Genomic DNA, 60,948 nt, shown 5'->3' with positions numbered 1-60,948 from the left:
TCAGGTGTGAGGTGACACCTCGTTATTTTAATTTGCATCTCTGATAGTTAGTGACATTGAACATTTTTTCAGTCTCTTGGCCATTTGCATGTCCTCTTTGCAGAAGTATCCATTCAGGTCCTCTGCCCATTACTTAATAAGATTGTCTGTCTTTCTTCTGTTGAGTTGTACAATTTATATATTTTGGTGTATGATGATTGATGTGTAATGTTATACACCAATAATAACTGATGTATAAAAAATGCCATTGATTCCTGGGTGTTAATTTTGCATCCTGCTACAACACTGAATTCATTAAATCTAGTAGTACTTTGATGGAGTCTTTAGGGTGTTCTATGTACAAAATCAGGTCATCTGTGAATAAAAAGTTTTATTTCCTCCTTTCCAATTTGGATGCCTTTTAATTTTTTCTTCTTGTCTTTTATCTGTGGTTAGGTCTTCCAGTGCTATGCTGAATTAAGAGCTGTAAAAGCAAACATTCCTCTCTTGTTTCTGTCATTAGAGGAAATGCTTTGTTTCTGCCCACTGAGTGTGTTGGCAGCTGTAGGTATGTCACATATGGCCTTTATTATGTTGAGGTATAATCGGTCTATTACCACTTTGCTGAGATTTTTTTTAAATCAAAAATAAGTGTTGGATTTTCTTGAATGCATTTTCCGCATCTACTGATAAGATCATGTGGTTTCGGTCTTTCAGTTTATGTGACGTATCACATTTATCAATTTGTGAATATTGTACCAGGCTTGCATCCCTGGAATCCCTCTTGGTCATGGTGTATGATCTTTTTAATATATTGCTGGATCTGATTTGCATAGCATCAATGTTCATTAGGGATACTGGCCTTTAATTCTTCATTTGTAGTGTCTTTCTCTGGTTTTGGAATTAGGTGGCTTCCTAAAAAAGTGCCTGTAAAGTGTTCCTTCCTCTTGGATTTTTTTTTGGAATAGTTTTGAGGAGGATAGGGCGTTACTTCTAAAGTCCTGTGAAGACGTCTGGACTAGGCCTTTTGTTTGCTGGGAGTTTTTTTAAATTACAGCTTCAATTTCATCAGTTATTATTGCCTATTCAAGTTTTTTGATTTTTCCAGATTCAGTTTTGGAAGATTATATTTTCATAGGAATTTGTCCATTTTATCTAGGTTGTCCTGCTTTTTGGCATATAGTTGTTCATGGCATTTTCTTAAAATCTTTTATATTTCTATGGTGTCAGTTGTTACTTAACCTTTTATAACTGTTTTATTTGGGTCCTGGCTAAAGCTTCGTCAATCCTGATTATCTTTTCAAAGCACCAGCTCTTTATTTCTTTGATCCTTTGTATTTTTTTAGTCTCTGTGTCATTTATTTCGGCTGTGATGTTTATTATGTCCTTCCTTATACTGACTCTAGGCTTTTCTTGTGTTTCTCTTTCCTATACTTTAAGTTGCAGGGCTAGAGTTTATTAGAAATTTTTCTTTTTTTCAAGTAGAACTTAAGTGCTATGAATATTCCTCTCAGGACTGTTTTCACCCTGTCTATAGATTTTTGGTTGTTCTGTGTTTTCATGTTTCCAGGAAGTTTTTGATTTCTTCCTTGATCTCATTGGTAACTCGTTTAATAACATGTTGTTTAGCTTCCACGTGCTTGAATGTTTTTGAGTTTTTATTGTAGTTGATTTCTAGTTTCATGCCAATGTGATCCAAGATACTAGGTATTTCAATTGCCTTGAACGTGTACATACTTACTCTGTGCCCCAATGTGTGGTCTATCTTTGAGAATGACCCATGTGCACTTAAGTAGAATGTATATTTTATAGCTTTGGGATGTAATGTTCTGTAAATGTCAATTCCACCTGATTTAGTGCGTCATTTAGGATCGCCGCTGGCTTGTTTTATCAAGAAAATCTATCCAGTAATGTCAGTGGTGTTAAACTCTCCTACTAGGATTGTATTGCTGTCTCTCAGTTCTCCAGAAGTTGTTTTTTATATTTGGGTGCTGCTATATTGGGTGCATGTTTATCAGGGTTATATCCTCTTGTTGGACTGATCCCTTTAGTATCTTGTAGTCACCTTCATTGTCTGTTATGTCAGATATGAGTAATGTACCCCAGCTTTCTTTTTCATTTTCATGGAACATTTTTTCCATCTCTTCACTTTCATCCTGAGTCTTTTGTTCTGAGGTGGGTCTCTTGTAGACAGCATATGTGGGTCATGTTTTCTTATCCATTCAGCTACCCTGTCTTTTGATTGGAGCACTGAAACTATTAACATTTAAAGTTATTGTCGAAAGGTACTTATTTCATTGCCATTTTTATTCTTTATGCCTGTGTTCCTCTATTTCTTCTTATACCAGTCCCTTTAGCATTTCTTGCAGTGCTGGTTTGGTGGTTATAAACTCATTTTAGCCTTTTCTTTTTTGTTTACGAAGCTCTTTATTTCACCTTCAATTCTGAATCATAGCCTTGTTAGACATAGTAGTGTTGGATCCAGTACCCTGCTTTTCATTACTTTGTATATTTTATGCCACTCTCTTCTGGCCATGTTTCAATGAGAAATCAGCTGACAGTCTAATGTGAGCTCCCTCATAGGTAACTTTATCCCTCTCTTGCTGCCTTTGAGATTCTGTCTTAAAGTCTACGATTTTAATTATAACTTGTCTAGGTGTGGGTCTTTTGGGGTTCACCTTGATTGGGAGCTTGTTTTTCCTGAACTTGAGTGACGTTTTCCTACACCAGGTTAGGGAAGTTTTGTTAATATTTCTTCAAACAGGTTCTCTATTCCTTGTTCAGATTCCTCTCCTAACTTCATGGTCCTTATCTCCTAATCTACTGATTCCTTCCAGGCTATTCTTTATTTCAGCTGTCATTCTTCATTTCTGATTTGATACTTATTCACAGTTTCTACATTTTCCATACTCGTAAGTTCCTTATAGTTCTCATTAAGTTGCTTGTAGCATCCTTATAATCATTACTTTGAACTCCATAGCTGATAAACTGCTTGCCTGCATTTCATTTAGTTCCTTTTGTGGAGATTACTCCTTTTCTTTCATTTGGAAGTTGTTTCTGTCTCCCCATTTTAGTGAGTCTAGTCTTCCAGGGGCATTGGGTCAGGCATGCCTGGTCAAGGCGGTGGTGGCAGGGGCACCAGGTTGTCACAATGGGGCCAGCCTGGGGGCACTGGGACAGGCACAATGGGGTCACAACAGCGGGTCAGTGCATTTGAGGGCACTGGAGCACAGCAGCAGGGCCAGGTGTGCCCCATCAAGTCAGTGAGGTCAGTGGTCTGGGTCTCGGCTCTCCCGGTCGAAGTGTCAGGCCTGTGAGTCCAGGGAGTCTAGGTCCAACGGTGGGGCCATGTGCACCTGTCAGTGGCCTCAGGGTGCTGGGTCATGGCCACCCCCCACAACCTCCTCCAAATTCTGAAGCAGGTTATTTTCATTCCATCAAACAATGCTGATTATAGAATTGGGATAACGGGAAATATGATTCCTTTCCCAAACTCTTTCTTAAACTTAGATTTGTTTTTGATACTGTAAAATATTTGTAACTCAAGAAAATTCAGCAACATGAATTTCATGAAATAACAATTAAGTAGCCTTACTCAGTATTAAATGCCTACTTAGGCAGTTATATGGTTTCAGTGCTCAAACAGTAGTTTTCAGAAGCAAACATCAGAGAAGATACAAATAAATTTGACTCTGAAATCATTTCAAAGGATTTTGAAGTACAGTACTGACCTGATATATTTTGTGAGCATGTAGTGCTGTAAATGGTAAAATTAAGATATTTAATCTAAATGTTCCATTTCCCCTAAAATAAGGAAGACACTTTAATAAGAAAAAAAGTAAGCAGTAGCAGCTAGGTAATTTGAGATTAAAAAATACACACACATAAAGAAACAAGTACAAAAGCACAAACCTATATGGTACAGTTAGCTTGGCACAGTGAAAACTAAATAATATAAGACACAAAAGACAAACTGTGTAATAAATAGAACCACAGTTGTAAACTGTCACTTTTCCCTCCTAAGAAGCCAAAATTGCACTCTAGTTGTGTTAGGAAGCAGCAGAGTTTATAAGAAAAGTGAGCAGGAAACAGCTGTACAGGCCAGGTATAATTTATAGATTTAAAAAAGTTATAATTCTATAATTCCCAGGGGATAAATGTTATAGTCACTGAATGACTGCTTGATATTATGTCCTCTTCACACTTCAATTACTTTCAACACCTGAAAATGGTAGAAAGCACAGTGAAAATTTTTATGTGAACAAAAATAAATAATATATACCAATAGTTTAAAAACATTTTAGCGAACAGCTCTTACCACTTCCCCCAAATTTAAAAAAATGGCTGCATCAAATTACTTGACTTCGTCTCCTATAATTTACTTTTTAAGTAGAGCTACTTATAAGCAGTACAATGCTTAAAAAGAGGTCAGCCCTTCATTTGTTTTTATTCTTCCCAAGAGAGCTATGAGTAAGCTCATGTATTAATTATTATTTTTTTAAAAGATGGAAAAGTGTAGAAAGTGTCAGTGACATTCTTAAGCTAAGGAACATTAATGAGCAATGTTATATACACGAAACCTTAAAAAAAAAAAAATAGGGCAGGGCAGAGGGATAGAAGGATAGGAATACAGCAGGAAAGTGACAGTAAAATAAACAAACAATTTCCAGCAGTTGTTACTTGGAGGTATCCTTGTATTAAATTACTTATTTATGTGTTTAGAAAAATTTAACTTTCAAAGTATTATAAGCTAGAAGACCAGCCATGCAAAATTGGGTACTAATGGTGTTAGTATTATTAATACATTGCCATGGTTCCCAAACATAAATCCAGTGTTTTGAAATGTTTTTCTTGATAATACAAAGATTAAAAAATTTATCTACAAAATTTTAAATTTTTCAGTAATTTATCACTTAAATAGACCATATGCTATATGCTCCTCAATCATGGTTTAAGATTGACTGATTCAAAAAATAAGAACTATCTTTGGAACAGCAATGAGACAAACCTGCAAATTTTATACTTTTATAATTACTTCAGGTCTTGAAAATGTAGGTTAGTGAGATTATCTATCTCCCTCACCTATTAAACTGCTTAGGGTCAGCATTCTACTTTCAAGCTAAAACCTAGTTATACTTAACAAAGGCGATGGTCTATCTTCTCTGCTAATGAGATATGAGTTCAAGGTTTACATATAAAGTTTAATCTGAACACAATATCCAAAAAGGATAAACTTTCATCTATATCTATATTTATGCTTTAAAAGGTCCCTTGCCCACCTCCCACTTTCAGAAACGTACCTGCTCTGTACTGGGTAATGACATTTTAATTTGTGTAATTCTTAAGAATGATATCCATTTTACTAATAAAGGGGCTCAAACGTAAATACAGCAAGTCAAATAACATCACTATTTCAACACTTTCGTTATAATATTGCTGAGATGCTATAGGAACTTAACTCTTGCTTATAGTAATCAGCCAGTATTAAAATTGGTTTCATCATTTTGCTTAAAGTCACAGAACCTATGGATATTTAGTGAGAACTTACTGTACTCCAAAGGGGGAAAACAGAGGCCATCCCTAACTGGCAAAAAAACTAGCTAATATTGTATCTATTAATATAACACAATATTAAGCCCATATTACCACGTAGTCTTGTTAAAAATGTATGCACTGAATCTAATAAATGCTTTCAAATATAAAGGGAATAGAGGAACAAGGCAAGCACACACAGAAACGAGCAAATACATCCAAAATAATCAGCCTAGTCTCTTCAGTAAGTCAATATCATTTAAAAAGGGGGTTATTCTATATTACAAGAGACGTAAGGTATATAACCAAATATAAACAGTAGCCTCGAATTGTACCTTGGTTTAGGCCAGTGATTTTCAACTGGTGTACCACAAGAATTTTTAAAACACGCAGCAATACCTATTATCTGTTCTGTCTGGACACTAACCTCTTTTCCTTTAGAATGTCAAATTGATAAATGACAACAGCCAACACAGGAATGGCCATCCAGTGTGAATGAAACAGAATTATACTTTTTTTTTGCCAGATTGGCAAAAAAATCTATTTTTTGGTGTGCCGCAGAATTTTAGTAATTAATTTATGTATGCCATGGAATGAAAAAGGTTGAAAATCACTGGTTTGTCTAGAGAACTTTCAAAAATTGAGAAATCTGAATATAGATTGGTATTAGATATTAAAAATATTTTTGTTAGCTGTTTAAAAACATTTTGTTGATAATGTTATTGTGGGTATGAAGAAAAATGTTATGTTTTAGAGATACATTAACATGATGCATTAATTTATTTTTACACTAAAAAAATTTTTAAGGGAAAGAAATTATTTAAAAGGTAAATTGGTAAAGTTCATGAAAGTAGAAAAGTCAAGATTCAAACTCAGAACTTCAAAGTCTGAGCTCTTTTCACTTTATCACTATCTTTGAAATCCTATAGGGTGTGGACCAAAAACAATATTAAATTGCTTGTAATGTGAATCCTCTAGAATATTGCTTAATTCATCATTCAAACTGAGAGCCAATGTTATGCAAAATGTCAAAGTAAAAAAATAATAAAATGACTTTAGTATATGTCAGAAACAAGTTAAGCACCATAATTATATAATATTTTTAGCTTCCAAAACACCTACATATCTAGGACTTCCTAAAGAATTAAAATCTGAGTTCCTGCCATATGATGAAATATTAGGCAGCTATAAATTAATCAATCAGGTTGCAGAAAAAAATGTTCAAAATATATTAGTAAGATATAAAGGCAGGTTACAAAGTAGCATATACAGAATAGGGTTAGTATTTGAATTGTTTATCAACAGTTTAAACCTTTTAATTTAAAACTTATGTAAATAAAGCTCTAGAAAGATACACACAACATATTAAGTACTATCTCTTGAGATATTTATCTTCTACTTTGTGATAGTCTTTAATCCCCTACAAGGAAGAGGTATTACTTATACAGTTAAAAACAAGTAAGTATAAGAACTCACACATCTGCTTAAAAAATCAATAGGTAAATGGAAAAGCACACAGAAATAACTCATAAAAAAGAAAATATAGATGGGCCAATAAATATAGGGGGGGGAAATATCCAACTTCATTAATAAATCAATAAAATGTTTATGTTGGTTTATCACATCAGCTTAAAAACTATTAATACTCAATGCTGGTAAAAATCCAACAAAATGGGCAGTATCTTTGGCTAATATGCAACTTGGTGCAATCTTTCAAGAGCCTTAAAAATGTCCGCACGTTCTTGCAATTCCACTTTTGGGAATCTTCTCAAAATAATCTAAAAGGTGAGGGGGTGTAAAACAATTACACACTTCAAACTTCATATAATTTTGGAAAATTTCAAGTATAAAAAAATGAACATACTTAATTACATGTCCAGTAAAAGGAAATAGTTATAAATCATGGTGGATCTATTAGACAGAATAGTAGTATCTTTTTTAAAACGATCCAATGTTAGGTTAAGAACACAAATTTGAATATATAGTATTTGAATATATCTATGTGAAATATGCAAGACTAGAAATTGTGCCAAGTCACTTTTATAATTACGGATATCAAAAAAATCATTACACTGCCCTGGCCGGTGTGGTTCAGTTGGTTGGGCATTGTCCCGTACACAGGGAGGTCACTGGTTCATATCCCAGTCAGGGCACATGCCTGGGTTTTGGGCTCAATCCCCAGTAGGAGGCATGCAGGAGGCAACTGATAGATGTTTTGTGCTCACATCCACGTTTCTCTCCCTTTCCCCCTTCAAATTAATAAAAATATTTTAAAATAAATAAATCTTGACACTAATGTGAGAATCCAAAAAAAATGTTTAACGACCAATGGTTGAATATTTCCATTTATAGTTATAATTCAAAAGCCAGATAGATATAAACTACAAACCTGTACACAACGTGCAATGTTTACACTTGTTTGCCTCCTCCACCTCTCACTGCCACTGGCTGGCTGTTCTGAGTAAATGCACCTCCACGAACTGCACTTGGATGAGTTGGAGAAGCCGCTGGATGTTGCCCGGGACGAATAGGTTTAGCTAATACAAAAACCAAAAGCTGGCTTTAAAATAAATCTTAACACATGACTGTAACTATTTTTTAGGTCTCTTTACTTACAACAAATTCTTAGGTGTTTTGTTTTTCTCTGCCTCTATTTTTCTCATTAAATTCCTCTTTCCTTTCAGTTACATCCTTTTCTCCAGCACCTACACAATCCTTACCTTACTACTACACATCAATGATTACTCTAAAGCATGAAATATTGCTGATGACTTATTTTCTTGCAATTCTTTTTGCTTTAATAACATTGCTCGATATCATTTATCTCCTATCCCTGACCAGTCTTGCTTGCTTGTCTAGTTCTTATTTATCTTCTTGTCCTCTTAATGTGCTTATTCCTCAACTTTGTGCTGCTTTCCCAACAATGCCACTTTGGAAAGTTAGAAAATAAAAACAGACAAATACCACCATTACAACACATAATTAATAAATTATATTTTTTAAGTATATAAAAACATTTTAACCAAGTAAGGCTTAAAAGTTTTTATGTGTTCTACTAACCAATTTGTGCAGAATGTCCTCTTCTGGCCATATTCTTTGACCTGACTGCTTCCTTTATACGATCTACTTCTTGCTGATAGCGTTTGCGATCACGAGATGCATTTTCTTTGGCTTCTTTCAGTGCTGACTCCAGAGCTTTCACTCTCTCAGCTGTAGCTCTCAGTCGCTTTTCCAACTTAGGAAGCTCACAGCGAAGATCTGCGTTATCACGTACCAACTAACAGTACATAAAGAAAATTAAGATTCTAGGTTTAACAAGATGACTTAGAAAATATACAGTTCATAATTTCTCTTTAGAAAAGAAAACTACATTTTATATTAAGGTTTTCCAATTAGCTATTTAATTTAGGCAGCAACAAGCAAAGAATACATATATTCATACATATCATACACATACATTTCTCACAAAGATATAATTTCATTTCAACTGGGGGGGTTCTTTCCCCCTACTAGGCAATGACAATAAGTTAGAACACAGTGTTAGGTCTCTTCAGTAAGATACTAATCTGGTAAAAATGAATATCCCTTCAGACCCACAAATACACACAAATTTAGCAAACCCCTTAATAATAGTTTGAAGGCAAAAAAGGCTAAGATTTCTTTAACCTTACTATAGTGCAAACATCTAGGGTAAACATGAGGTTTATAACAGCAAAGTATATAATTTAGTGTGCTGAGAAATTTTTTATTTAAGTAATTAAATCATTTACCAAGCCATAATTAAAAATAAAACATAGTATTACTTTTAAGAAAATATAAACTGCCTCATGATTATGTATTTCATACTTGGGGCATTAAACAAAATTATATTTCAGTGCAAAGACTTATCTACCAGAGATATTTTCATTACCATGAATAAATTAAGAAAACTGACAGACCTGAAACCCCAGAAAGGTTTTCAAATTGGCCTTTTGATAAAGGAGTTGTTAAAAATATTAACTCCCCCCCAAATTGCTTGATAAAAATAATGGAATGGCTCAGAGTATGAAAGTTCAAAAAACTGCCAATCCGTAATTTTTTAATTCTTACAATGTTATCAGCTACCACAAAATACATTCATTACCTGTTTGTGCACTTTAGTGAGTTGTTCAAGATTATTTTCAAGAAAGGAGATTTTTTGCTTCTGAGCAGCACTGCCTCCAGTGTCATCAGAATCGATCTCTGCACTCTAAGAAAAGAAGGTCGATGAATACTATAAACAAATTTAAAGAATAAAAAAGTCCTAATCTTAACTAAACAAAAATTGTTATGACAATGCCAAGATTATTTCACTTATGCATGCAAAGAATTTTACACACTGTACGAGCCATTTATGCAAATACTTCAGTATAGTTTATTACCTTTTTAACTCTGGTGGCTAGGTCCTGAACAAAGAGCTTCCGCAGGTTGTGTAAAGTCTGAAGTTCTTTTGCCTTAAATTAAGAACAGCAGTATTTTTGGAGTTCAGACTTCAAGTTTAGTATCACCATGGAGGGGAAAAACCCATTAAACATTCCCCAATCCTACTTATTTTCAAGTTTTTCTTACCACTGTCTCTTCCAAACCCTTCAAGTCTTGTCTTGCCTGTTCTCGTCTATCTTGCATAATCCTAGACAGAGGAAGAATAAAGATATATATTTTCAACTGAGTCCACAATATTCTAGTTTTATTTAGCACAAGAACTGAAGCAAATATTTATCTGAAAGAGTCAATTCTTAAATTCAAATAAATGATACTTTTTTTAAGTTTGTTCGTGTCTTTCAAAAAAAATTTTGAATGATTTATAAATCCTTCTACACCCATTACTAGAAGAAAACTCACCTATATAGCAATGGAAGAGGTCAAATAAAATATGGCAGAATCCAAAGAATAAGGAGTGGTTCTTATTTATATTTTAGAATATGTCACATACAGCACACTGCTTTTATCTAAGATAATTCTGATTAACTGGTAATTACAGAGATTATAACTTACTGAAGCCCTGGCCAGGTAGCTCAGTTGGTTAGAGCTCATCCCAATAGGCCAAGGTTGCAGGTTTGATCCCTGGTGAGGGCAGATACACAAGAAGCAACCAACGCATGCATAAATAAGTGGAACAACAAATCAATGTTTCCTTCTCTCTCTTTCCAATCAATAAATTAACTTTTTAAAAAATTTAAAATAAATCACTGAAAGTTAAAATATTCTATATAGTTTACTTAAAATTATTCTCAATAAATTATGGCTAAGATTCAGCAGAATATTTATAAAATAAACTCTGAGGTGGTCCTGATGGTGTTACCTTTCTAACAATAGCAGTTAATTTACAAATTCTCTCAATTCAAGGCTTGTGAAAAATTATAATCCTGAGTTTTCTATCTGCTCAGATTGTAGAAAACTGAGCACTGTCTAAATATACGCTTAGTAAATTAGAAAAAGTAAATGGTAAAAAACCTCTATGCAAAAGACAAGGCTAAAATAATAATGCCCTTTTATGCAAGATCAATTGTGACAAAAATTCAGTTTTTATGACAGATATTGACGTAAAATGGTAGCACAGAAACAGCAAGCAGGTTGATAAACAGGAATCTAAATCTTGAACATCACTGAAATACAAGACCTTGCTTTCACTGAAGTACAAGAATACACTGCAAGTTTCTAGGTATAAATCAAACCAATGAAGAAAAATACTCTTTACCCTATAAAAAGTAAAAACATGTGTCCATTAGATAAGTCTGATAGTAAAGCCCACAATCCTCTAATTTAAAACTTAAATTAAAACATTTACTCACGTAAGTTCATGTAGTTTTCTGCTCTTTTCCTGATCTGTAGCTTTCAACTTTTCATGTTCTACTCTCAGACGTTCCTGCTCTAACATCATTTTCTGGTTCTGACTGATGAAAGAAAAGAAAAAACCCCACAACATCAACACTACCGTTCTCTGAATGTTGTCACTAAGACTTCTCAAATTCTTAAATTCTGTAATCTCACCATTCAAACAACCAATGCCTCCTGTAACCCTGTCCCCCACCCAAGTAAGAGGACCTGGCTACTTTCAAGTATAACGATATTTTTCATATTTTGGTTTAAAACCATGGTTTCAGTCTTCTATGTCTTTCATCTCCCCGAATCCTTGTCCCTAACTCCATTAGGTATCAATAGTAAGACCCATGTCTCAAATGTCATTTTTTCTTATGATCCTCTAGTTTCCTCCTACTCAAATCATGATTTAGATGCAGACCTCCAATTTCTATAAATTCTGTATTGTATGCATATGATTATAAAGTAGGAAAAAATGTCTTCTTGATAAATGAAGACAACTTCTATTTTTAAAAAAATTTTTAAAGCCCATAATTTCCAAAAAAGTATTACTCAGTTAAAAATATTTTTAAAAAGGCAGGAAATGATTTGAAGGAGACTGGTTTCCATTTGCAATAATGGTTAAAGTTGGTATTTTGGTGTTTTTTCTTCTTCTTGAAGATACATCAAAAGACCCCAAAAATATTTTCACCAGGAACTTAGAAGTTATTTATAAATGAAAAAATTATTTTTCAAGTCGAAAATTATAATTTTACATATTATCTACCAGTAACCAATTATTTCCTTTTATCTAAACAGTCACTCTTTCCAAGTTAGTTTTTAACATGTAGAGGAAAAAAAAGTATACTTACTCTTGAAGATCAGTAATAAGTTTTTCTTTTGCTTCAACTTCATCTCTCAAGCTACTAATTTGTTTCTGATGAGTTTCTCTGTGGCTCTGGATCTGCTGTTCAACAGCTTGCTAAAATTAATGGGGTGAAAAGGATATTGTTAGGCTAATAAAGAATAATGATGCATTAAAGCCATTAGAATCCAATTACATCAAACTTGCCTTAACTTCATTTGCAGTCTGAACCTTATTTAAGTGTTCCTTTTCCATCTCATGCACTTTCTCTGTTTGGATAGGGAGAGAAAATGAGAGGAAATAAGCCTCAAAGTTCTTCACATAAACCAAGGAGAAAGTGGATTTCATGAGCAATATGTTCCTTTGCAGTTCTTGACTTTAAATCTTGCTAAGCTCAACGACATATTAACTAGTATACCCTTTTATATTCTTTGTGCTGATATTATGGTTTCTTTTATTTTCTTTACCTAATCCCAGAACAAATGGGTCAAGTAAGGCATGGTAGGGAAACGAGACAGCTTTGTAAGTTCCCGTGTCAAGATGTGCGTATGTGTATAAATTTCATATACATGTATATCTTCATAACTTTGTGGAAAATTCTCAGATTGGCTACTTCCAAATTCAAACACAACTTCAAAAATGTTTCAAAGCCATATTAAAACATATTACTTGTTTAATATTACAAGTTATGCATATTCCTACTATTCTTTATCAGTGCAAATATAAGTTTACGACAATTACACTCATGTAAGGACAAGTTAATATAGATATAACTCACAAGCAATTAGAAGTTAATACCTTGTGCTCGAAGCTGGACTAGTTCTTCACTAAGGGAATCGACAGATTCCTCCAGCTGTCTTTTCTTTTGCTCCACATTTTGAAGGTATTCAGTCAATGATTTAATTTTGGCTTCATGCTATTGGGAAAAATATACTGATATGAAGTGGAAAAAAATCTCACGCACACATTTTATTGTTAAGACTATTTGAAAATAAGCTGGTTTTATCGATGTGTATTAACATATAATACACTTAAGTATACTTAAACCTAAAATGTCTGGGGACAATTTTACAATGAAAAAGAATTTAATCAATGAAATGATCATCTGTATAACTTGTAACACTTGTAAACAAAGGCACCGAAGGCTGACAAAATGAGACATTCTTATTATTTTCTCCATATGACATTACCCTCTTCCCTCCACCTACAGTTCTTATCTTGGTGAATGGCCTCATTCATTCAGTTGGAAAAGCCAGAAAACTGGCACATTTTTATTGACCCTAGAATTCTTCTAGAGTCTTCAACAGTCACATCAGTAACATAGTTCTAGTAAATCTGTATATATACATGTTAGCAAATACAACCTAGTTAAATCATTCACATTACTATTAATGCAGCTAGACTAGGAAAAACTAATCAAATTAACCTTTCTATCTTATTACTCAAAATAACCTATGGAAGTTCATTTTTCTTTAAGTAAATAAAACTTTATGTAGCTATTCAAAAAAAAAGAAACTTGGTTTTGTTAATACATACTTGAGAGATACGAAGCTGGCATGCTGCTAACTCCTTTTCATTTTCTTCCATTTTTTTGTTACTCTCAGTTTGTGTGCTTTCTAACTGTTTGCAGCGTTTTACCATTGTTTTTACTTCTGACTTCATTTTGCTAATGTAGAGTCTTGCAACGGTGAATTCTTCATCTATCATGCCAGTTCCCTCAGGCTGCTATGAAAAAACAGTGAAATTAAAAAGACAAAAATAGCCAGTGTGTTTACTCAATTAGGCTCTAAAATCTTAGAACAAAATTAAATATATTTTAAAATTACTCAATATTTATAGGAAGTCTGAAGCTTTTTCTTTTATTAAATATTGTTTTCAATAAAGGGCAAACAAAATAGAGCTTAATTTTTGTCTGCCTTTCTTCCTTTCTAAACTTAATGCTAATACATGTCTACAAGGAAAAGAAAGAACATACACCTAAAAAACAAACATACCAAAAAACCCTGATGAATTCTGCCTCTTAATATTTGGACTTCCTCTTCACAGACTCTTTTCAGTAAAAATTTATTGTTAATCATGTGTAACTCCCATTTTAAAACTTAACAGATAAGAATGTTTAGGTAGCACAGAAATGATGACTTTTAAGTTCACCAAGGAGGAATTGTGGTCACTGTATATTTTATAGTTTTCATTATGAAATTCAAAATTAAGTGGAGCTTGAGGAGGAAATAATAAAACTGTCTTTGTTTACAGATGACATGATTATTAAAGAAACTCCAGGAACTAGTAAGCCATTATGGTAACATCTCAGGACACAAGGTTAACATACAAAAGTCAATCACATAACTTTCCTATATTCCAGCAATAAACAGTGTAATTTGAAATTAAAAACAGTGCCATTTACATTAGTGCCCAAAAGAAAAAAGAAACACTAAGGTATAAATTTAACACAATATGTGTAAGAGCTATATAAGGAAACTATAAAACACTGATGAAAGAAATCAAAAAACTAAATAGGTGAAGATATTCCACATTCATGGACAGGAAGATAATACTGTTAAAATATCAGTTCTTCCCAACTTGATCTATGTATTTAATATTTTGTGGATATCAACAAACTGATTCTAAAGTTTACATGGAAAAGCAAAAGACCCTGAATAGCCAACACAATACTAAAGAAAAGCAATGTTGGAAGACTAATGCTACCCAATTAAAAGATTTATATTAAGCCTACAGTAATCAAAATGATGTGATACTGGCAAAAGAATAGATAAATAGATCACTGGAACAGAATAGAACCCAGGGGTAGATGCACACAAAGACAGTCAACTGATCTCTGACAAAGTAGCAAAGGCAATTCAATGGAGAAAGAATCTTTATAACAAATCTGCTGGAACAAGTGGTCATTCCCATGTAAAACAATGAGTTCTGACAGACTTTATACCTGTCAGAAAAATTTAACTCCAAGTAGATCATAGACCTAAATGTAAATGAAAAACTAAAAGACTTCTAGAAGACAGCACAGGAGAAAATCTAGGTGACCTTGAGTTTGGAGATGAGTTTTTAGACACAACACCAGAAGCATAATCCATGAAAGAAAAAACTGGTAAGTTGAACTTTGTTAAAATTTCTGCTTTGTAAAAGACACTGTTATGAGAATAAAAAGATAAGCCACAGACTGGGATAAATACATGCAAAACACTTATCTGATAAAGAACTTATCTAATACATAACACTTAAAACTCAACAATTAGAAAACAACCCAAATGCAAATTAAAACAATTGAAATACCACTACACATCTGTCAGAATGGCACAAAAACAAAAAACTAATGACACCAAATACTGGTGAGGATGCAAAGTAACAGGAACTCTCACTCATTACTGGTGGGAATGCAAACTGATACAGCCATTTTGGGAGTTTCTTATACAACTAACATAGTCTTAACATACAATCTAACAATCATACTCCTAGGTATTTTTTACCCAGTTGAATTGAAAACTTACGTTCACAGAAAAAGTTGCACTTGAATGTTTACAGCAGCTTTCATTGTAACTGCCAAAAATTGATAGTAACCGATATGTTCCTCAATAGGTGAATGGATAAACAAACTGGTACAGCCATACCATAGGCTATTATTTAGTGATAAAACTAAACTACCAACCCACAAAAAGACATGGAAGAATAATCCTTAAATGCACACTGCTAAGTGGAAAAAAAGACAGTTTAAAAAGGATACATACTATATGACTCCAACTATATGAAATTTTGGAAAAGGCAACACTACTGAGATCTTTTAGATCAGTGGTTATTAGAGGTTCAGAGGACAGGGATGAATAGGTAGAGCACAGGGTATAGCAGAGGATGTTAAGTGGTAAAACTATGCTATGATATTGTAATGGTGAATCTACATTATGCATTTGTCAAAATCCATAGAAGTGTATAAACAAAGAGTAAACCATAATGTAAAAAGCACAAAGCAAGTTAAGTGGAGTTCAGCAGGGTTTAAATGATGTTAACAGGAAAAGAATTACGTGCAAATGACAAGGATACTGAGGATCCATAGCTTTCTTTTTAAAGAGCTTATCTGCAAGAATGACTTGCTTTCATGCTTATAAAAGTATAGTGAAAAAAGGAGTCTAGGAGTCAGAGAACCTGTATTCTATCACTCTGCCACTAAACATAAGCCATTTCCACTCTTTACTTTCTGTCTTTACCACTTTTTCACTTAAATTAAGATTATTTGGCCCGGCCGGGTGTGGGTCAGTGGTTGAGCATCGACCCAGGATCCAGGCAATCGGGGTTCGATTCCCGGTCAGGGCACATGCCCAGGTTGCAGGCTCGATCCCCAGTCGGGGGCGTGGAGAAGGCAGCCGATCAATGACTCTCTTATCATTGATGGTTCTCTCTCTCTATCCCTCTCCTTTTCTCTCTATGAAATCAATAAAGATATATTAAAAAAAAAAAGATTTGAACATGAAGCAAAAAGATCTTTCTTAAAAAGAAAGTTGCAAATCTACAAAGCAAATTTTGAACAACATCTTTCTTGTGTTCAGTGATATGAAATAAATCTACTTTCCCATCCCCAAAGATTCCCACATAGCTCTAACATTTCCCATTACTTTACCAAGAAAAGGACAGGACAGAATACTCAGAGTGACGGTGAAGAGATCAAGTGAAGTCATCAGGTATTTAACAATCACACTTTTCCTTTCTTTTAATGAGGTGAGCTGACATTAAGAAATGACACATGAGGCCTGGCTGGGCGTGGCTCAGCTGCTGAGCATTGACCTAAGATGCAGATCGTGGTTCAATTCCTGGTCAGGGCACATGCCCGGGTTGCGGGCTCAATCCCCAGTGTGGGATGTGCAAGAGGCAGCCAATCAATGATTCTCTCATCATTGATGTTTCTCTCTCCCCTTCTCCCTCTCTCTGAAATCAATAAAAACATATTTAAAAAAAAAAAAAAAGTAAAGTCCAAATACCTACTGCAACGTACAAGTCTTTCACGTTCTATAGTGTTTTTGCAGTTAAGAGTCTTAGTTTGCCTTTTTGGTCTAAGTTTCAAAATCTACCAGGTCACTAAATTTTATTTCCCCTCCACATGCCTAGTGATAACATAACCAACATTATTATCCTTTAAAAGAATAGAAAGGAAAAAGGGCAAAGATAAAATAAATGTGGCTAAATTTTGATAACTGATTAACTCTGAGGTTCACAGTATTATTCTGTTATATGTTTGAAATTTTTCATAATAAAATTTAAAGAAAAAGATTAATTAGCGGTGCTCATGTTTTTCTTTTTAAATGGTTAAAGCAACTACAGGCCAATTCATTCATGAGTTTACTCCCTGAGCTAATCTTCATTGTTGTTCCAATTATATACTGTCATGTATGGTAATCCATTAACATAATTTCTAAGTGCAAAATCTTTATATAGAAGAACTAAACATGGAGTCCAAATAAATGCTATTCACTGAATATTCATGTACCCCACTCTCTTCTTTTCTCATCTATTTAAAATGAAGATAATACCATCCATCTACTACACACACTATTATGAGGATGAGATAATGGGTAAAAAAAGAACTTTGTGAAAAAAACAAAAAGTAAACAAAAGTATGAGTTGCATACAGATAATTACACTTTATATTTAGTTATTATATTTACCTTTACATCATTATTTCCTACAGCAATTCCTATTTCTGCAAGGTCTTTCAGTAAAGATGCCATCATCTCAGCTGCTCGCTTTTTCTGGTGGTTTGTCATTTCCTTAAGTTTCTGAAGCTCAGCATCTATACTTGCTAAAGTTGCCTAGTAGATCCAAAAATAAAAGTTACAGTTAAATCTATTAAATGAAAGATCAATTCAAATACTGACAGCTACGTCAAGTTTTCATCTAATACTCACAAATTTATTTTTTGCTTTCATTTTCCTGAACTATCTAGTTATTGAATAGCTCCAGGTTCAAACTTAAAAAAGTATTTTAAACCTAACAGACAATGTAAAGTTGCCATACTGTGCTCCATTAAGAGTGGTAGTCTGCATTACTTAACTAACTTTTGAGAGTGGGTAATGTTTTCTGCCTTGAAATGGCCAACTTCTGAATTAACTGGATTTGATTTTCATTTACTGCCGTAAGTCTGAGCAAATTAATATTAGAACGGAAATGACAATTTTCTAGATGGCTGGTGTATCTTCTTTACCTTCTGTGTAACTACTTAGGTACTAAAGTATTAAGAAAGAAAAAATGATACCGTACCGATTTCTGATTCAGTTCATCACTAAGCAATTCATATTCCTTAGTTTTGTCTTCAACTTCCTGAGATTTCTGATCATAATTGACAGCAAGTTCCTCTAAGGCTTGTAAAACTTCCTTTACTTCTTCTTTAGAGGCATCGTTTTCTGCTTGAAGGCGGTTCAGTTCCGCTTGCATATTATCTTGATCCCTTCTGGTAGATGCCAGAAGCTACATGAAAGAGTAAAGTTACCAAAAGTACTATAATATAGGTTATTAAAAAAAATGTATTTACTAACACAAAGGGGAAGAAATGTGTATGCTATTAATGGTAACAACATTAATTCATTCAACAGATTTACTGAATTTTTACTATGTGTAGGCACTGTGGAAGACAGGAAGAAAATAAAAAACTTGTCATTGAGGAATCTGAATGAGAAGACAAGTACATAAATAAATGAATAAAAGATGATATGTAAGAGCCATAAAGAAGGGACAGGACACAACAAAGTGCTTGGTAGTATAAAAAAGGGGTGGGGATATTTCTGTAGGGCAAGCAGAGGGAATGAAAAGGTGCCTAGGTAGAATTTAGTCAAGTGCAACTTAACATCACAGAAAGACAAAGGCATTCTAGGCTCATGAATAGTGTACATAGAAAAAGAAAGAAATTAATAGATGTTTAGAAAATTTGCTTTAAAGTTTAGATTTCTGGGGGGCAACAAGGGATGGCTTCTGTGCTATGCCTCAGGAAAACTTGATATTGGCATACAAAATCTGAACTGGAAAGAAGCCAAGAGACTTGTAGTTAGGAGGATACTGCAATCAGCAATCATCAATCATCCAGGGTAAGTCAGTGGCTTTTAAGTAAGGGCATATGGAAATGTGGGGGTGGGGGTGTGTATTTATATGGAGCAGAATGCTACTGGCACTTAGAAGCAGAACCCAGGGATGCTAAAAATGCTATAATGCACCAGATAGAACAATATAATGAAGAATTAGGCAGATGGTCACTGGGAAGGGGTAAGTGAAGGCTTGGGTGGAAGTAGGCAAAGGGAGGAGGGGGAATTAGGCAAATGTTACTAGTGCCCCTTTGAGAAACAATGCTATAGTTGAAATAAGTATAAAGATGATCTGAATGACAATGGGTATCTCTTACTGAAGCTGTACAGTCTTTGCCACCCTACCCCAAAACAAGCCTTAAATGAAGGACCATTTTAAATTACTCCCCTCCTTTGCAGGTGAGATAAAATGAAGGTCCAAAGTAGGTGACAAACTATGGAGGAGAAACTTTGAAGTAAAGATGGTAGAAATGAACAACAGGTTAGATGAGAGGAGAAATGTGAAAGAGTAAAAAATGATTTTATTAATTGACATTCTCATCCCTCCAATAAGAGTCATACCCCAATTATGTAATTATTAAAGACAAAGTCAATGGGATTCAGTTATCAGTATTTTCTTTCTTTAATAATCCTTTTAGACCTAACCTGTATCTTTGTGTTGAAGTGAATGTGTGAGAATAAAACACTGTTTTTTATATTCTTCCCTCATTTCCACTGTAAACACTACTTTTCATTAAGGGAGGGGAAATCTAAAGTTATTCCCAAGGATCAATAAAAAGTGTTTAGGGAAGAAAAAGGAGACAAAACAGCACTGTACTTCACGCAAGTAAAGTAGAAGACAGAGCTAAAAAAAAAAAAAATTCAGTAGATATGTTAAAGAGTGTATTTCTTAAAAAGTTATCCTCTCCCCTTCAGTTAGTTAGAACTCAACTTTAAACCTTAAGAGAAAGTCAATCTGTGCTTCAACCATATGATGTATCCATCTCATAGGCTATCTACAATGAAACATACATATTCAAAAATTTTTTTAATTGAATTGATTTTTTAAAAATTTTTAATTTTTTTAATTAATTTTTTTAATGTACTCTAGTATATTCTAAGCTCTGGAGATGTGTCTTTTATGTTTTTCTGGAAATAAAAGGTATTCAACTTACCTCTTCCTGATCCAACATTTGTGTCTTCAATTTCTCTACCAATTGACTCTGCTGATTAATTTCCTCATCCTAGAATTTTAATGTAACAAGTAGCTCACAAGCTGGTTGTAATTGTTTCCTAACACAAAACGTAAGGTAACTATCCCCCCCCCCCCCCAAAATATTTCAAAACCATTTCTCCAAATTCAACATAGCTTATTCCAATCTCTCAAGGAAATGTTGAAACCGATATAATCTCTTTCAATTATTAACTGTAACATTTATTATGCAGTAAGGAAAAAGCTCAAAAACATACTTATCATGCAATAAGAAAAAAAGCTATTCATTAAATGCAAAAAAATAATTAACATGTTCAAAGTTATCACTAAAAATAATGGCCATGCAGCCATATTAAGCCTGCCATCTCTGCTTAAAATACATAAAAATACCACCACAAAAACAAAATTAGAGCTATTTTCTTCTAGTCTTATTGCTTTTATTTTTCCCTTCTTCTCTATTTGGTTCAGTTTGTTATTTTTCACGCTACTGACTGATATAATCAATGCAGGAAGATATTTTCACTATTTTGTTCCACTACCTAATCTCTTACATCATCTTTTATCAGCCTTCAGATCCTTGATTCTAAGAGGCCATTTTATTAAAGTCTCTCCAATAATCCAATGCCAAATTTCCTTTAGAAAGTTCTTTTAGCTTAAAAATGAGAAGGGAAAAAAGACATACCTCATACAGTTTCTGCATAGAAACAGAGACTGATTTTCTACTTTGTTAATACAATGATTTTCAAAAGGCTGACAAAAATCAAGGGAGATGTATACAGTCATGAGGACCCATATATATTAAAATGAGAAAAAAATACCTGTAGCAATATTCTAGAACAAAATAGAACATCAACAATGCCTACCTTGTCATCAAGCTGTTTGTACAATTTAGCAATTTCTTCCTCACACTTTCTTCTTTCAGCATCAGTAAAGTTTCCAGTAACTCCAATTGTGGCTGCTGGTTTATCATTGGTAATAGCAATATCCTTGTCCACTGCGAAAGCTTCCAAGTTGGCTTTCTCTTTGTCGAACTGCTCATCAACAGGCACTGTCTCTCCTAAAATAAGACAACAGAATGGTTAATAAAAATTTACCTGTCTAAAGCTAATTTCAATTTTAGCAGCTCCTATTCAACTTTCTTATCAGCTCAGTGTCTGAGATTTGAAAAGATGCAATTACCTGTGAGTCTCCCTATCTTGTAATTCAGTCAGCAAATTTTTATTACTCCCACCCTAACCTAGGCACCTTGCCATCTTGAGACTTTTATAGCTTCCAAGTTGGCCTTTGTGCCTCTATTATTATTTCAGGTAAAATCAGAATTTAAAGACTTTACTCATTTTTATCTGATGATCCCTAATGCCTAAAAAGTGAAAATGGTATGTGTTATTTTACTTATATTCATGCCTGAATCTGAAATTTATAAAATAGCTCTAAATTTGTATTTAACAACTAAAAAATGACAAATTCTTAAATTACCATTACGCCATCGGTTGAGTTCGTTTTCAAGCCACTGAATGGTGTTACGAAGAGTCTTATTTTTTTCTTTCTCTCTTTCATACTTCTTTTTCCACTGTTCTGCAGTTAACTCAACATTGACACAAACTGTGTTCTTAATTGTTTTGGCCCTAAGAGAAGTGATTGGGGGGGGAAAAGATGACTGAAATTATTTTCAATTAATATCTAGTCTCTCTAGGTAATATATGGATATATGGCTAAGTAATTTAACTTTTCTTGTCCAGTTAACTCTGACTAAATATTAAGAGCTGTAATTAGTATAGTGCTTATTCACACCCCAACTAAATTTGGGTCAGCCCCAACAACTGTGAATAGCTTTTTTTTAAAAAAAAAAAATCAGCAACCTGATAAGGATAAAACACGAGGGCCTATATTTTCCAATTAATTTGCAAGGCTGAATTAAGTAAAAAAATTATTGCCCGGTGTGGTGTGGCGTGGCTCAGCAGTTGACCTATGATCTAGGAGATCGAGATTCAATTCCTGGTCAGGGCAAATACCCAGGTTGCAGGCTTTATCTCCAGCAGAGGGCATGCAGGAGGCAGCCGATCAATGACTCATCATTGATGTTTCTCTCTCTCTCTCTCCCCTCTTCCTCTCTGAAATCAATAAACATACATTAAAAAAAAAAAAAATTATTGTTGAAGGTTAAAGATAAAACCATCATTATTTTCCTAGGCTAAACATCTCATAAAGATTATTTGAACCCTGTCACTATGCCAACAGTTTTAGCACAGGATTATATGTATCAGACTTGTACTGTATTACCTGATTCAAATGCTTATTTTCTTTAATCCTGAGTTAAAGCTTCTCACAAATGTGACTAAATTTAACACTTTACCTTAATTTGTACTAAACTTAATTCAAATCTAAGCAATCTAAAAAATGGAACTTACTTGTACTGTCTCTCAATTTAAACTTGTGCCTAGCACACGAACAATAGGCACTCATTTGAATAATATCTGACATTCTCCTAGATTTAATGAACACAAGGCCTATCTATGTTCAGACTTTGTACTTGCTTAACAACAAACCTTTGGCCAAAAAGGAGTGTAGATTTTGTTTCAGATTCATTGTATGATGATGGAGAGCAGCAAATTACAATAGTGGTTCTACAGTTCCCACCTAATGAATCTTGAAGGATTCTTGTCATTTTACTATCTCGATATGGAACATATGTCTACATACAAAAACAAAAAACATAGAAGACCAATGGGTTTCTACATAATAAAGTCTATTACACAAATATGCTATTTAAAAAAAAAACCACAAAGTGACTTCAGTTATTTTGTTTAATATTAAGATGGGAACTAGGATATACATACTAACTAATACTACAAAATGAATTTCTAAAAGACAACAAATTAACACATACTGATTCAAACACAGTGAAAATCTCTCTCTCTCTCTCTCTCTCACACACACACACATTTAAATAATTCAGTAATTCCCCATAAGATTATAGGAAAATAGAAGACAGATACTTACACTACCCTCAGCCAAAGCAGAAATAACATTTCCAAGAGCAGAAAGTGACTTGTTGATGTTCTTAGCTTCATCTAGCACAGCACCTTCAGCTCCAGTTTTACTAACCTATCCATAAGATTAAAATATGTATGTTTAAGATGATTTTCTTTGAATTTTCTAAAAGTTCAGAAGTCATCAATAACCAGCAAAAAAGAAAGAAATGAAAAGCTTCATGACTTTATTTGCTCAGTGTTCACTCTCAGGTACCACTGTTTCTTCAGTATTATTCTTTTGAGAACTTGGTTAAGTAACTATTTGCATGACAAAAATGTAATTAAAGAGACACCAAATTTTATTTTTAACTTGTGCTCTTCAAAATAACCAATTTACATGTGTATTTATAGTTTACTGATTTGTTAGTCCCCTTTGCAACATCACAAAAAAGGAACTTTCTAATATCTGCTAGAGCATAGTGTTAACGGAACTGTTAGGAAACAGAACTAAATTTAAATATTTAAGCAAACTTGCTTTTTAAAAAATGTAAAATACACATATTAAAGATAGGGTAGAATAATACGTTACAGTGTTAGTGGAAGAAATGGCCTCTCAGAATTTGCAAAATAGAGACAGGCTTTAAAGGATGTATGTAAGATTTTTGAGTAGTGGAAAATAGGCACATTATTCTAATCAGAAGAAACAAAATTAGTAGAACAGCAAAAATGGTCACAGAGGTCAATATTAAAACATTTGAACTTACTTTAACATAAACTAGAGTCAGGTTACATAGGATTGTAAAAATGAAATAGCCATCCAAAGGAAAGAAGTAAGTACAACCAAACTAGAAAGAACTAATAGACAGTTACGAGTTTTCAGAGAGCCCTTTGCCAATATGGATAAAAAGGTACCAAAAATTAGCAGAAGGATACCTAATAAAATTCATAATGACATAAGCTGAAGTTCTCGATAAAAACATACATCTTAAGTGAAAGGTAACACCTATTGGTTGAATTGGACTATGGTCCAAATAACAGTGGTTTGAACTGATTGAGTTTATGTAATCATAAAGCATTGACATCAATGCTTGCAACTTTCAAAAATGTTTAGATGTATATAAAGATTTACCTTTTCACTACCAGCTAAATCAACCAGATAAAGTTTTCCACTCAGCTTTTGCTCCGTTTGCGTGTTCTCTTGTTTTACATTAATAAGAAATATACTGTGACTCCTAGAGCTATGTTCATTCATATCTGCAATGAAATTACACAACTATAAACAAACATGGCTTTCCTTTACTAATAATTTCTAGAGCATTATTTAACACAAAAATTTTACAATTAATCAACTTGATAAAGACAATTTAAGGCAGTTTCGTACTTTAGTGTTAATAAATTCTACATTCTACTTACTTGTAACTGCTACATGTCTGTTGGATTTTCCTTCATCTATGGTATCCATAACTTCATCTGGACTACATACAAAACGCTCTGTGCATCCCTATAAAATAATTTTTTAAGTATGTCGATATCCTTACAAATTTTTATTTCAGGGGTTTTCTAAATAATCATTCTATATTATTTTATTAGTACCTTTACATAGGGGACTCGGTTTTTATCTTCATGAACTGAAAGGTTGGTCTTTGAAACTGAAAAAGAAATAATATTAGCAATACTTCCCTGAACTCTAACACTGGCTGTGAAATTGTTTCCTTCCCAAAGCAGCCTGATAACAATAGGTAAACTTTAAGAATATAAAAAATCATTATTAAGACCCTGTAGAAATAGTAGGAGATTTACATAGAAACAAATGCAGCAATATAGAATTTTAGGTCCAGCCCAACCTCTACCACCCTCATTTTGGAAATGAAAACATTAAGCCAAAGTAGTTCAATGGTTTCCTCCAAAACAATGTATCTAATTGACAGCTAACAAAAGACCAGAACTCAGGACTCAAGATCAATGCTCTAATTAGTACTTAAGAAGCACTGGTAAGTATCTGCTTTAAGTTATTCCATGTTTCAAACAGCATTTAGCTGAAACTTTAAAAGAAAAAATGTTAAATGTCTATTTCCTATACCGTAAACCAATTTCATATGGGTAACTAAGAAATGGTCTCACATCTACTACTAAAAAAAAGAACAGCCCTGGCCAGTGTGAGTGGTTAGAGCGTGGACCTGTGCACCAAAGGGCTGGTCAAGGGCATGTACCTGGGTTGCAGGTTTGCTCCCTGGCCCCAATCCAGGTGTGTGCAGGAGACAACAAATTGATCAGTTTCTTTCACATTGATGTTTCTCTGTCTGTCTCACTCTCTCCTCACTCCCTCCCTTCCACCCTCTAAAAATCAATGGAAAAAAAGAGAAGACGTGCTATTTTAAAATAATCAAAAGGCAAGAATGTAACTTACCATCTAATAGGTCTCTTATCTTATCCAAATAAATTTCAAAATATGAAACCTAAAAGGCAAAGAAATAAAAAAGATCAACCAATTAAAATTATAATTTATTCACTTACTTATTAAATATTTATTGGAGAGTGAGTGCCAGACACCATCTAGACTAGGGGATAGAGTTATCAACAACTCAGCCATAGCTCATATTCTAACCAGAAGACCTAATTTCGCCAAACTGTTTATATAACTAAAAAGCAATTTCCATTATATATCTTCATCTAAAATGAACTAGACTAGTTATAGCAAGAATCTTTATGTTCCATAGTAAAACAAATTCCTTTATTTTACAGAGAAGGAAGATAAGGCAAAAGAGACTTGCCTAACTTGTTTAAGGTCATCTAATGGCAGATGAATCCAAGTTTATTAACTCTAATGATGTTTAACTATATCTGTCCATAAAATCTTCCTTTAAAATACTTAAAAATGTTTTTAAAAGGAAATTAGCATTTATTATTTTTTTGGAACAGGATTACTCTAAATATAAAATAAAATAAAATCTTTCCCCAACGGTTTTACCTTAATATGAAATTCCAAATTTTCATCCATGGAATAAATATAATTAAAAATATCTTGTACTATTCTTGGAATAATTCCCATGCCTTCTGGATCATGAAGTTTTCCCTAAACAGAAAACAAAACTAGACTTCTTAATAAACTATAAAGTATGAATTAAAATTCAAAACTTTCAAGGTATAATTTACAGTTAATAGAGAATAGGAATTGTAATTGTTGCCAATTTTGGTGGAAATGGCATTACAAGTATCTAAAAAACCCCAACCTAATTATTACATATTTTGGTAAGTTACATATAAATACACATAAAAACTTTGATAAATTACATATAAATGCTGTATAACCACATGGTTGCCAATTAACCTTAGCCTTTTATTTAATCATTAATTTAGATTATGTTTGTAAATGAACATACTCTAGGAAAAGGTTTTAGTTTCTTTCTTTATAAATCTGAACTGTTCCTTCTACTTCAAGTCAAATTCACGCAAATGTTAAATGTCCTTATTCTGGGAATTTATGAAAATGAGTTAAGAGAATTGTATAAGCTGTCATTTACTTTATACATAAGCTCAGATATGTGATAAAAGCAGATGTTCTGTAGCAGTCGTAAAAGTTTTCTAGAAGCAAACTGGTCTACATCTATTAATAGCAGCAATGATAATTATGTAGACATTCTTAACACAGAAGAGTGGCAGGTATTGGGGGGGGGGGGTGACCAAGGAGAGGAGTAAGAAATTAATTGATCTGAATAGACTTGAAAACGAACGCTCAAATTTTCTTATTATAAGGTGACAGAAAAATTCCTGTTTAATTCTAACATGACATAATTTTGTGGTTATGCTAACTGATAAAGCTAGATATGATTTAAAATATATAGTATCACTATTCAAACTCAAGAACTGATTAGATTTCCAATAAAGAAGTTACTTGTGTATTATTCACATGAGAGGGAGCAAAGAATAAACAGAGTAAATAAAGTTGTTTAAGCATGATAAAATAATTTCACAAATAATGACTGAATGTACCGTCTGTACTGCAACTACATCCAAATACAGACTATAAAATGTTACCTCCATTGTGTGTGTCTTCCCAGAGGATGTCTGTCCATATGCAAATATTGTTCCGTTGTATCCCTCAAGTACATCTATAAGATAGTAAGAGATTTTATACTTTAGGGGATTCTTTTCCTTAAGCAAGATTCTTAAGAATGTTAGAAAATACTCTAAAAACACACACACACACACATTAACCTTGTTCCTTATCCATGCATAACCATGATAAACTATTTGTGGGAAGAATGGTGAGGAAGATTTCAGATTGTCTTGATGCTAATCAAAAAGTCAAACTTTAGTACACGGAAGATTTATAGACATTAAAGGAAACAAGTGATATATTTAATAGTAACTTTCTTAGTGATGAGCCATCTAAAGCAATTACTTTCTCTCCAGCCCAGATTCTTTCTGTGGTTAACAAGAAACAAATTTTAAATTCTGTTGCTTATAATCATCATTTATGTCAGTATACATCTCAAATGTCATTACATCTGTATTCTAAAGCTTTATATGACCTAAAAGAAATGTTCTGCCAATTTACATACAGATATGAATTAGCTTTAGAAATAGGACTAAAGATTGGTAGTTAACTGGTGGTTAAATCTCACAAACCCATACATTCTTCATATACAAAGTACAGCAAGCCCAGTCCCACTCTCAAAATCAATTATTAGAAAGTTTCCTGTGAAATTAAAATGTCTTTTCTAGCCTTCTGTGTACCACAAAATCTACTATTAACACTTAAGTATCTTCCTTTACTAGATTGAAGGAGGGGGAAAAGAGTATGAGTGAACAAGAAAGTGACTTTTAGATTTCCAGTTTTCAGGGATTCAGTTTGTTCCGTTTGGGTGACAAGAAAAGTATTATGAAATTACATTCTACTGTAAGGGAAGCCTAGGTAAAGAGAAGCTTCTGTTGGAAATAGGAGATGGTAACAATAAAAAGTAAATTAGTAAGCAAATCAATCCTTGTTTTTTCAATTGACTTTTTTTTAAAGGGGGAAAAAAACTATCCCAACATTGGATGCAACTAGGTAATAGATTTTCTACAGAACATTTAATAATAAGAAAAAGAAGGCATCAGTATTTACTTCTGGTAAAATTGTAATAGACCTCAAATATTTAACTTTCAAAATCGTTTCAGTTTTAAGAAGGAAAATCAAATAATTTCAAGAATCACATTTAAAATAGATGGAATTGCAGTACTCTTGTCAGGAACTCTGAAGAAGAAATCATCTGGAGAAAAAAGCACTTTCAATTCACTTCCTTCATATATAGTCTTTCTCAGCATGGCTATGTCACACCCTATGTTTAAGATCTTTTAATCAATCACATAAAACCTAACCATAAATTCTAAAACTTGTTAGATCTATAAATAGTCCATACATGATATGATCCACCTAGCAACTACAATAGGTAGTTAAAATTTGTAAGTAAACGAATAAGTGGCTTTCCCAAGATCACATTAGTAGCCTAAGTCTATATGACATTATAGTATATTTGTGTTATGTGAAACTGTATTATATGAGGGCTCCTAGGATAATAAATGTATGCAGCACATTTGCATTTAGGACTTCAAGCATAACTTTAAGAATTTTATATGATTATAGAGATTAGGGAACATTCAACATTCAAATATTTACTGAGCACCTGCTACAATCTAGGCTCTGCTCTGGGTGTAGTGACTAATAAGGTGATTTCTAAATATGCCATGTATCACCCAAAGTAATAAAATTTGTATTAGTTAGGAGACTAATCACTTTTTGTCTAACTTAATATGTATTCCTGACTGCTTTCTGTCGTGATTTACCTCCCAGTATTTTATTTTTTAAAAACCTAAACATACAGAAAAATTAAGTGAACTTTACAGTGAACATCTCGATATAACCATCACCAAGATTCTACCATTAACATTTTATTATTTTACTGTTTGCTTTTACCATGTACCCAGTCTTCCATCTTATTTTTTAATGTATTTCAAAGTAAAATGCAGACTTCAACACATTTCTACTTAAGTACTTTGCCTTACATATACTATCAATTAGAATTCAATATTTTAGTTTTGTTTCTCTGAGATAAAATTTACATACAATAAAACACATCACTTTAAGTACGGATCTTTGAAAAATAGAAATAATACTTATCTACTTGAAAATCCTAGAAAGCACATACCTGTAATCAGATAAAATTAGGCACTTTTTGACCTGGCTCTTGTTTACTTTTTCAACTCCACCTCTCACCATCCTTTCCCTTACATTGCTATTTTTTGTTGATAAAAATGATCAAATCTGACAATTTCATATGGTTCAACTTCACAGGCACACCACAACGTATGTTGCTCCCCACACATGTGATGCTCTTCTCATATGGTCATGCATTAGCCCATGTGACCTCTCTCTGCACAGAAGGCAACCCTCCCCCCCTCCCTAGGCCAGGCTTTATTCCTTCCTCCAATCCAACTCTACTACCCAACACTCCAAATAAATCTGAATAAGAGTCCCATCCTACATGTTCTCATAGTACCTGATTAAATCATAATACTTATTGCTGTGTACTGCAACTGTCATTTTACTTGTCTGCCTTCTTCACCAGAGTGTAAACTCCTTGAGGCCCACATGGTTTTAACTCCTAGCACAATGCCTGGCACTAAGTAGGAACTCAAATTCTTGCTGAATGATTATCATCATCACTAACACACAGCATCTTTCTAAAGCCTCCATTTTTAAATAGACTTTTGCCATTCTTGTGAAAAACAGAGGTGGAAAACTACGAACAAATAGTACTTCTTTCATACTTTATAAACAAGAAAAACATATTTAGCAAGTGGGACGACAGCATATCACTTTCTAAAAGTAGCTTAATCTCTCTGAACTTTAGCTTCCTCATTAGCAAAATGTTTGCTCAGGAGAAAACTGTAAGAATTAGAAGTCACCATATAAAATTTTTAATGTTAACACATTTAGAGCGTACAATGTGCCAGACTCAAATAATTTTTCATATAGTAATGTATTTAATCCTTACAACACCCTGTGCAAGGTACTATTTTTAGTTAGTCCCATTTTAATGAGGCATGGAGAGATTAAATAACTTGCCTACAGTTCCACAGCTAAGATAGAGCTGGGATGCAAACCCAGACAGTCTCTCAACCACTACAATATATTATCAAGTAACACAAGAACTTACACAAATATCTGATAGGCTACATCTGAAAAAATTAAATGTGAATTCAGTGATAGACAGTCCAGGTCAGGAAACCATGGTAGGAAACTGGGGAATGTATGATGGCCTGGTATGATACCTGACATAAATACCTGGGAAACAAACTTGCAGATAGCACTCAGATTCTGAATTCAAAAGGAAAAAATATATATCTAATGAATCTACAAAGAGCTATATATTTATACAGAAACTGATGAAACAATGCAACCTCAATGGACTGTCAGGGGCCTAGAGAGTACTAGCAGCTTTCAGGTCATTCCTGGCAACTGCTCATCAAATCCACAACTCAGACAAAATACCAGCTGGCCCATCATTTTGCTGATCCTTGCGTACCAACAGTTACTAACCATGCCTTTCCACCTGATCTGTTCACCAATGACTGTCCCAAGTTCAACCTACCATGTGTTTAATTGGTTTACTGTCCTCACACCTCACCAGACACCTACCACCTACCTCTACCCCATCTCTCTCCTTACATCCATGTATCTAATTGGTAACTCCTCCACATTTATATCCTTGTCCAGGATAAGATCCACTAACTACTACATTCAGGCTCCTCCAAAATAAGAGCACTTGCATGAAGATAAAAGGAAAAAGTTTTAGCCAGGTGATCCTTTTCTAATATAAATTACAAAGCTCGCAAAGCAGGAAAGAGAAAGTGACTGAAAGTTTCTATTTTAACAAATGTATGAAGTCTAACTTTGTAGAGTTTTGAAAACATCCTAGGCTATGAGTTGTCTCAAGTATATTATGGTTGATTAAATTAAGAAAAATGAATTTTCCTTTTTAGAAAATAGAGGAAGCAAGTAGCAGTTGATACACATTGTGTGCTTGCTTTGACCCTGGGTGAAGTACTTTTCAAGAATCACCTTTATAAATCCTCACAGTACCCTTATTTTGCAGAAGAGGAAATGGAGAGTTAAAAAGGCTTAGAAGGTTAGGTAACTTGTGGAAGTCCCACAGCTAGAAAGTGGCCAAGCCTAGACTTCAACCTAAGTTTGTCTGATTCCAAAGCCTGTGCTTAACCATAATGCAAAGAACTGCCATTCAGAACTTGATTCCAAACAGTAAAGCAGGAACTTGCTGATGAAGTAAAAGAGACCAACATTTTGAGTAGAGGAAAGATTTCGGGGGAAAAATTATGTCACCTTAGAATTATAAAAAGTAATAAAACAGAACAAAAGGAGTAGAAACATGTACCCTAGATTTCAGGACAATCGATTTCAAAGAGTTCTAAGAAAGGTAGGTATGACATTATTAAAAGACTATATAACTGAGGATATACAAGAGATAGAAAAATCATGGAAATAGTAGTAAAACCTCATTATAAGTGGTCTTACAAAAACAAAACAAAAATTAAGGCCCTAAAAAGAGCTTTTGAAATATGCAGAAAAAGAATAATGAATGAGACCTGTATTACCTAGAAAAGATGATAAAATATTAACAGATGACATAAGAAAGAGGTATTCCTATTTTATTACCATCTTCTACAACATAATCTCCAAGTGGAACAACAGAATAAACACTAAGAAATTTTCGGGTTGAGGTGGGTAGGACAGCCAAAGAATAGTTTTAAATGAGTCCAAGTTTTTAGTTATAAGAGAATGACATCCCATGGGCAAAAATTTCACAGCTACTGTATAAGTTTTTCTGTTGTTTTTTAAAAAACATATCTTTATTGATTTCAGAGACAGGAAGGGAGAGGGGGAAACATCAATGATGAGAGAGTCATTGATTAGCTGCCTCCTGCACGCCCCGCCCTGGGGACTGAGCCCACAATCTGGGCATGTGCCCTGACCAGGAATCGAATGCTCAAATGCTGAGCCACGACAGTCAGGCCTGTATGTAAGTTTTAAAAGCCATAGACAACAAAGTTAACACAAGATGAGTACCTTGTAAATGTTATACTTCTTTCTAAAAAGGGGAAAAATGATAGATTCTAGGCACTGCAGACAAGATACCAAACTTTCACTAAGGAAAACCTATGGATGAACTAACCTCATTTCCTGTTTGGATAGGGTGACTCAACTGGTACTTTGGAGAAATATCAGTCATGTACCATGATTTCATAAAAGAGTCCAAGTTTTTCATCATATTCTTGTGGAAATGTTGACAAGCTAACTAGATAATTGTACAGGTGAAAGAATCTGAAGTTGGTTGAATATAAAGCATAATTTAATTAATTGCAATAACCTTATTCAGTTTTTAGAAGATTCAGCTAAGGACCATGGCCCATTAAGCATTTTATAAGTGACTTAGAGGAATATTTTTCAATTTCAATGTCCTTAAATAAAGACCTTATTAAAAAAACACACACAAAACACACACTCTCCAATGTCTTTGACACCATGATAGACTTATCAAATATGCTGATAGCCAACTTAGGTCCCTAGAAAGATAATTATAAAAACAAAAATCAAAATATCAAGAGCTAAAATGAACAAAATGGAATTTGCACCTACAAGGCCTGCACTCAGATTAAAAACTTCAATACTCAGGTGTGGATTGAGGTTTCATGTTGATTGCAACAGATGTAAAAAAGATCTGAACATTTAAATTGCCCATGAGTTTCTGAATCACTAACTTTATAATATTAGGAAAAGCTAATGTAATCTTAGGTTTTACTGATAACATGTTACATCACAAAGAATGTAATATAATTGTGTTCTATCATGGAAAACTATTTGATGATTACAACAAAAGGTGACACTGCTAGTTCCTCTTTGTTGTAATCATTTACAGAATAACAAGTTAACTCTTCCTCATTTTATGAAGATTTCAGCATCCAGTACACTGTTTCCCATCAATAACATTCCTGTTTTAATTCTTGGTTGTTTCAATGTCAAATGTAGTAGATGATCCCACTAAAATACCCTAGCCTCTCAGATCCTTGACCCAATTTTCTCCATGATCTTATTCTTTACTCCTTTAGATGCCAACTCTACAGGGTCATACTCTAGACTTTTTCATTACTAACTGCACTGCCTACCTAATCTCAAGTATCCACCTCCTATTACTCTTTTTAGTATCCTGATTTCAACGAAACTTTGACTCTTACTAAGACAATTGTACCACCTTTTGTCACTGTCCCTCATATCTGCCTCCCTGATGTCCTCCTTCCTCTCACTCACCTTAGATTCCATGGTTCACCATTATCACCTCTTGACAACACCCTCAATTCTCTTGCCCTTTTCTTCCTCTTTTATACTCGTGTGGCAAAACCCTAATTTTGTAAATTCAACTCTTCCAGCAGCTAACTTCAAGTGAGTCCTTAATGCTGACTGGCAATATTGCCACATTTCCCTAGTACATTCACTTCTATTCTGATAGACAGCTGACTTCATACCTTTTCCTTGAACCTACTCTCCCATCCTCACTGAGATGACTTTGCTTTCTATATCATAGACAAAATGAAATTAATACGAAGAGAACATCTACATATTCCCTCCATCACATCTATAAACTTATTTCTATCAATCAATAAACTCTACTTTTTCTCCTGTTACTGGATAAACTGTCTGTGCTCCTACTAAATCATAACTTCTGAATCCCAACCTCGCTACCATGGTGACTACTACAAGACGACAAATTTTGCCCCAATTTAAGCAGAACTTTTTAACAATTAGAACTGTCAAAAAATGAAATAAATCATAAAATAATGGCTACTTAACTGTAAGATCTCTTTGAGAAAAGGGATTTCTGTAATTGGAAGTCCAGATAATAACTTAACACCCTCTTAGCTCTAGGGCTCTATGGTTTTAGAAAATATAAAACTGAAAAACATCCTAGTTATATAAGTCAACAATATTAACTGGAATCTGCATACTTTTCTCACCCCTGGTGACCCATGTTAAATAAATTCAAGAATTTCTCTGCTGACTATAAGGTAAGTCTCTGAGGAAGGAATAACAATAGAATGGAAGAATGCTAGATTGCCATTATCTACGTTTTTAGAAACCTGTCTAGCCATCTTATTTTCATTCTCATGCTGTATTTCTAAAATTGCTACCTTAGAAACTCTCCTGGGAACACCTAATAGAAATGCATCTTCCCATAACAGTACAGTATAATACTATAATTCTTACAACACCGTTCACTAGGTACGGTATATAAATTACATCATGGGACTTGAGCAAATACTAACTACAGTTGACCTTTTTATTAGTTAATTGCTGGAGAAAGTTGTTTAAATAAGAGAAAGGAGCCCTGGCCAGTGTAGCTAAGTGGTTAGACTGTCAGGGCACACACCAAAAGGTCTCGGGTTTAATTCCTGGTCCAGGGCACATATGTGGGATTTGGGTTTGTCCCATCAGGACATATGGGGGAGCCATTCAGTCTATGTGATTCTCTCTCATCGATGTTTCTCTCTTCCTCCCACCCTCCCTTCCACTCTCTCTGAAAAGCAATGAAAAAAATATCCTTGGGCGAGGATTAAAAAATAATAAAGTAAACAAATAAAAGGACATTAAAATGAAAAAGAGAATGCTGGGTAAATGGAAAGATCACAAACAAAATTTTACTTATTGCTGGGACAACTTAGCAGACTATATATATTCACCTTTAACAATCTTCTTTGCACAGTCATTATACACTTGCTCTTGAGATGTGTTTGACTGGAATACCCGATCAAATGCATAAGGCTTGGTCTGAAAAACAAAAACAAAAATTTTAACTACACAAATTAAAGGTGAATGGATTTCTAAGCTCCTTTAAAGGTATCGCTGTATATTTAACCTTCACAACAGAATACCTACTATGCATCACTTCATGTCATAGAATCTTTGTGGAAAGGAACTTAGGGATGACCAAGTACAGGTCCACTAAAATAAACTACAAAAACAAGAATGTTTTAGTCTTTGTTGTATTTCCAGGGTCTAGCACAGTAATTATAATTAGCACTATTATGGCAGGCACTCAAATACTGCTAGTGAATTTTGATTTTATGAGTGTCTACTCAACAGGGGTTGAGACTGCATTTTCAATACTAATATGTTGCAGACAAGGAAACTAGAATCCTGAAAGATGCAAAAATTGTGACAAAATTCATATTCAAATCTCCAGTCTTTTGTTCAGGGCTCTTCCCACTACTCCATTCAGCTCTACAGTTTACTGCAATAACTTTTCAATCATTCATCCATTCAACAAATATTTATGGAATGCCTATGACGCTAGGCACCATGCTAGAATGACAGTCAAGATAGACCCAATCTCTCTTTTAGTGGAACATAAGTAATAATAGTGGGCCAATATCAGACAAATAATTAAGTGACCAGGATTCTGACTCATGCAACAGAGTATTACGAAGATACTATGGAAGCCTTTAATAGTAGAACCTGAGTCTGGGAGAAGGCAGAAGAATGTCAAGAAAACACTGGAGAAGGGATGATTCAGAACTACAGAATAAATAGCACCTAGCTCACTGTCGTTCTCTTAAAATATTAGTCATGAGAGAGGGTGAGTATGGGTAAGTAATTCAGGCATCAGGAATAGGATGCTTAAAGACCCTAAGGGAGAAAGGAGCTTGTAGCATTCAAGAAACCAAATGAAGAAGTTTAAAGTACAGATCAAATGCAAATATCAAATGCAAATGTCAACACAGTAAAAACAGCAAGTAACATCTCAGTGTTATTTTGAAAATAGTTTTGACCTTGTCAACATCCAAAATGGATCTTGGGGACTCTACCTTGGGGACCACATTTAGAGAACTGATGATGAAGTCTGAGAAGGAGCAAGTGGCACAGAATGAAAAATCAGAGTATAGTGTCTACACAAATCAAGGAGGAACTTTCGAGGGAGTGTTTGTGTCAAATATAGCTATGAGGTCAAGGCAAAACTGAAAAGTAACTAATGACAAAGATCACATTGTAATGGGTTGAAAAAAGAATGGAAGGTAACCAAGTAGATTTCTATCTGGCTGTGGATCTAAGAAAGATATATTTTTAAGACTGGCAAGACCTGAGCAAATTTTAATGCTCAAAAGAACAATCTGGTAATCTAGGAAAGTAAGCAAACATCTATAGATGAAAAGAGAGGGGGAAAGGGAGTTCTGGGTACTTGAAAGTATGTGTCTGCCTGTTACTTAGTCTCTTCTAAAGGAAGGGAGGGATCTGAGCCCTATAACGCAAAATAATCATGACTCCAGAAAAAAGTCCTCAATATTAAATACTTCCTAGGTCTTATCTTAGCATGCACAACACCGCCCACCCCCCCAAACCTTACTTTTTATCCCACAATCCCCTTCCTCAAAGCTTAGAATAACAGTAAGAATGAAGCCATTCCCAATTCCCCTTCACCTTCCCACCTCCCACTAGACAGGCTGAAAAGCCAACCACCTGCTAGTCTAGTCTCCTTGTAACTAGTGGCGACATGACCCAGTTCTGTATACTATAAAATAAGTGATCATTTGCTGGGAGGTCTTGGAGAAGAGTTTTATTTTCCTGATAAAAAGGCCCATTCTCAGCTGAGGCTGCCCCTTCTCATTTCTGAAATAAATGTCTGGAGTTATAACATCCATCTTGCAAACATGACAAAAATGATAATGAAAAGTCACTAACTAAGGAAGACAAAAGGATAAGAATCAATAAATAGTAGCAGTAAAGGCCTATCTCCAGACTTTTTATGAGAAAAATAATCTCATATATTTAAACCACTATTTGTTGTTTGTTTTCACTCTGTAGCTGAAAGCATTCCTGATGGACATACTAAGATGACCAGCCCTGGGGTCAACTGAAAGCAGGCATCTCAATGTCTGATTATTCTTTGGTTAAGACATACATAAAAGTGTCCTTTTGCTATGATGCCACTGAGACATTAACATTTAAATCTACAGGTGTGGCTAAAATAACATCTATCTATTATTTTACTGATTATACAAGATGTATACATAATAATTCTGGAAATAAACACAAGTATATTCAAAATAACAATCACTACCCAGAAATAAACCATGCTATTTTTGCTATGCAAAAAAAAAAAAATAATTTTCCCTCTTCATTTATCCAGCAAGTATTTCTTTAGCACCTATAAGGCATCAGATATTGTAAACGAGTAACAATTTTAGAAATGATATTTAATTAGTACAGACTGTAGTATTCAAAGAATAGAAGATAATAATAATCTTGAATACTAAGCTAAGAAGCTGTAAATTAGGATTTAATGGATATAAGTGATCAAGTAATGTTAATCAAATTGAAACAGAGATAGTCACTAGCCTTAGAGAGGTCACAACATGGTAAAGAGTCAAGAATAGATTGTAGCCTAGCCAGGCATGGTTCAGCAGTTGAGCATTGACCTAGGATCCAGAAGATCAAGGTTCGATTCCCAGTGGGGGCACATGCCCAGGTTTCGGGCTCTATCCCCAGCGGGGGGCATGCAGGAGGCAGCCAATCAATGATGACACTCTCATCATTGATGTTTCTCTCTCCCTTCCTCTCTGAAATCAATAAAAGATATATTTTAAAAAACTAGATTGCAACTAGTCAAGATATACATTTAATAACAGATGCATAAAAAAAGTATGAAAGGAAAATTTAAAGTGATTAATTCTAATTTTGCTTGCAAAAAACAAGTTAATCAATAGAAAACATAAAAGTATGAAGACAACTACATCTCTCCAAAATAAGTCAAATAACAAAATTTTATTAAAATAAACATTTAAAGAATAGCACAGCCAGTGGGGCTCAGTGACTGAGCATCACCTCATGAACCAAGAGGTCACGGGTTGGATTCCCAGTCAGGGCACATGCCTGGGTTGCATGCTCATCCCCAGTAGGGGGCGTGCAGGAGGCAGCTGATCTATGTGATGTTTCTATCCTCCCTTCCTCTCTTTAAAATCAATAAAAACATATTTTAAAAAAATAGAAAGAACACTACTGAACTTTAAGTCCTTATCTCCACTTTTACATTAATAAAAAAAACAAAACAGTGCCTACAAACCATTTACAAAGAGATATGCTAAAAATAACGGGTAATAGTAAAGCCTGCCTCAAAAGTACATTATGTAGCTATTTACTCTGGAATCACCAAAAAGCAAATATGCAAACTACCTCTACAACCTTATTAAAGAAGGACTATGAATATGCAAACATAAAAATAATCAAGTTGGGACTGAGTGATTTGTTTAGAAGTTATATCCTTGTTAAATAAAAGTGCTTAGCATTAAGTCAGTAAAATAACCTTATTTTAATTCCAAAACTAAATTATAATTTTATTAAGGCAAATTTTTTGATTAGAGATCTAGCCAGTTTACTAACTGACCCTGGTTTCCTGAGATGAAAAACAAGACTTGTGAAACATAAATCCATTTCTAATGGTCTAAAGGCACATCTCCGAACTAGTAATCTTTAAAATAAATTAAACAAAAGAAACCTCAATATCTGGACATCTACATTTTATAGGGGTTTTTCCTTAAAAAAATTTTTTTTGACATCTATATTTTAAAACCTGGTTCTTGGCATTGAAATGTATACTATGCACTATTTCTATGCATCTTCAAAGACACTCCAAGATTCACTGACATGCGACTTAGACTTCAAGGGGACAAAACAAAATAGGAATGTTTATTTGAACTGCAACCATATGTTAGATTTCTTAAGTGAAGTGGTTGCTGTCTGAGTCTGCACAGATCAGGCTGAACACCAAATTAGGTTACAAAGGAGAGACCCTTCTGGCAGGGATATACCTCGTCTGGAATTCTGAATAGTAATCATCAGATCACATGAGATTATAGGATATTAAATTTCCCTTAGTTTGACACCTATTATAGGCTAACATCCCACAATTGTAAAGGTATGTGACGATGGCTCCTAATTCTCTTTTAATTTTCACTGTTAAGGTAAACAATATTAGCCCTGACCCAGGAGCTCAGCTGGTTAGAGCGTCCTCCTGATTTGCCAAGGTTGTGGGTTTGATTCCCTTAGGGCAACAAGACTCAACCAACAAATACATGAATAAGTTGAACAACAAACTGATATTTCACTCCCTTCCTTTCTCTCTCTAAAATCAATAAATTAGCCCAGCCAGCGTGGGTCAGCAGTTGAGCATTGACCTATGATCCAGGAGATCCAGGTTCGATTTCCAGTCAGGGCACACGCGTGGGTTTTGGGCTCCATTCCCAGCAGAGGGCATCCAGGAGGCAGCCGATCAATGATTGTCTCATCATTGATGTTTCTATCTCTCCTTCCCTCTCCCTTCCTCTTTCTAAAATCAATAAAAAATATATATATATATTAAAATAAAATAAATTTTTTTTTTTAAAAAAGGGTAAAACAGGATCAAACACCAAGTCATCATTCACTTAAAAAGGGAAATCCTATTTTGAAGGCAAGGAAAGGAACTAGGCAAGATAATCTAATTAGGTTTATTCTCTACTTTCAATGAACACCTGTTTTTTTGTTCTGACAGCCTCTATAGTATATTATATAAGGAGCAATGATTAGTAGACACAATGCAAATGTGAATGTTCCACTTTTATAGTGTATAAATAAACACAGAAGTAATTTTTTTCTATGGATTTTTTTCTGCTTTCAGCAGGCTCAGATGAACTAATAAGGAGTTTCCCTTGTCCTCTCTTTTTCTGTGGTATCAAGTTTTTTTATTTATAATAAATAGGTTCTGCTTGTATCATTTAAAGGTTTTCATAAAATAATTCACTTATTTCATTCAATATGTTATATTTATAGCACTTCAAACTAAAAAAAAACCAAACCTGTATGAAAAATGGCAAAACAGAGAAACATAAGATTACAAGATTTGCCTGCCATGTGGTCACATAATATTAAAAATAACTGATTACTTGAGTAAAAGGAAAAAATTTGGACAAAATATTGGAAACCAAACTTAGATAAAAATCAGAATCCTTAAAAATTATTTTCTATATGAGCACCAATTATAATTATAATTCAGTAACATTATAAACCAAAATATTCTTTAAATTTTGATTTAACTACAAGACTGTAAAAACTTTTAAAATCATGTTTAAAATAATTTAGCTTTAAATTCTTCATTGCAGCAATTTCTTCTCAAACTATTTTGAATCAGGATCAAGGTCCAATGAAATAAAATAAAATAAACCAAGAGAAGATTTTACTTAGAGACTTTCTAATTTATTTTCCCTAGCAGCCCTTATAAATTCCCAAACAACCTTTAAAAAATAAAATAATTCATTTTAAAAAGTGAACAAAAATGAGACCTCAAAGTAATTAATGGCATATTACTATGTGCAAAAGATTAGTTCCTGAAAATAACGAACGAATCATGTTGCCTTAACATTTCTAAAGGCTTTGTCACTCAGTTGTAATATATTTCTGCTTATACATTTTTAAAAAACTAGACTAAAATGCTTGCCAGTTTACCTAAAGGCCAACTTAACTGTTCATCGCTGCTTCACAGCTCAATGATCTATCCATTATTTCTATTATTATTTAAATTTATTTACATTACTAAGTAAACACATAAGACATATAATAAATTTATCCAAAGAAAAAGTACTAGCATAAATGTGTGCTTCCTGTTGTAATTACTTGTTTTAACTATTTCCTCATATTTTGTCATATTTGGGCTGCCTTCTAACCTAATCTTAATACATTTTGTGAATACTAAATTCTAACATTCAAAAAAAAATCTTGGTAATATTTATAATTTGTGTAAACACACATACAAAATCTGGAGAAGACATTCTTATTACAAGTCTAAAAGGAAAACAGCTTTCAAGTGTCAAGCACTGTCAAGGCTGAGTAATCATAAAACTCGATGAGAAACTAGTAGCCTCATGTTTGCCAACTAACCACCCAGGCCTTGTAAGCCTCCAGATTCCACGTAAAATACATCATTCTAAAGGAAAAGGATGACTATTTCTGTGCTTAACTTCTTGGCCTCAATGTGATGTCATTTATAACAAGAATTTTCCTTGTGGACTTTGTGAACAAAGAACCAGCTTGCAGTCTTCACACAGAAGTAGCTGGCAGGTGTTAGTAATCTAATGACTTGTTTGTCAGAAGCCTAACAAGCAACATGGACCAATACTCATTCCCTAGACCTAAACTTTGGAAACTTTCACATAAAAACTATAAAGAACTTTAGTCCTGTCTAATACGTCAATGCTTTTAATTATCACTGTCCTATGTCCCCTTTATCCTATTTCCAAATAAACTGTCCAAATAACATGCTAAATATGAAATGCCATTAGAAAAAATTAACATTAAAATTTTGTACCATGATAGCAATGTAGAAAAAAGTTCTGCCACATGGCATTACCAAGACAGATTTAATTTTTAGTTACACTGCTCCAATGCCATATCTTAGTATCCATTTTAACCTCCTTGAACTGGGAGTGCTATTTGAGACTTGTCAATACCAGAAATCAGACTTCAAAAAAAAAAAAGAAAGAAAATTCAACCTTACTTTCTGGTCTCCCTGACAATGATCAGCCAACTCTGGTTATGTTACATTTTATACTATAAAGGAACAATATAATATCTCACTATCCTTGGGATTATCAAAATCAACTTTCTCGAAGGAAGATCTTTAATTATATAAGTAGGAACCTAATACCAACATGAAATCTAGTTCACTGGTCAACCTTAATCTTTTTTTCTTTTTTTTTATATCTTTATTGATTTCAGAGAGAGGAAGGGAGAGGGAGAGAGAAACATCAATGATGAGAGAGTCACTGATCAAGCCCACAAACCAGGCATGTGCCCTGACTGGGAATCGAATCGTGATCTCCTGGATTCTAGGTCAATGCTCAACCGCTGAGCAACACCCAGCCGGGCAACCTTCATGTCTTCCTTTTACAATACTCTGATATACACACAAAAACTTAACACTCTTGCCTAGACTGTTACCAGATAAAACCCTGTAAGAGTGAGATTATGGGTCTTTCTGGACACTTGTTTCACCCAATCTGAAGTGACCACATTTGCAACAAAATTGATCAATCCGATTTTAAAAGAAAATTCACTATTTCTGCCCCACCTATGTGGCTCAGTGGTTGAGCAAGGGCCCATGAACCAGGAGGTCACGATTGGATTCCCGGTCAGGGCACATGCCTGAGTTGCGGCTGGATAGCCAGTAGGGGGCGTGCAGGAAGCAGCCGATGGACAATTCTCTCATCATTGATGTTTATCTCTCCCACTCCCTCTCTGAAATCAATAAAAAAAAAATTTAAAAAAAGAAAATTCACTATTTCTTTCCATATAGTTCTTATTAGTCTATTCCAATTGTTAACAAAAGGTGGGTGGGTAAACATTTGAGGTACATGTATTATTTGTAGTTTTTTGGTAGTTTTTCCTCCTCCCCCGTTGAAAACAATATGGTTCAACACGTAGTTATACGTTTCTATAAAACTAAGTGTCTTTACTATTTAAGATACAGTAGGGCTGGTCTCATAACTCAACGTTCCTAGCTGAATTTTAACCTTAGATATTTATAAATGGTAAACTGGGGGTAGTCCAAAACCCCAACAGTCATCAGCAACAGTAACTGCACACACACAAAATCACAGGCAAACATACACTAAGCATGCTCCCGGAACAGTTCTTCCAGCGCCCCAGACTGAGACAAGGTGCCTCCCATCACCCGGCACTGAAGCACTAAAGACCGGGATGGGGGCAATCCGGGAACACCTGCGGAGCTGCGCAGTCTCCCTGCCCTGGGTTATCTGACCCAGGGTCGAACACACCACTGTTTCCTCTACATTGTCTCCCTCCCAGCCAGGCCGGAAGCAGACGGACAGCGGCAACTCACCGCGATCATGACCGTGTCTTCTCCCTGAAACTTGGCGATGTATTTATCGCCGCGGTTCACTTCAGACTCGTTCAGAGGTCTGAAGCGACACATCACTTTGATGTTGCACTCTGCCGGGTCCGCCATCTTCCTCGCTGCCAGGCCGGAGGCTGGGAGCCACTCCCTGCAGCTGAGTCTTGGAGGAAGCAGGCCCGAGCTGATGGTCTAGGGTCGCGAAGGCCAGAGAATCAGTCCCCGGCTTCGCGCTTTCCCCTGAGGGGGCGGCGAGAGGACGGGGACTGGAAGGGCCTGGGCGGCAGCCGTCGCCCTGAAGCTCACTTCCGATCCATCATGGCAGCCATGGCGGCGGCGGCACCGGGTGGAGCGTATACGGCCCGGCACGGCGCGGCTTCCGGGCTTCCCCCTCGCCGACCTGGGCAGACTGCAGGGTCTGTGGGGAGTCTGGAGACCAGGAAGGTGGTCCCCTCCTTCCTCGGAGAGAGCGGGCCGGGCGCACTGTTTCCACGCCCAGCTGTCTACTTGCTGGCTGCTCCGGGTCACTCCTAAAGCCACAGACCGGAGACAAGGAGGCGGGATGGGCGGCCCGCGAGGAGCCTTGCGCAGGCGCAAAGGCCCCTGCAGCTCGGCGACCAATCCGTGCCCGCGCCGGCCGAGCCGCCACCGCCCCGCGGTCGCTCTCCGCCCCGCGGTCGCTCTCCGCCGGGCAGTCGCAGATTCAAGTTTTACTGGCTGCTCACTCCAAGTTTAGTCACCCTGCATCTGCTCCCACTGGCATCGGTCCACAGAAATCCCGAGAGCTGAGGCAGACGCACTAAGCTTTCTTTAGGGAACAATGGGTTTGTTAAAGCTATGTTGTCTTTTTTATTTTCATTTGTTTAAATAAAATACTATGTCCCAATAAGAAATGTTTGCTTTCTTTTTGGTCTGGCAAAAGAATTCATTCCTAGCCCGCCTTTTTAGAGCGCTTTGCCAGAAAAAGGAAGATTTGAATGAAGGGTGCGATATTCTCTCTGGTTTAAGCAGTTGCTCTTTCCCAAGAGAGTGAGTTGGGGAGACAGGAATAAAAAAGAAAATTTCTTCTAAGGAATGAAGAAGGTTACTGGAGAAATGTGGAAGAATAGGGTGAGGTGGGAGAAGGCACTCAATCGATCAGATAGCCCTCTTTCCCAGTAATAAACTACTGGAACTAACTCATCAGTCGCAACACGGGAGAAATGACGAACCTGAAGTGTAAAGATGGTTTCAAAGGGACTGGATAAATTTGTGGGTTACATATCTAAGGAAAACCACTCCACAGTTGATTTTGCCTCCTGTTTTTAGAAGGATACTATAATAGCTCCCCCCATGGAAGTGGCTCTGAGGTACTGTGGAAGAACTGCAAAGATAATTAGAAACCCTTCTTCTGGTTCCCAGCTTGTGTTTGTAGGATTGGACTATGAAAACCTTCAATGCCCACTGCCCTTGCCAATCATCCTGATATCTTCAAAAATAAAACTATTGTTCAACAGATTTAGGTTTGATCCACTGCAATGAGGGAAATGTCACACCAGAGGATCTGTGGGGCATCTGCCCAAACAGAGGTGTCAACTGATGGTCATTGGTGCCAACTGGATGCCAATAGGAATCCCCAATCTGGGGTGCAGTGAAGAAGAAAACTTTAGTGCCAACAGCTCAAAGGTAATACAGCATGGCTGTGAAATAGCACTGCTGTGGAACAGCTCAATACAGGTTGGGGCAAAAGGAGTTTACAGTTGTTTGTAAAGTAGGTTTTAATACAAGAATAAACTATGTATCACATACAACTGTGAACCTACTTTTGCCACATTCTGCAGTGCTACAGCGCAGGCCAGGGGCCCCTCTTCAGTTAGGCCCGTGTGTCTGTATGACCCACTCCACCCTGCTCAGCCAACACTCCAGCCCCAGCACGGAGCATCATCTCTTGCTAAGAGCTGGCTTATATAGACACAAGTCCCGCCTCTCATCCCTGATTGGTCAGAATAGAGCTGCTCTGATTGGCCAGAGCTCGGCAGCTCTGATTGGATGGGAGAAGCCTCAGTCCTATTAGTTGAAATAGGATGTCAGGGAATTTCTTTATAAGGGCTGACTCAGAGGGCAGGAACACAGATGAGGCCAACAGTTTAGTAACACAGAAGCAAGCTGCCTAGTGTACAGGCTTCTCTGCAAAGCGCTGTTTGCTGACAAGCCCCAAGTTTAGAAATGGCTGCTAGGCTCTGCTCTTTTTAAATTTTTTAAATTTTAGCCAAGTTACCCACCAGGAACCCTTCTTAGTGCTCAGGGTTCACAAAGGAAAAGATGGAATTGTTATAGGGGTTTGGGGAAAAGTGTGGAGTTCAGATAAAGTTTCAATGAAGCTGTGTTTTGACAGTGTTAAAGAAAAAAACAAAACCCAAGGTGTAACTGCAGAATGAGTTCAAACTGGTTTTATCCTGTTCCTAACAAGATACTGAGTTGTTTTTCAGAGACAACAGAACAAAACCTCAAGTCATGCCGCCAAGCAAAAGTAGAGGAGGGAATTTTGACCTCCAATAACACCCGAAACGAAAGTTTCAACCCATCCACACACCATGGAACTGAAGGACCCCTTTCAGAAGCTAAGGGTCTGTTGTGCAGGAAGATCTAGCGCTAAAGTCCCTTACCATGTCTTACTATAAATGGCCAAGTTCCAAAGTTCTCCAATTGAAACTTGCCCTGCCAGGGCTTCTGTAAACCTGCCTGTTCCCCTCAACGCCTTAAATCTCGCTCTGAACACTGGATTGGAAGACAGATTTGAGCTTTGCCTCTTGTCTCCTTGCTGGTTGACCTTGCAATAAAGTTTTTTATTCCCCTCTCAAAATCCAATGCCACAGTATTGGCTTCTATGCACCTTGGGCACTTAACCCTTGATTGAAAGTAGAGGCCCCAAATAGCGCCACTGGTGGTAAAAGCCCAGGATACCAAACCTAGACTTAATACCTGATCTAACTGCAGTTTCAACCTCTTCCAGAAACATAATCTTAATCAACTGGTATGGAATTTTCTGGTCAAGGACCAGTAATGTCACACAGGCCTTCTCTATCCCTCATAGAAAGAAGATGCAATCTATACAATAAAAATTATTTCCCTTCTCTTTCCCCAAAGAAAAGATGTATTGGTCCAAAAGTAATCCTTTCTATTCCTTCGATAATAGCTCCCTTGCCCCACTGTTCTTCCTATAAAATTCTTCCATTCTGTACAGCACCTCAGAGCCCCCTTCCAGTTGCTCAATGGAATGCCCCCTGATACATGCATCTCTTAATAAAGCCAGTTAGGTATTCAGATTTACTCGATCTAATTTTGTTGTTTAGCAATAGACTCCAAACAAAGCAGACATGTCACATAAGGTCTGGACTACAAATGGACCCAAGGTCCTGTTTCCTCGGGAACTACAAAGTTAAGGTAGATGTGAAATGTCCTTAGAAATCCATGTCCCTAAGCTCTGCACTTGGCTTAAAAATCAGTCAAGGCTCCTTCTCTATGACTTAGATCCTTCAGGCAACTGTGGGAAGTTTTATTCTTACTGATGTAATTTCAAACAGTTTCTAATAGTCTATGTTTTAGGAAACAAAGTTTCCAGTGAGTAAGGAAACAGTACTCACTCAAAGAAGGAGGTTGTGGCAGGTATGCCACCAATTTTCAAACCTTGCAGCAGGATTTCATGAAGGCTCTGCCCTCAGCCCTCTGCTCTTCTCTCTGAACTCACTTCTTCAGCAGTTGCTGGAATTCCTTATCTACAACTCTGAACTTTTCACTTGTGTGACATTTCCATCTCTACAGCTGCTTATAGGCCACCTTGTTGATAGTGCTCTACCTGTAGATGAAAAAATTGGAGTTCTGCAAGTAACCTCACAAGGTGATCTGATCATAAATTCCTAACCCATCATGCACCAGGCCTATAACTTCTTTAATGAGAGGTTTTTAACCAGTCCTGTCCATTGTTCTTGTGCATCTAGGTTAACACACCTTTGAAATACCAGAAGTAATGCCTTTGGAAAGTAGCCCTCAAGACAACAAATAATCTCTCTAACTGTCATGTAATCCAATCCCCACCTTGCTGTCTCCAATCTTATTTACATCTCCTCCTTAATTTCAAATTCATAAAAGAAGCTGGGAAACTGTTATTCTCTGGAGTATTTGAGATCTTGCTCCCCAGAATATATGATCAGTTTCAAATAAATTCTTTTTTGAAAAAATATGTTTTTATTGATTTCAGAGAGAGGAAAGGAGAGGGAGAGACAGAAACATCAATGATGAGAGAGAGTTGTTGGTTGGCCGCTTCCTGCATGCCCCTTACTGGGGATCAAGCCTGAAACCCAGGCATGTGCTCTGACCCGCAATCGAAATCTGACCTCCTTGCTCATAGGTCAACACTCAACCACTGAGCCACGCTGGCTGGGCTCAAATAAATTCTTATAAAAATTCTCTACAGGTTTGGATGTTTCTTATGTTTCCAACCTCAAATTTAGCATTCCAGAGATGAAATTAACTGTCCTCTACTCCTCTACTCAAATTTCTAGTTTTGAGACGGAATCAACTTTCTTTCAATACTCTCAGGCTAAAAATGTTTCAATCACCTGTAACCCCTATTTTCTTCATCCCCTACATAAACAAAAGTGAAACATGGTAGTCTGTATCTGAAGTTCCTTAACTTCCACCCCACCATTCCTGTTTGGTTCCCAACTCAGAAGACCTGAGGAACAACTGATCTAGAGCAGTGATTTTCAAATTCTATTCCATGGAATTTGAAAGAGGTGACTCAGAAGATTTCATGGGTGTGGGGAAAGAAAGGAGGTGGTAGATAACCAAAGAATGAAGCTCTAGGAATCCTTGCTGCTCAAGGCACTTTGGTTACCTTTCAACTCTTGCTTCTTTCTTCCTCCTGCAGAACAGATTCTGGAAGCTCAGGCTTTATGAAAACAAAACCCAGAAAGAGAAGTGCCTGCAAGAGCCTTCTGCTTTGAGATTTGACATACCCACTTCTCCTACGCAAGGGAGAACAGATAGTCTGATGCTGCAAAGGACCAGGAAAGAGAAAAATGCTATGTGAAAAGCAAAATATTTCTATAAATGGCCTGTCACACTAGTGAGGAATAGTGGTATCAGGCAATAGGATTTAGGAAATATTTTCATAGGGAAACAAAAGATTGATTTAAAAAACACAACTGGTTAATTCTAGTTTTTCTTCCAAATATAGAAAAGACCGTGATTATTCAACATCAGCAGTGAAACAGTATGTGTCCTTGAGAATACTCATTAACATAACTTTTTCTTATGAAAATATGAGTGGTACTTACATCTATACAGATTTAGAACATTAATTCTCCATTGTGGAAATTAGCTACCAAAGATGGTCCTCCAATGGACCATGTTACCATGGTTGTGTAGCGTCTTTCCTTGAAGGTATGCCTTTGACTCACTTATAACCAGTATAATGTGGCAGAAGTGTGACACTGCATGTTATCCAAGACTAGGTGAGAAAAAGCCTTGTAGCTTTGACTTAGGTGTCTCAGAACACTTCCAGGGAGCTCTGAACTGCCACATAAGTAGATCACCTACCCTGAGAACACCATGCTGGAGATGCCATATATGTGTAGGCACTCTAGTCAGTAGTCCCACCTGGTCCCAGCCTTCTAGGCATCCCCACACAGGCTCCAGACCAGCGAGTAATCTGAATTGACACCCTTGGAGCAGAAGAATCATCCAGGTGAGGTTTCTCAAATTCCTGACACATAAAATCATAAGATGTAATAAAATGATTATTGGTTTAAGATACTCAGTTTTGAAAGTGTGTAACATAGCAATAAATACCTGAAATAATAACCATGACTTTGAATTTAAATGTATCTCCTGGAAATGATCCTATAAAATGTTACTTATATACAACAGATATAGTTAAATCAGACTGTATTTTTAATGAATTATAGTTGCAGGTCTAAGAACATAACCACTGTTTATAATATTATTACTATAAGAAATTAATTTTATGTTTAATGTAGAATGACTTTTTTTAAATGGGCATTTAAAATAGGAAATTACAGAATTTCTCCTTTTCAAATGTGTACAAGAGACACCTGTTCCTTTCCATTTCCATTACCCCTTCCGAGCCCAAGGCTTTATTACTTCATGCCTGCCCTACTGTTACAGCTCTCAGCCCCTTTCCTATTTGATCATTCCGTAAATATGGGTTGAGCTTCTACTTGAGCAAGGCACTAAGATAGGTGCTGGGGACACAATCGTGAAAAAGACTAAACAATTCCCTTCCATATCCACTATTTTGCATACAATTTTCAGATTAAATTTTCTAAAACATTGCTTTTGTTATATTACTGTATTGCTCAAGAAGCTACAACTTTTTTTTTCTTACTCGAACAAGTTCAAATTTCTCTACTTAGATGACAAGATCTATTATCATCTGACTTCCCCTTATGTATGCAGGATTTTCCCACTGTTTCACAACTTACTTTCTTGACTCCTGACAACTGGCCTTTTCACTCCCCCCTTCCCCTTATAATTTGCCAAATCCAAGGTCATGCAATCCCACTCTGAATGTCTCTACCTATGCCCATCCAAATCATATTTATCTTTCCTCAAGTCCCACCTTCTGCAAATGGCTTTTCAGAATAGAATCATTTCACAAGTCACCTGTATTCCACTTAATACCATTTAATTCTTTAGAACATACATTTTTTATTAATCCTCATCCAAGGATATGTTTTTATTGATTTTAGAGACAGAAAGGGAAGAGGGGGATGGGAGAGAGACGTGAGAAAGAAACATTGATAGGTTGCATCCCATATATACCCTGACTGGAGATGGAACCTGAAACCTGGGTATGTGCCCTGATTGGGAATCAAACCAGAGACCTTCAGTGCTCTAAATGGATATTTTAAATGAAATTTACTCTTGCTTCTTAGAGTAATACCTTCTTTTATCATTCTGAAGATCTGTTTTGTTTTGTTTCTTAGTTTTTTAAATTTTCTCTGTGGTTTGTTTTGGTCTCTGTCACTCATGTTAGAGAGTTTCCTCAAATGTGTGGTGGCTCTTTGCATTCTAACATATTTGAGGGAGAAACTAAAACACTTATCAGAAGCTCTGTGCATGTGAGGTGGATCTGCAGACTGATGAGTTTCACCGCTGTTCGATTGAGCAGGACCTAGTAATTTCATTAGGGACAGTCTAAATGCCACTTTATGTAGACATCTCTTTTTGACTGGTTAGTTTTCTCAGAGAGGAATTCTTTAAATTTCTTGCAAGGTGACTATAAGTCTGGTGGTTAGTTTTCTTTGAGGTGAGTAAGTTTGGGTGATCTTAGCATTTGGTTTGTGGACTTACCTTCCTGTTTTCAGTAAGGCAACTCACCCCTCATCAGCTGTGTCTGGTGTCCCTGAATCCATAGCCTTGCTGGTTCAATTTCTCCGGAGTGAGCTTTCCTCCTTTTGTTGTGCTGTGGGAGGGGCAATTTTTTGCACTTTAGTTAGGGGGAATTGCATTTTAACACCTCTCTGTATAGCTTTCAACTAAATCTTCCTATTTCCAGTATACCTCCACCCCTCTCCTGAGATCTACAATTCCTGAAGCTTTCTGGTATTGTGTGTGAAGAATTGACTTCCTTCTTGGCTTTCTGCTAGGCAAGCTTAGGTTATAGCTTTCTCCAGGCTACTTAGAAAGTTATACATTTTCAATATTTTGCTGAAATTCTGTTTGTTGATGATATTCTTTCAAGCTTTCTTTACACTGTGTCTTTAGGACTTTTGTAATCTTTTACTGATTTTAATGGTGTCTTAGGGATATCAAAGAAAAATGTGAATATTCGAACTGCCTGCCATACGTAATTGGCCACCATTAAATAATGGTCTCTAGTGTTTAAGTATGTTATAACCCCCAAAATACTTCCTTGAAGGCAGTAATTGTGACTCATTTTCTCCAACAGTTAGTGCTCAGGATCTCATAAGTGCTAACATATCCTGTACTGATTGAAATTGAAATGGAATGAGTGCTTACTAATTATTGTGCTCTGCTCAAGAGGTGGTGGTATACAAAAGTGAATAATTTCACATTGAGGAAGACCTAGTCTAATGGGAGAGTTATAATAAGTATATATCACAAGATAGGTTTTTTGAAAGCACTGCTAAGAAGCAGTGCCAAGAATGGATATTTTTGGGAAACTTCCTGACATTTTGAAGTTGATATCAGGGATTACCATTAAGATCTTTCACAAAATCTCCCTCTTTTATTGGCTGGATGTACCATGGTTTGACCAAGTACATCCTAGTCATGTCTTCCCCCCCCCCCCCCATTGACTTTTAGAGAAAGTGGAAGGGGAGGAGGGAGAGAAAAACATCAATGTGAGAGAGACCCACTGGTTGCTTCCTGCACATGCCCAGATGCCCAGAACCTGCAACCCAGGTATGTGCCCTTGACTGGGAATCAAACTTGCCACCCTTCTGTGCAGGGACCAATGTTCTAACCACTGAACCACACCATCCAGGGTCTGGTCATGTCTTTAATGCCCAAGTTTTAATTCTCATTCAGCAATCATCCAATATTAACAATTATATTATAAAGAGAATGCACATAATTGAGAAAGTAGAAACTGAAGAGTCTCTCCTATTTATTTGTGTATTTATTATTAAACTTGTTAATTCTATTTTTTAAAAAAATCAGATTTGTATATATTCCACAATTTTTAATTTTTCAAATTCCCTTTTAAATGAACATATATACAGCCAAGTCTATACCTCTAGGATTAAGCAAACTGATCCACAGAAAAACCAGTAGAAATTTTACAGCAGCCGGTCCATTCACTGAAATCAGATCAATAGAGCAATAATCTACAATAACATAAAAATGGTTATTATTATTATTTTAAATATGTCTTTTATTGATTTCAGAGAGAGGAAGGGAGAAGGAGAGAGAGAGAAACATCAATGATGAGAGAGTCATTGACTGGCTGCCTCCTGCATGCCCCCCACTGGGGATCGAGCCTGGCAACCCAGGCATGAGCCTTGACCAGAATCGAAACCATGACCTCCTAGTTCACAGGTCTATGCTCAACTGCTGAGCCATGCCAGCTGGGCTAAAAATGGCTATTTTTAATCCCACCAAAGAATTTCCCCAGTCTTAGGTTGGGTTTGATGGGGAGAAGTCTCTGAGGCAGAAATTTGTTAGCAGGAGGTTAATTGAGATGTGCTCTTAATAATACCACCTGCAAGAAAATGAGGAAAGCAGTATTAAGTAGAGAAATTGAACCATGATCCAGTTGCAACAAAGGCCTCAACTGATTTTATGGGAAAGCTCTGGAGCAGGGAAAGCCTGTCAGCATTGTTCTAACTGAGAGAAAGGGCTAGTCATAGGGTGTTGACTGCCCTGGGAAAGGGGCATAACCTTAGGTAAGGCAGTTCCCTTCTGTGAAGGGCAATTTCCAGGGAGGAACATCACAGCATCCTCTATACCATTGCTGCAGGGAACTTAGCAAGTTTTTATATTGTCTATTTCTGCAAAGACTTGATTGTTAGTATAATAAGAACTGTCAGTCCATGCCCTTCTATCAAAAGCTTTTTTTTAAAATCAAAAACAAAACAAAAATCAAATGTGCAAAGAGCTGAATTGAAAAGCAGACAACTTGAAATTTACTTTCAGTGAACAGTTTCCCCGAGTTCAGGTACTTCCAGCTTTTCTAACTGGTACACGTAATAACTTTCTAAGTGTGTTTCCTAATGTTAAAGGACCTTTGGAACCTTGAACTTCGATGCGTCACCACTGCTCACCTGCCATTCTGTTCTGTTCCTTATTGTCATTCCACAAGATTAGAAGTCAGGACAAAGCCTATTTCTAAAGGTAACAAAATTTTCTCTTATTTTGGAAGCCCCAAAGTATGAAAATTATTAATAATATAGTTTGATGTTTGGTCATAGGCATCTTTATTACAGGCATTTCAGCTATAGACAGGATAAGGTAGGAGGCTCTTTAAATCAAGACGGTGAATTCCTCTCGTCCTCATCCTAGTCACGTTGTCGTAACATGTCCATCCTAGGTGAGCCTTTTGCAGGACTGTACTACCTTAATCAGGGCAACTGCAGCCTCACCTTTGGGTTTCAGCTGTACAAATACACAGAGTAATCAAGTTATTTGCTCTGGCAAAGGTGTAGAAATACAATATTTTAAAGGGTTGTAGTCTTTGTCAAGATCCTGGAACTGTAAGTATATCAGATATGGGTAGTAATTAAATAGTGCTAGCAGTAAAATAGTGTTATAATAGCTTGTTTGCTAGCTGAACCTATTAGGCATCAAAGCTTTTATTCACAGTATTAAATAAATATGATTATTTGATGTTTCTAAAAAGGATGTGTACTCAGCACATTTGCAACTAGTTCTATTCATGAGAATAAAGAGATGGTTTTACTATTGACAAATGAGGAAACCACTAGAAGGAAAATGTGTCATTCCATTCAAGTCAGCAATAAAAACAAAGATTTTAGGTAGGAGGGATCTTTTTCATAAAGCATTTCTTCTACTGGCAATACTTCATCTTTGATTTACTCTAACAGTTATTTGGATTTATGTATTAAAATAAAAAGAAGAGTTACTATGCTATAAATTTAGTTTCTCTGAGAAAACACAAAACAGGCTTCTATTCTTTTTGTGGAAAGCATATATTTTTCATATTAGTTGTCTACAAAATACACAACATTGTCTATATAATGCACAGTAATACATAGAATATTTGTCAGGTTTCCATTTTATCTTATGTTAAAATTAAGGAAAACCAAAAATCTGTAGAGTGTTTTTATTTGGGTTATTTCTTTGACATTTAAGATTTAGTAGAATTCATGGGGATGTAAAATACAGAATAGGAAATATTGTCAATAATATTGTAATAAATAACTATGCATGGTGCCAGGTGGGTACTTAAAATACTGGGGGGATCACTTTGTAAAGTATATAATTGTCTAACCACTATGCTGTACACCTGAAACTATTACAAAATAATATTTAATATAAAATGTAATTAAAAAATAAAAATTCTAAAATGCTCCTAAAATGAAAGTAAAGATTTAGTAGACTTATAAGAATCTTAGACTATAGTAAAATGTAAATACTAATGTTTAGCCTCAGTCAAGTTGGCTGAGTAGGGAATGCGGTACTCACATCCTCCCACAACCACATCCAAATTACAACTAAACTACAGAGCATACCAATCACCATTGAGGATTGCCTGAAGTCTAGCTGAACAGAAGTCCCATAACTAAAAATATACAGAAGAAGCCAGGTTGAGACTGGTAGGAGGGGCGGAGACTTGGAATGGATTGGTGGTTAAAAATCAGGAGAAATATCTCTGCTGCAGAGGTCCCCCTGAGGAGCAAGAGGTCCAATCCCACACTGAACCCCCCAGTGCAGGGTCCCAGTGCTGGAGAAAGAAGTCCCCATAACTTCTGGCTGTGAAAATCAACAGGGATTGTATTTGAGTGAGACAGAGGGCTTCCGAAGTCCGAGGCATTCCCCTAAAAGAGCCCACACACAAACTTAGACTCACTTGTCCTGAGCTCTAGTGCTTGCGCTACAGCCCCAAAGTCCCCAGGAACATACTGAGAAGGAACTGAATTGTTTGCCTTTGGGGCGAGGGTTATAGAGGCAGCTTTCTCCCAAATAGAAGTTATGGCAGAAGCCATTAATCCTTTGCTGAGTCCTCCCCCAATTGAGTCCTTAGGCAAGTGCCATATCTGAGTCTCCATCAACCCAGCTAACACTGTTCACACTGCCCTGGTGATTCTGAGACCCCACCCCACCTGACTTTGGGGCCCACCGAAGCCATTTCTAGTGGGCCTTCCATACAAATGGCCTGTCTTGGTTCATGCTGCAAACTTTTCTAAAATCTCTCAAAGGTTCACAAATCCCAAACAAACAGCACCTTGCCTAGGCATTACCTGAACTTCTTGCTAAGTGGCCCCCAGGTCCCACACTAGCTGAAGCCAGCCGTGGTTCACAGCTTAGTCTCTTCTGGGTACTGCCAAGTCCAGTACAATTAGCAGCCACCTATAGATCACTTTGTAGCTTATTCTGGGTGTCCCCAGGCAGGGCACAGCAGTGGCTAATCTTGGGCTGCATCTCCCGGGAGGCCCCAAGAGCCAGTGCATCCAGTGGACAGCTTCAGACCATGCCAGGGCACCACCTGACCACCTCCAGAGTAATACACTAAAGGGGCTGATGAATCAGGCACCAGAGCCCTGTTGAAGTGAGTCCTGCTCTGGGGGGTCATTCCTTGTACATCAGTTCTGCTACTCCTTGAAGCAGTTAGTCCTTGAAGCAGATCAAACATGAGGTAAATTCCTTACATTGATATGCCAAAAGCAATCAAGGTTCAACTGCAAAAGACCCACAATGGGTGGAAGAGGAGGATGGGCACACCTGGAACACTCAGGTTGGGTGACTGGGGAGGCTGTACCACTGGACCCCACAGGACAACTACTACATAAGGCCACCCTACTAAGCTGGGAGATGTAGCAGCTTTACCTAATACATAGAAATAAACACAGGGAGAGAGTCAAAATGAGGAGACAAAGAAACATGTCCCAAGTGAAAGAACAGAAAAAAACTCCAAAAAAAGTTCTAAATAAAATAGAGACAAGCAATCTACCAAATGCAGTTCAAAACACTGAGTACAAGAATGCTCAATGAACTTAAGGGAAAAGTAAATGAACTTAGTGGGAACTTCAACAAAGAGATAGGAAACATAAATATGGAGCTAGAAAACATAAAAAAGAACCAGTCAGAAATAAAGAATACAATAATTGAAATAAATAATACATTATGGGGAATCAACAGTACAGTAGATAAAGCAGAGAATCAAGTCAGTGATTTGGAAGATAAGGAAGCAGAAAATACCCAATCAGCACAGCAAAAAATAAAATAAAATAAAAAATAAAAGAATCCAAATAAATAAGGGTAGTTTAAGGAGACTCTGGAACAACTTTAAGTGTACTAACATTTGCATCATGGGGGTCTGGAAGAAGAAGAGAAAGAACAAGGAATTGAAAACCTATTTGAAAAGCATAATAATGGAAACCTTCCCTAAACTGCTGAAGGAAATATAAATATAAGTCCATGAAGTACAGAGAATCCCAAACAAAAGGAACCCAAAGAGACCCACACCAATATACATCATAATCAAAATGCCAAAGGTTAAAGACAAAGAGAGCATCTTAAAAGCAGCAAGAGTAAAGCAGTTAGTTATCTGCAAAGGAGATCCCATAAAACTGTCAGTTGATTTCTTAACAGAAACTTTTTAGGTCAGAAGGGATTGGCACATAATATTGAAAGTGATGGAAAGCAAAGACCTATAACTGAGACCACTCTACCCAGCAAAGCTATCGTTTGGAATCAAAGAACAGATAAATAGCTTCCCAGACAAGAAAAAAGCTAAAGGAGTTCATCACCACCAAACCAGTATTTCAAGAAATGTTAAAGGGTCTTCTTTAAGAAGAAGAAGAAAAGAAAAAGATAAAAAAATATGAATAATAAAATGGCAATAAACACATATCTATCAATAATTACTTTAAGTGCAAATGGGTTAAATGCTTCAATCAAAAGATATACAGTGGCTAAATGAATAACAAAACAAGACCTTTACATATGCTGTCTACAAGAGACTCACTTCAGATCAAAAGACACACACACTGAAAGTAAAAGGACGGAAAAAGATATTTTATGAAACTGAGAATGAGAAAAAGAAAAGTTGGGATAGCAATACTTATACCAGACAAAATAGACTTTAAAACAAAGGATATAACAAGAGACAATGAAGGACCCAGCAATTCCACTTTTGGGTATTTATTTCCAAAAAACCCCAAAACACTAAATTGTAAAGACTTATGCATCCATGTGTTCATTGCAGTATTATTACAATAGCCCAGATATGAAAGCAACCAAGTATCCATCAATAGGTGAATGGATAAAAAAGAAGTGTGCATAAAAAAAAAGTGGTGCATATATACAAGGGAATATGACTGAGCCATAAAAAAGAATAAAATCTTGCCATCTACAACAACATGGATGGACTCAGAGGATATTGTGCTGAGTGAAATAAGTCAGACAAAGACAAATGCCTTATGATTTCACTTGTATGTGGAATCTAAAAAACGAAATAAAGAAATAAGCAGACAGAAACAGATTAATAGATACTACAGAGAACATTTTGATGGTTGACAGATGGAAGGGGGCTGGGGGAATGGGTGAAAAAGTGGAAGAGATTAAGAAGCATAAATTGGCAGTTAAAGAATAGTCATGGGGATATAAAGTACAGCATAGGGAATATAGTCAATAATATTTTAATAACTATGTTTGGTGTCAGATGGGCACTAGATTTATCTGGGTGATCACTTCATAAGTTATACAAATATCTAATCACTAGGTTGTACATTTGAAACTAATATAATATTGTACATCAACTGTAATTGAAAAATAAAGAATTATTTAAAAAAATACTAATGTTGCCCGTCTGGCGTGCCTCAGTGGTTGAGCATTGACCTATGATCCAGGAGATCATGGTTCGATACACAGTCAAGGCACATGCCTGGGTTGCAGGCTTGATCCCCAGTGGGAGCCACTCTCATCATTGATGTTTCTATCTCTCTCTCTCTCTCCCTCTCCCTTCCTCTCTCTGAAATCAATAAAGACACATTTAAAAAACAACAACAAAACTAATGTTTTCCGTGGTTGTGTGGCTCAGTTGATTGGAGCATCATCCCATACACCAAAAGGTTTCCAGTTTGTATCCTGGTCAAGATGCATATGGGAGGCAACTAATCAATATTTCTCTCTCACACCCATGTTTCTCTCTCTCATGTCTCTCTCTCTTTTTCTTTCTCAAATCAAGAAACATATTCTTGGGTGAGGACAAAATAAAAATACTAATGTTTATGATAAAATGGAACAAAACACTCTTTGATTTAGCAGGTCAAATAGAAACTCGAAGTAGGTATCTATAATTCACATGCAGTGCTTCCATTTTATCATTGGTGGTGCTGAGAATAAGCACATGACTTACCGGTATTAGAGTACAATGTGCCCTGACTACAAAATCTTTAAATCAATTTGTGAAAGTAGTTCAAGTATCTTTTGCCAAATTTGACTCACTGTGAAATAACTTGCTCTCCTTTGTCAAGGTTATAAGGAAAATGTGTGTTAGATTTGGCTATGTTCATAACAGAATTTTTTGCTATCACTTTACTCACATATACAAATACATAATATATTTAGCATATACATCTGTAACGCACATATCTGTGATATCTGTGTTATGTATCTATAGCCTGTAACTTGGAGTGCACTATTTATTTCTACATTATTTCCCCCTCTTCCCCTCATCCCAAATCCTACCCCCCTGTTCCACTTGTAATAGCTGTAGGAAGAGCAAACAGCCACAAATTCTATTCCTGCAGGTCTTCCAGGGAGCTCTGTCAGCCTCTGAATGACGTTAGGACAAACTCATAGCACTCTTCATTGAGTGTGCTTATTTGTAATCAGGAGTCAGTGTTACAGTTGCTTTATCTCAACTGACAAGGGGGAAAAAAGAGGGTGAACTCAGAACTCGGCTATCTGGCTTTTACCTCCAACCCTTGGCAACAGCACAAATTATAGAAATCCCATAATCCACAATGAATCTTTCAGGACTGAGGTTTTCATTTCTTATTATTCATTCAACAACAACTTATTGATGACCTAGTAAGCACCAGGCTCAAGGGTTACAGTAGAGAGAAAAAATAGAGTTGGAGTAGTTCAGTGAAAAAGACTACACTATATGGCTAATTGAGATAGGAATCTGAATTTTTTATGAACAGCTTCTTTTCCCAGAACCATTTATTAAATAGTTAATCATTCCTCACCACTTTATATTTCTACTGTCATATACCAAGTTCCCATATATTCATGGGTACAATGGTCCTGGGCTCTGTATGATTAAATATTCTATTGATATATTTGTGTATTCCTTCACTTTTAAATTTACAACAAATTTTTAAAAATAAAAATTTACACTGACAGCAAACTCAAAAGAATTTTACACTGAACATCTGTATAGCTACCATCTAAATTCTACACTAGCTAATGTGTTACTACTATACTTGCTCTATCTCGTATCCATTCGGCTGTCATTACTCTATCCATTGATCCATCTTCTTTTTGGTGCATTTCAAATTGAATTGCAGACATCACATTTTTGTGTCCTAAGTCGCAGTATTTTTACCCACAGGATAAATGTAAAATGTCTCGGTCTGAGGTTCTAAATCAGGCACAATGTGTGAATCCTTTTGGGACTCTAAATAGGATCCTCATTTCCCTACCCTTCTTCTAGCTGATTTAACAAACTTCTTGCTCTTAATCTGAAGACGAAAATATATCTTTATATAATCATTTTTCTTTATCAATCCTATGCATTTTCTTTGAAACATTTTTAAATGGTATTCTGATAAGAGTCCACAGGTTTCACCAAACAGCTAGGGAGTCATTAAAACAAAATATGGTTAAGAACACTGCTAGGGAATCTCTCTTGAGAGATTAAGCATGTGAAATAGCTAATGCACATGTACTAATGTGGAGATTAAAGTCATTCCCATGTTGCATTGAATTCTTTTTTTTTTCTCTTGGTCCAGTCAAGACCATGTGTTCATTTGTGATATTAGAAATATATTATTCTCTTTCCTTCAGGATTTGCAGCAATGAGACTCTCAATCTTTGCTATTGGTCTCCTAGCTACGTATACCTCTGAATCATTCCAGTAGCCCTGGGTGGTCACTAAGGAAGATAAGTTCCTCAGCACCACACCATTAAAGGTTCCAAAAGCCTAATAACACCCTCCATTTGCAGGTGTGTTGGCTCAGCTAAGAGAATTGTGTGATGCCAAAAAAATATCAGTGTTCCCAGACAATATTCCTGACTCCAAAAAAGAAATTCCTATGCCAGAAAGAACTCATCACCCTTTTTGTAGACAGGCTTATATTAGGACACACAAAGCATAAAATTTTATAAAGGGCTATTATGTTTAAAATTAAAAATTTGAAAGACAAAGCAAAGAAGAAAGAGATACATTTTCTGCCCTCGTAGCCCACAGTTTTAAAATTGCGTAGGCCTCAAAGCTGCTTTAAACCCCACATTGGTTGAGCCTACCTGCCATGAGATGTACACTGTTATAATCGGCACACTCTGCTAGGGCTGGGCTCAATGGCCTGCTTACTATGAAATGCTGGGTCCTTATAAAAAAAAGCTGAAATAAAACACTGATATTTGAAATGTCAGTTTGGGAAAATGCTCAGAAATGCTCTTTGAGATGAGTCAATATAGCCATTGACTCAACTACACCTTTCTATTTTTTTTAAACTTCAAACTGAGACTTAGGAACAGTACTGTACTGTAGCTGTGTACCAAGTATTGAAATTTGCAGATCATTCTTTGAACTTAATTCTTGTATTTCAAAATTGTTTTAGATATTCCAATTTCTTTGCCTTTT

The 60,948-nt window shown here is 35.8% G+C and overlaps 1 protein-coding gene across 3 annotated transcripts; it reads right to left on the bottom strand.

Moving 5' to 3' along the window:
- Nucleotides 1-1,310: 1,310 nt before the first annotated feature.
- KIF5B (kinesin family member 5B) lies at nucleotides 1,311-43,981 on the bottom strand. 3 transcript variants are annotated; one of them, XM_081130237.1, is made up of 26 exons: nucleotides 43,413-43,981; nucleotides 35,227-35,314; nucleotides 27,469-27,542; nucleotides 26,402-26,506; nucleotides 25,841-25,889; nucleotides 25,027-25,082; nucleotides 24,847-24,934; nucleotides 24,563-24,687; nucleotides 23,462-23,566; nucleotides 23,008-23,153; nucleotides 21,938-22,086; nucleotides 21,325-21,518; nucleotides 20,424-20,492; nucleotides 18,455-18,661; nucleotides 17,863-18,006; nucleotides 13,730-13,918; nucleotides 12,992-13,109; nucleotides 12,401-12,462; nucleotides 12,201-12,310; nucleotides 11,322-11,423; nucleotides 10,099-10,159; nucleotides 9,912-9,983; nucleotides 9,635-9,739; nucleotides 8,572-8,788; nucleotides 7,901-8,048; nucleotides 1,311-4,201 (listed from the first exon to the last, which is right to left on the bottom strand). In XM_081130237.1, exons 1-25 carry the CDS (start codon nucleotides 43,536-43,538, stop codon nucleotides 7,921-7,923), a joined length of 2,889 nt encoding a protein of 962 aa, XP_080986363.1. In that variant the 5' UTR covers nucleotides 43,539-43,981; the 3' UTR covers nucleotides 1,311-4,201; nucleotides 7,901-7,920. The 3 variants fall into 3 exon arrangements, with proteins under 3 accessions (XP_080986363.1, XP_080986364.1, XP_080986365.1); XM_081130238.1 differs by having other exon boundaries at nucleotides 12,201-12,306; nucleotides 12,397-12,462; nucleotides 43,413-43,980; XM_081130239.1 differs by having other exon boundaries at nucleotides 12,201-12,306; nucleotides 12,397-12,462; nucleotides 13,730-13,915; nucleotides 43,413-43,980.
- Between the last annotated feature and the right edge of the window lie 16,967 nt (nucleotides 43,982-60,948).

The sequence above is a fragment of the Miniopterus schreibersii genome, assembly GCF_964146895.1.
Source record: "Miniopterus schreibersii genome assembly, chromosome: 1".
Taxonomy (NCBI): Eukaryota; Metazoa; Chordata; class Mammalia; order Chiroptera; family Miniopteridae; genus Miniopterus; species Miniopterus schreibersii.
Note: the sequence above shows the minus strand (reverse complement) of the source record. Positions and strands in the feature narration are given on the sequence as shown.

Excerpts from the sequence above, each read along its gene's own strand:
- KIF5B (XM_081130237.1), bottom strand. The coding sequence starts at position 43,538 with ATGGCGGACCCGGCAGAGTGCAACATCAAAGTGATGTGTCGCTTCAGA. Across the intron at positions 22,087-23,007 it reads ACACTCCTTTTTGGCCAAAG|GGCCAAAACAATTAAGAACA; the intron begins GTTTGTTGTTAA and ends CACTTCTCTTAG. Across the intron at positions 10,160-11,321 it reads AGAAAACTACATGAACTTAC|GATTATGCAAGATAGACGAG; the intron begins GTGAGTAAATGT and ends TCCTCTGTCTAG.